This window comes from Lynx rufus, unplaced genomic scaffold (genome assembly GCF_022079265.1).
Source record: "Lynx rufus isolate CCGP_SWC_20201006 ecotype Redwood Valley unplaced genomic scaffold, mLynRuf1.p SCAF_7, whole genome shotgun sequence".
Lineage (NCBI taxonomy): Eukaryota > Metazoa > Chordata > Mammalia > Carnivora > Felidae > Lynx > Lynx rufus.
In genome coordinates, this window is record NW_025814889.1 from 82,600,907 (window position 1) to 82,669,605 (window position 68,699).

Genomic DNA, 68,699 nt, shown 5'->3' on the forward strand with positions numbered 1-68,699 from the left:
AACCGACTGAGCCCCCTCTATCAAAAATTTTTTAACTCCTATTTCTAGTTTGCTAATTTTTTTAAGTTTATTTGAGAGAGAGAGAGTGCACGCATGTGGGGAAGGGCAGAGAGAGAGAAGAGAGAGAATCCCAAGCAGCCTCCATACTGCCAGCATAGATCCCAAAGTGGTCCCACCAACAGTGGGATCATGACCTGAGCCTAAACCAGGAGTCGGCCACTTAACAGACCGAGCCACCCAGGCAACTCTAGAGCATGTGACTCCTGATTTTGGTTGTCAGAGCCACACCTTGGGTGTAGAAATTACTTAAAAATTAAAAAAAAAATTTTTTTAAGATTTTATTTTTAGAAAATAAGCCTTTTAAAAAACATGGAGTTGTTCCTTTCACCACTAACGTGTGAATCTAAAAGAAATGTAATATTGTAGACATCAAGAGAATGGGCACTATTCAAAAAGGAATGCCCCACAAATGTTCCCATGGCAAAACTGGAGCAGTCTACAGTGTTACCCAGCATGCTCTTGGCATTGTTGTAAACAAATAAGGGCAAGATTCTTGCCGAGAGAATTAATATACATACTGCATTTAACAAGCACTCTAAGAGCTGAGACAGCTTCCTGAACTGTGTGAAGGAAAATGATCAAGAAAGAAGCTAAAGAGGGGCACCTGAGTGGCTCAGTCAGTTAAGTGTCTGACTCTTGATTTCTGCCCAAGTCATGATCTCACGGTTCATGAGTTCGAGCCCCCCAGCAGGCTCTACACTGACAATGCTGAACCTGCTTGGGATTCTCTCCCTCTCTCTCTGCCCCTTCCCTGCTCACATTCTCTCTCTCTCAAAATAAATAAACTTAAAAAAGAAAGAAGCCCAAAGAGAAAGGTACTTGGGTTCAATTGAAGCCCCAGCCTGTTTACCCAGAGAAGTATACTTTATGACAACCAGTAGAAAGGAGCCTGAGCTGCTGGAACCCATTCGTTATGGATTCATGACAGGTGTAAAAAGAATACAAGACCCCTGGACTGTTTAAAAAAAAAAAAAGCAATGGTAATAGTCTCCATAATATCTTCATTTAATTCACCAATTTCTGGTCCTTGTGAAAACCAGACAGATACTGGAGGATGTGTGTGAACTATTGTAAATCCAGCCAAGTAGTAGCCTTACTTGTAGCTGCCTTGCCTGATGTGGTATCATTGCTAGAGCAGATGAACAGGTACATGGTATGCAATCCTTGATCTGGCAAATGCATTCTTTTCCATCCCTATCAGAAAGAAGAAAAGAAACAGTGCACATTCGAGAAACAGTTCACATTGGAGAAACAGTTCACCTTCACTTGGAAAAGGCAACAATGTACATTTATAGTCTTACCGGAGGGGTATGTTTGCTCTTCTGCTCTCTGTCATTAAACGATCTGAAGAGACCTAACCAGCTAGGCATCTCTCAGAGCATCACTATATTGAGCTGCTATGTTGATAACATCATGCAACATGGACTGGTTGAGCAGGAAGTAGCAAGTATGTCACATGCCTTGGTAAAACACTGGCTCTCCAGAGGGTGAGATAGTAACCTTTTTTCAGAGTTCCCTTCACAATTAGTTGAAGCACTGTGACTGCTCAGCAATCAACTTTTCCATCTGGCCACTCTTGCTTCCTTTCTTTCCTGCAATTGCCAATCCCAAGAGCACTCACTAATAAACTGCCTGTCCTTCAATCTCGATCTTAGAAATGGCTTCCCAGGAGCACCTGGGTGGCTCAGTCAGTGAGGCATCCAACTGCAGGTTGGGTCACGGGTTCGTGGGTTTGAGTCCCCACATTGGGCTCCGCTGCTGACAGTTCAGAGTCTGCTTGGGATTCTCGCTCTCTCCCTGTCTCTCTGCCCCTCCTCCACTCTCTCTCTCTCTCTCTCAAAACAAATAAACTTAAAAAAAAAGAAAAGGGATGGTTTCCCTAGAACTGAATGTGTGATCAAGGGAAACACTTTGCCAGGAAAAAAAAAAATAAACATAAAACAAATTAGGGTTTTATTTATTTATTTATCTTTAAAAATTTTTTTATAGTTGTTTATATTTTTTATTACTTTTTAAATTTATTTATTGTTTAATTTACATCCAAGTTAGTTAGCATATGGTGCAACAATGATTTCAAGAGTAGATTCCTTAAGGCCCCTTACCCATTTAGACCTTCCCTCCCTCCCACAACCCCTCCAGCCATCCTCTGTTCTCTATATTTAAGAGTCTTTTGTGTTTTGTCCCCCTCCCTGTTTTTATATTATTTTTTATATTATTTTTGCTTCCCTTCCCTTATGTTCATCTGTTTTGTATCTTAAATTCTTCATATGAGTGAAGTCATATGATATTTGTCTTTCTCTGACTAATTTCGCTTAGCATAATACCCTCTAGTTCCATCCACGTAGTTGCAAATGGCAAGATTCATTCTTTTTGATTGCTGAGTAATATTCCATATATATATATATATATATATATATATATATATATATATCTCACATCTTGTGTGTGTGTGTGTGTGTGTGTGTGTGTATACCACATCTTCTTTATCCATTCATCTGTCAATGGACATTTGGGCTCTTTCCATACTTTGGCTATTGTTGATAGCACTGCTGTTAACAGTGGGGTGCATGGGCCCCTTTGAGACAGCACACCAGTATCCTTCGGATAAATATCTAGTAGTGCAATTGCTGGGCTGTAGGGTAGTTCTAATTTTAGTGTTTTGAGGAACCTCCATACTGTTTTCCAGAGTGGCTGCACCAGTTTGCATTCCCACCAGCAGGGTGAAAGTGTTCCTCTTTCTCCACATCCTTGCCAACATTTGTCGTTGTCTGAGTTGTTCATTTTATCCATTCTGACAAGTGTGAGGTGGTGTCTCATTGTGGTTTTGATTTGTATTTCCCTGACGATGAGTGATGTTGAGCATTTTTTTCATGCATCTGTTCGCCATCTGGATGTCTTTGGAGAAGTGTCTATTCACGTCTTTTGCCCATTTCTTCACTGGATTATTTGTTTTTTGGGTGTTGAGTTTGGTAAGTTCTTTATAGATTTTGGATACTAACCCTTTACCTGATATGTCATTTGCAAATATCTTCTCCCATTCTGTCAATTGCCTTTTAGCTTCACTGATAAAAATTTTTTTAATTTTATTTATTTTTGAGAGAGAGGGAGAGAGAACAGATGAGGGAGGGAGGGGCAGAGATAGAGAGGGAGAGGGAGAATCCGAAGCAGGCTCTGTACTGCCAGCATCAGAGCCTGATGTGGGCTTGAACCCAAGAACTGCGAGATCATGACCTGGGCTGAAATCAAGAGTCAGACACTCAGTTGACTAAGCCACCCAGGTGCCCCAAAATTGGGGTTTTACTATGCGATAAAATTCAAGGCAAAAATTATGAACCAAGGAGATAGCATTACATAGTGATAAAATAAACAAAGAAAGCAAGAAAACATAACCAACATAAATGTGCTTGGCAATATAGGCTCAAAATATATAAATAGTAATAGTTAAGTGGTACCTGGCTGGCTTAGCTGGTAGAGCATGCGATTCTTGATCTTAGGGTTGTTTGTTTTGTTTTTTAACTTTTTTAACGTGTATTTGTTTTGAGAGAGATAGAGAGCAAGGGAGGGGCAGAGAGAGAGGGAGACAGAACCCAAGCAGGCTCCACGCAGAGCCCAACATCACACAGAGCCCAACATGGGGCTTGAACCCATGAACCATGAGATCATGACCTGAGCCGAAATCAAGAGTCAGAGAGGCTTAATCAACTGAACCACCCAGGCACCCCATTGATCTCAGGCTTGTAAGTTCAAGCCTCAAGTTTTATGTAGAGATTACTTAAAAATAAAATCAGGGGTGCCTGAGTGGCTCATTCGGTTCAACGTCCAACTCTTGATTTCAGCTCAGGTCATGATTTCCTGGTTCGTGGGATTGAGCCCAGTATTGGGCTTTGCACTGACAGCTTGAAGCCTGCTTGGGATTCTCTCTCTCCCTTTCTCTCTGCTCCTCCCCAACTCTTTCTCTCTCTCAAAGTAAATAAATAAATAAATAAATAAATAAATAAATAAATAAATAAATAGTTAACCGTATTGAGTAACTTCTATGTTACTCAATAGAGCCAGGCATGCTCTATATAGGCTTTACATGTGGTAATTCATACTCTTCATTAGAGGCATGTGAAAAAGTACTTTTATTCTCCCCTTTTGCACTTATAAAAAACAATAAATTGAAAGACAGATACCATATGTTTTCACTCTTATGTGGATCCTGAGAAACTTAACAGAAACCCATGAGGGAGGGGAAGGAAAAAAAAAAAAAAAAAGAGGTTAGAGTGGGAGAGAGCCAAAGCATAAGAGACTCTTAAAAACTGAGAACAAACTGAGGGTTGATGGGGGGTGGGAGGGAGGGGAGGGTGGGTGATGGGTATTGAGGAGGGCACCTTTTGGGATGAGCACTGGGTGTTGTATGGAAACCAATTTGACAATAAATTTCATATATTGAAAAAAAAACAATAAATTTAGGAACAAACATAAATAAATCAACTATTGGAACTGGAAATGTTTACAGAGCTCTCTTAGAAACAGATGGATGAAGCAGACACAATAAGCAGAGATACAGAAGATGTGAATAATACAATGAGTTCAGTGTATTGTATATGGAGAATTCTACATCTAACAAACAGATAGTATGCTTTTTCTAGTACATGTGAAACATTACAAAAGATGACTATGTACTAACTTACAAAAGAAGTCTTAATATTACATTTTAATTTTTTCTAAATTTATTTTTATTCTTAATTTTTTAAGGTAATCTCTGTGCCCAAGGTGGGGCTTGAACTCATGACCACAAAATCAAGAGTCTGATGCTCCATGGACTGAACCAGCCAGGCACCCCAATACTACATTTCAAAGCATCAGTATAACACAGCCTATGTTCTATGACTGTAACACAATCACATGGGAAATAACTAATTAAAGGATAGCTTAAAATTTTTTTTTAATGTTTATTTATGTTTGAGAGAGAGAGATAGATCATGAGCAGGGCAGGGGCAGAGAGAGATGGAGACACAGAATCTGAAGCAGGCTCCAGGCTCCGAACTGTCAGCACAGAGCTCCATGTGGTGCTCAAACTCACAGACTGCAACATTATGACCTGAGCTGAAGGCAGACGCTTAAGCAACTAAGCCACCCAGGCGCCCCATGGATAGCTTTTTAAATCCCCAAATGTCTGGAACCTAAGCACATACTGTTAGTAAATCTTGAATTAAAAAAGGAGTAAGAGGGGAAAAAAAAGAGTAAGAGAAATTATGAAATACTTTAAATAAAAGTTTGTCATATTTTCTAGGATACAACTATTTTTATTTATTTATTTATTTTTAATTTTTAATGTTCATTTTATTTTTGAGAGAGAGCATGCACGAGTGAGGGAGGGGCAGAGAGAGGCAGAGACAGAGGACTGGAAGTGGGCTCTGGACTGTCAGCAGTGAGCCCCATGAGGGCTTGAACTCATGAACCTCGAGATCATGACCTGAGCCAAAGCCAGACACTCAACTGACTGAGCCACCCAGGCACCCCTTGTTTTTATTATTATTATTATTATTATTATTATTATTATTATTATTTTAATGTAGGATACAACTAAAGCTTTAATTAGAGATGTAGAATATTAAATACATTTGAAAGAAAAAAAAAGTTTGGGCACAAATGAAAAAGCATTCAACTCAACAATGAATAAGTGGGATGCCTGGGTGGCTCAGTCAGTTAGGTGCCCTGCTTCCACTCAGGTCATGATCTCACTCCTCGTGAGTTTGAGCCCCATGTCCGGCTCTGTGCTAACAGCTTGGAGCCTAGAGCCTGCTTCAGATTCTGTCTCCATCTCTCTGCCCCTCCCCTGCTCACACACTGTCTCTCTCAAATATAAAAAGTAAAACAAAAAAAAATTTTTTTTAAAGAATGAATCATTTATTAGAAAGAGATTTTAATTATCTGAGCAAATGGGTCAGGAAGAAATTCAAAACTTGAAAATGCCAGCAAACATTAAAGAAAGTACAAAATATTTTTAAATGTTTATTTATTTTTGAGAGAGAGAGAGCATGCACATACTCCTGCATGAGCCTCTTGTGCTCATGAGCAGGGGAGGGGCAGAGAGAGGGAGAGAGAGGAGAATCCCACCTGGGTGGCTGAGTTGGTTAAGCATCCAACTCTTGATTTGGGATCATGTCATGATCTCACAGTTTGTAGGACAGAGCCTTGTTTTGGGCTCTTTGATGACAGTGCAGAGCCTTCTTGGGAGTCTCTCTCTCTTTCTCTTTCTCTCTCCCCTCCTCTGCTCTCTCTCTCTCTCTCTCTCTCTCTCTCTCTCAAAATAAATAAACATAAAAAATTATCTCCAGGTGCCTGGCTGGCTTGGTCGGTAGAGTATGGGACTCTTGATCTCATGGTCATGAGCTTGAGCCTCACCTTGGGCATGGAACCTACTTAAAATAAATACATTAAATAAATAAATAATTATTGCACACTCTTTTTCTGGTTCCTGAAAAACTCATAAAGTAGTGAGAAACTATTCTTGGAAGTCAGTAGAATATGCCTATAAAATCATCTGGGTTGAGACTTTTGGGTAGAAAACTCTTTGATTAATATTCTAATTTCTTGGGGCACCTGGATGGCTCAGCAGTTCGGTAAGCCTCTGACTCTTGGTTTCAGCTCAACCTTGATTTCATGGTTGGGGAGATCAAGCCCCACATAGGGCTCTGAGCTGATATCGCGGAGCCTGCTTGGGATTTTCTCTCCCTCTCTCTCTCTGCCCCTCACGAGCTCTCTCTCTCTCTCTCTCTCTTTCTCTATCTCAAAATAAATAAATAAAGCTTTAAAAAAAGTAAATAACACACTGATTAAGTTAACTGGTATTTTATTTAGAATATTTGCTTTTTTTTTCCTTACAATATTTGTATGTATATACATAAGTGAGAGGAACCGATAACATTCATTTCATGCATTTTCAATACCTAGTTTTAGAACCAAGATAACTACTATTGATTGGGTAATATTGTGGTTGTAGCCAGAAATCTTTTTTTTAATGTATGTATTAGTTCTAATTGCGTGTTTTTGTTTGTTCATTTTTTGCATTAATCACTCTCACAGGAGTTTTATGTAATATGAAACTTACTATACCTTTTACCTCTTCTGTGTATTTATTTCATAAGATCCAGTTCAAAGGAGTCTGTGTGTAAAACCTGAAACTTTCTTCCCTAAAAATAATGAAAAACAAATGCCCATTTTTACTATGTAGTACAGTTTGGTTTTTTTAGTATTACAAATCCACTATCAGTAAATAAATAGTACTCAAACAATTGGATATACATAAGATGTGGTAAGGCAGGGTGAGATTAGGAAGGAGGGATTACAAAAAGGTATGAAGGAATGTTCCTGGGTGATGGATAAATTCATTATCTTGATTGTGGTTATGGTTATATACATATATCAAAAGTCATCAAGTTGTGGACTTTGAATACATGCAGTTTATTGCAAATTGATTATATTTCAATTATACCTCAATAAGTGGGTGGAGAAGTCTTTAAAATTATCCAGATCACAAAACATAAGAAGTAATATTGATTAAATTATACCAAAATTAAAGATGTCTGTTCAATAAACAATATTATTTTTTAATATTTATTTATTTATTTATTTATTTATTTATTTATTTATTTATGAGAGAGAGAGAGAAGGAGAGTGCGGATAGGGGAGGGGCAGAGAGAGAGGGAGACAGAATCTGAAGCAGGTTCCATACTGTCAGGGTAGAGCCTGATGTGGGGCTCAAGCTCACGAACTGTGAGATCATGACCTGAGCTTATGAGATGTTTAATGAACTGAGTCACCCAGGCACCCCATTAAACAATATTATTGACAGAGTTAATGATGAAAGTTGGGAAGAAATATTTGCAATTTTTAAAATTAACAAAGGACTGATATCTGAACTATACAATAAACTGATGCAAGTCAATGGAAAAATATGGGAATCCCTATAGAAAAATTGGCAAAGGAAAACAAATAGGCAATTCATAAAAAAGAAAAACCAAAAGTGAGAAAAAAATTGAGAAGATGCTCAAACATATTAATGATTAAAGAAATGCAAGGAGGGGCACCTGGGTGGTTGAGCGTTTGACTTTGGCTCAGGTCATGATCTTGCAGTTCCTGAGTTCCAGCCCCAAGTCAGGCTCTATGCTGACAGCCCAGAGCCTGTAGTCTGCTTCAGATTCTGTGTCTCCCTCTCTCTGTCTCTTTGCCTCTCTCCCGCTTGTGTTCTGTCTCTCTCACTCTCAAAAATAAATAAACATTAAAAAAAGAAAAATAAATGCAAGGAGATATTTTAAATTCATGGCACATTGAAAAATTGGAAACTTGAGTAACATTAAATGTTGGTGAGGGAGTTGAGATATAGAAATCCCACCATGGTATGACATTCCAGAGTGTGGAGCTCAATACGCATGAGAAATTATCACAGAACTGAAGGAGAAATGTCCACCTACAGCATCATTTGTGGTAGCAGGAAGCTGGAGGCAATCATGGGACTAGTGAACAAATAAAGCACAGGGATCCACATAATAGAATATCTTGCACCAGTATTAGGAGCAAAGGACTAGAAGGCCATGTGGTCAAAGAAAGTTTGTTTTATTTTTTAAGATGGCAGATATCACTGCACATTTGTATACTAATGGGAATGATCTAGCAGAAAATTTGATAATATAGGAGAAAGGGAATAATACAGAAGAAAGGTAGAAAGGAATAGACTGAAGTATAGAACTGAAGGGTGGGGTAGGTAGGGGTGAGGGATGGGAATGGCGGAGTGACAGTTGGCTTAAATAGTGGCAAGAATGACTCATTGTAACAAGATGGAAGTCTATGTATATAAAAGAGGAAGGGGGGTGTAAATTGGCCAGATTGGTGGTAGAAAGATAACTGTTTTCTTTTCTTTTTTTTTAATGTTTTATTGATTTATTTTTGAGAGAGAAAAAGGCCAAGCAGGGGAGCAGCAGAAGGAGAGAGGGAGACAGATAATCCGAAACAGGCTCTGAGCAGAGCCCAACTCGAGGTTTAAATTCACCAACTGGGAGATCATGACCTGAGCCAAAATCAAGAGTCAGACACTTAATTGACTGAGCCATCCAGGTGCCCTACTATGTTTTCTTTTGATTACTTTTATTTTCACAGTAAAATAAGAACCCAAATCATAAGCTAAGAGAAAGGAAAAATAAGGGATGCTAGATGCAGAGAGCTTTTGTGAATAAAGCCTCCCTTTCTTCATTTATACAGTGAGGGCAGCACCCAACAGAGATGGCCCCAAAGGTGTCAGCTTTATGCAGCATTCATATCCCCTGATGCTTAGCATGATGTTTCTCTAAGTATAAGAATGTATACCAGCAAACACACCTTGGGATCTAGCTGGAGAGGAGAAAGGTGGGGTCGTTGATAATAGGAATAAATAGCATTCATTGAATGCTTCTTAAAGGACCAGCATGACACTGTAAGTAAGAGTTCTACCCACCTTTTCTCATTAAACCCTGACAACAACCTTACAAATAATACAACTGTTTTACAAAGAACCTAAGGAGTGTTTCCTCCTTCATAACCAGAGTCTTGAACATTAGAATGGTGAGTAACAAAAGGAAAGTCCCCTTAAAGATACTATTAGCTCAGATGCGACTCTTGATCTCAGGATTGAAAGTTTGAGACCCATGTTGGGTGTAGAAATTACTTAAAAACCTTTTTTTTTTTTTTTTTTTTTTTTTTTAATGCTGAGCTATTGGCTCAGTTAGCTAATGGGAACTTGATTCTGAGCAGGTGAAGCTCCAATCTCTGTGATAGAAGAAACCTAGGCAAAACCCTAGCTCCCCCTCCTGATCACCTGACCCATTATTACAAGGTGGGTGACCTTGAAGGAGTCACACATTTCCAGTTCTGTAAAATGGAATGATGGATGTTAAGTGAGACATTATCTCAGTTTGAGAAAACTCTTGCAAATGAAATGATATATGTATGTATATGTTAATGTTTCCCTGTTACTATTACTATTATGACTGTTGCGTAAGCGTCCAGGACAAGGCCAACGCCTGAGGGCAAAGGTAAGCCTCCAGCAGAGAATGGGCCCTTTAGGGTGCATATCAATACAGACCACGTTTAAAGAATTTTAGCCGGTAGTCTTGGCTCGGTAGGGGGCGAAATTTTTCTTCATCAAGGCTCGACCGTTCTGACTCTTAGGCTTGAAACTCTGGAGAAAATAATTAGGCTTCTCTGGGCGAGATCCGGAACGCCAGTCCTAGGGATTTGAAATGCGACGCTGTGTGGAGCCTCACTGCCACCCGTTTGGTACCAGGAGGCGCCCATCGGATCCGTTCTAAGACTGGCCCCTTGCGGTGCGCCTGACCGACTATGGCCAGGATCTGGGAGCTGGTGCTGGAGGTGCCGGGAATCCGTGCCATTCTTGGACACAGTCCCTAGTGCCCTCTTTGCGTCCACCTTCGCCGCACCCCCCTCCTTTCCAGCGCGAGTCCGGGCTTGGAAGGCGTGAGCGCCTGTGGTGGGGACCGTGTTGCCGGTGTGGGTCCGCCGAAGAGTGGCGGGAACTCCGGCCGCCCCGACGGCGCGGTGACTCCAGTGTGCAAGAGGCAGCTGTTCTCCCAGGCGGCCGTGGGGGGCAGCAGAGGGGACCGCGACAGGTGCGGGAGCCCCTCCCGGGGTGGAAGTGAGAAGGCGGGCTTCGGGTCTGTTCCCAGGCTGGAAACCACCCCCGCCCCCCCCCCCCAAATCCCCCGGAGAGGCAGGGCCGGCGCCGGGTCTGGAGGAGGAAGCGGCCGGAGACAGTGCAATTTCACGCGGCCTCTGAGGCTCGGGTTCCTCGGCAGGGTAGATGAATTATGGGGTTTCGACGGGTTTCCGGGGAAACTGAGGTGGCCTGAGCGTGAGGCAAACACCTCCCTCCTCAAAAACACACACAGAAAAAAACATTCACGTTCAGAAAGAAAATCCCGCAAGTGACCCAACCGGCTGGGGGAGTCGAGTGATTTGGTTAATGGGCGAGGCCAACTTTCAGGGGGCGGGTTTTGGAGCGCTCTCCCCACCCCCATCACCTTTCCCCTTTGGAGACATTTGGGGGCGTTGGAATCTCGCCCCCCCCCCTTAGTCCAGCTCCCGAAGAAAAATTAGGGTGAGACCCATGCTCGATGTGCGTGGCCAAGCGGACAAACACTGGGGCTTGGGGCGCGCTCGGGGCGGGCAGCCGGAGGCTCCAGCCAGCTCCACGCCAGCCTCGCGCCGGAGGGGGCGCGGCCGTGACTCACCCCCTCCCCCTGCGCTCCCTCCTTCGCCCTCTCACAGACATACACCCCTCCCCTACTATCCCGCCCCGGACTCTGGCTCCGGCTCCTATTGCAGTTTGCAACCTCTTCTGCCGCCGCTGCTAAGTCGCCGGCGGCTCAGGTGGCTCCGCTTCGATGTCCTAGTCCAGCACCCCCCCACCCCCACCCCGGGCCGGATTCGGCGGGGCTGCCTTCACCCTCTGCTGGAGTCATGAGGGCGAATGGGGCTCTGCAGGTGCTGGGCTTCTTTCTCAGCTTGGCCCGGGGCTCCGAGGTGGGCAACTCGCAGGCAGGTAAGTGGCACGAGGGCACCCGCAGCCTCGGAACCCGGGATCCCGAACCGAGTGCGCCGAATTCTGGAGGGCAGGGGCAGCGGCTGGGGCGGGGCGAGGCTGGGGGGGTGCCCACCCCGGGTCCGCTGGGACCACCTAGGCGGAGACCGTCAGGCTCGGGTTCTCGGCGTGGTCCGGGCGGGATTCCTGAACCCCCCCCCACACACACACACACTCGCTCAGCAGCGCGTCGCCGACCCTCTAATTCGTCTCTCTCGGTGGGGCTGATGCCGAAACAGACCACACTTCTGAGGGTCCCTGTAGGGAGGGGAGCTGGGACCTCCGTTCTGTAAACGTGAGATGATGGGTGATTTAGGTCTTGGAGAAAGGGGTGGGGGGATGTCTCAGTTTGTTCCCCAACCGCGTCCCGGGGTTTCAGCACCTCCAGTTTCGTTGTTTTGCCGACAGGGCGGAGCTACGGAAGGGTTGGAGGGGGTTGTTGTTCTCTACTGTTGGAAAAACAAGACAGGCACCTCCTCTTCCGTGAGTTGGCCTGCCCTGGGAAGGGCTGAGAATAACCAAAGAGCTAAGTACAGGTGACATCAGGTGAGAGGCCACGCAGAGGCCGACCTCCCTCTTTTCCTCAGAATAATAGAGTGGCAGGTCCCCGACTTGACCAACCTCGTTTTGTCAAGACCTAGATCAATTCAACTAATATTTATTGAGCAACTACTATGTATAAGGCTCCAGGCCAGGAGCTGTAGGGTCAAAGAGGTCCAATCTGTATTTCTCTTGTTTGTCTTTTTTCTCCCCAACCTGAGACCCAACAGGGCACCTCTCCTAACTTCTGAGCTTCCTGTCCTGGGAGTCCTTCCTAGACCCAGCTTCTCCCCCACCTACATTCTCTTTATTGTCTGACTCTGTCTCTCTTAGAGTCTAACAAGAGTCAGATTGCTCTTCTGTTCCTCCTGTCACTCCCATGCCACTGGAGCCCACCCCTTTGGGATATCTCTGGGATAGTGGACACCTGAGGGTGCTGGTGTTGCTCACATTGGAGGAATCCTATTGATCTCTTCCCCTCCCCCAGACCTTAGCTTGGGGTTTGGCACAGCCAGGGCCTCTTCCCCAGAGTGGGAGTGGGAGAAACACCTGTGCTTCCCCCACAGTTGCTGGGCCTAAATTTAGACCCTGGGATCTTGAGATGTGAACACTCCCAGCTGGTGAAGGGCGGGGGTGGGGGGGTCTGGGGATTGGAGTGGGCGGGACTGAATAGAATGACTGTATCACTGTCCCATCCAGACCCTTGGAATATTCAATCAGGAACCCAGGAGTCCCACATCCTGGCCACCTTCCCTGAGGGAGACAGGAGGCAGGCATGGTTGGGTCTCTTTACCCTTTATCTGGATCCTGCAGCCTCTGGGCATCCGGCCCTGTCTCAGTCCTTCTATAGCCCCTTTGTCCTGGCTGTGATGGGGGTGGGGGATATTGGAGAGGAGGCCTCTGGTTGAGGAAGGGCTGGAGATTCTTGGTCTGACCCACCCCAGTGCTCTCTACCAAAGGAGTGCCCAAACCCCTCCCTGTGCCCCTGGTCCCTGGGTATTATCCCCTTCCCCCAGCCCTCCTCCCCACGCTGCCTTGTTCCTCCTTAGAGATGTTTTTCATGCTCTCTTCCCGAAGAGGCCCTTTGCTCCCTGTTTGTGTAATATGGACTTTACCCTCCGGATGGCAGGGAACTGGGACCTCTAACACTGTAGCCTTCCAGACACATAGAGTCTTCACAAACACATAAAGGCAGGTGTGATGGATAGGGCCACCTGAATACTTCCTAATAAAGAAACCCAAGGACAGAACCAGTATGGGTTTCTGGGCCAGCAGGGGAGCTGTGTACATGCTTGTGTGTGTCGCAAGTGCACGTACACACACACACATCACATACCCCACTTCTCTGTGCAGAAATCTTGACTCCTCCCTTATCTGGGGACAAGGGTTGGCACCTTGACTTGTAAGAGGGGTTGTCCTTCCAGGAAGGGGTTTGGGGTGGGGCTGTTCCCGAAATGACTAACCTTCCTAGTCTCTTTCCTTTCGGCCCAAGGACCCTAGAGTTCCCAGGATCCTCTGGGAGCTCCCAACCAGTTTACCCCTCTGCTGGGTCTAGCCTAGCCCGTTCCCATTGTGGGGAGCGATAGGGAATGGGAGCGCTCAAAAGTCAAGTGAGCAGACTAGGGGTGTATCTAGGAGGAGGGGTTGGGACCTCACTAATTTCCCTCCCTCCATTCCCACTCCTGCTTCCTAAACTGCCTCCTAAGCTGCCAGCGCCTCAGGGAAGGGTGGTTGGAACAGGTGGAATCTACCCCCCCCCCCACAGTCTTTCACTGAGCCAGAGGAAGGAGACAGGGGTAGGGCTTGGGGTCCAAGATTTTCCATAGCCCCTATGTCCTCCATATGTACAAGGTCAAATGAACCCCCAAGTCTGGCATGCCTCGTGAGGATTGCCATGTTACAAAACTTTTTAATGAATCTTTTGACAATGGAATTGGGTGGAAGGCTTAGAATCGGGGGAAGCCTCTGCTGTTTCTCTCCAGGCTACTGTGTATTTGTCGGAAAGTGTGATGCTGAGGAGCTGGGGTGTGTTGGGACAGGGGAAGGGAGAAGGGAAGCCAGAATTTAGGAAGGGGGAAGGGGTGCAGGGTAGGCAACCAGCTCCTTATCTTCCAGCTTTAAAGACAAAGCTCACATTGACCCCCTCTCCCCACCAGAGCTCCCCCTTCTAGTGAGGTCACTTGTCTGAGGCCAAGGCTTGAGGGTGGAGGGGGGCGGGTGCTACTGAGGACAGGGTGTCTCGGGACAGGGTGGAGCAGCCCCCTCCTCCTAGATAGAATTGCCTCATTGTGGGCTGGACCGTGGCCCTGGGCACTGCCCCCACCCTCTGCCCCCATCCCACCCTCGGTAGACACAATAGGGGCTGTGTGCTAGCCCCAAAGAGATATTTATTCCAGGACCTAGAGAGAGGCAGGATGAGGGTAGAGAAGTAAGTACCCTGGTTGGAGAGGGGGAAGGGAAAAGAAGAGTAACGAAGTTGTGGTCATTTTCTAACTTCTCTGAGGAGAAAAAAAACCTCCTACATCCTCTTTCATTAACTCCTTAGTACCCAAAGTAGCACCTGAAAGAGGCAAGAGGAGGCCCTGGTGGAAAGGGGAAGCCTGTTCACCTTTCTGTTCAGAGAGATAGTGAGGGGATTGTGAGAGAGGAGAGAGTTCAGGCTCTCAGTCCAACATGGGCCTTTGTGTCTGTCTCTGGGGCGGGGGGGTTGGGGGGGTGGGGTTGGAGGCATCTGCCCCTTGATCCTGTTGAATGTTACTGGAGTGGGGCAACCAAAGGGGGGGACCAAAGACCATCTGGGGGGACCGGGCTAAAAACTTGTGTCCAGCTCTCTGCCACTCTCTGCCAGTCTGTCCCGGGACTCTGAATGGGCTGAGCGTGACTGGCGATGCTGAGAACCAGTACCAGACGTTGCACAAGCTCTACGAGAGGTGTGAGGTGGTGATGGGGAACCTTGAGATTGTGCTCACAGGACACAATGCTGATCTCTCCTTCCTGCAGGTTAGAGTGCCTGACTCCCTATCTCAACCTGTTTCCCCCTTAACTCCACCCACAGAAGCCTTCATCCCTTCCTCAGGGCTATCCTCTGCTGGAGTTCAGCATTCCTAAAGCTCCATAGTTCCTAAGATCCAAACCTGTGTGTTTATGGGGACAACGACTGGCATCTGGGACCTAGGGTCTGCCTCTGTAGCCAGGGATACACGGGAGCTGACAATGAGAAGCGGGCAGGGGTGGCATAGTGTTCTGCAACAGGGGCTAATGTAGAGAGACCCCTGGGACCGATAGGCAGTGGAAAGATGAGGAAGGGACTAAGCAAGGACCCTCCCGGCAAGAGGAGCTCTAAGAAAGAGAGGGTAGGAGACTAGAATTCCCCAGTCACTTCTGCTGCCTGTCTTCCTTTGCAGAAGGGACACACTAGTGTGACACCAGCTCCTCCCCTACTCCAAAGTAGGAATCGGAAAGAATTTGAGGGGTTAGGGATTCCTTAATGCTTTGGGGAGGGAGAGGAGATTGAGGCTTTTTGTCCTGTTGTCCCTCCCACTGACATGGTCTCTGTTCCATCACAGTGGATCCGAGAAGTGACCGGCTATGTCCTCGTGGCCATGAATGAGTTCTCTACACTGCCACTACCCAACCTCCGGGTGGTGCGGGGGACCCAGGTCTACGATGGGAAGTTTGCCATCTTTGTCATGTTGAACTATAACACCAACTCTAGCCATGCTCTGCGCCAGCTCCGCTTTACTCAGCTCACCGGTCAGTTCCTGATGATTCCTTCTAGTCTTGCCCCTCAACCAACCTGCAGACAGGTGCCTCCTCGATGGTAACCCGAGACTGCTCACTAAGTGCCCCTTTCATGGGGCCCACCATCTTGAACATTGCAGTCTGAATGAGAGCCCTGATAGGGAGCAAAGGCGTCTGCGGCCCAGGGGGAAGGTCCTTATGTCCCATGGGTCTGGAGTTGGAGCTGGATCTGTTACCCACTCCTCTATCTTTACTTTTATTTTTATTAAAAAAAATTTTTTTTTAATGTTTATTCACTTTTGAGAGAAAGAGAGAGAGAAAGACAGAGGCATGAGCAGGAGAGGGGCAGAGAGAGGGAGACACAGAATCTGAAGCAGGCTCCAGGCTCTGAGCTGTCAGCGCAGAGCCCGACATGGGGCTTGAACTCATGGACTGCGAGATCATGACCTGAGCTGAAGTTGGATGCTTAACCTTAACCGACTGAGCCACCCAGGGGGTCCCCCACCCCCACTCCTCTATCTTTAAAAATTTTTTTTTTAACGTTTATTTATTTTTGAGACAGAGAGAGACAGAGCATGAACGGGGGAGGGTCAGAGAGAGGGAGACACAGAATCCGAAACAGGCTCCAGGCTCCAAGCTGTCAGCACAGAGCCCGACGCGGGGCTCGAACTCACGGACCGTGAGATCGTGACCTGAGCCGAAGTCGGCCGCTCAACCGACTGAGCCACCCAGGCCCCCCTCCTCTATCTTTATAGTACAGTGTAGTTTGATGTCCCTCCTTCCCCAGGAATGAGGATACTATCTCCTCCCCCTCATAATTCCCCACTGGCTGGGGAAACATGAGAGTTAGATGCCGCATGGCTACCTTCTACTTCTCCCTGTCCCTGTCAGTTGGAAAACACACAGGTAGGGCGGGGGAAGGAGGTGGCTGAGTCAGGGATCTTCTCTCTTGCTTTCCCTTCCCCTCCCCCACTGGCTAAACCGGATTTGGACAGGTGTCTGAGGAGGCAGAAGTTTTCTTTTGGCCTGGCTCCTCCTCTACATTACAAGGCAAGCCTTTTCTGCAGTTCGGATTTAATTAGACATATTCATCTGTCCCTTCTCCCCTCTTTCTGAGTCTTGGGTGGCCTTTTGGGTTGGTGGAGTGTGTAGGGAAGAGGAGGTCTGCTGCAGCCCTTAAGCCTGTCACTTCTTTTCCCTGTCTCAGAGATTCTGTCAGGGGGTGTTTATATTGAGAAGAATGATAAACTTTGTCACATGGACACAATCGACTGGAGGGACATCGTGAGGGACCGAGATGCCGAGATAGTGGTGAAGGACAATGGCAAGAGCTGTGAGTGAACATGATCAAGACTGCTCCCCTGCCCCCACCAAACCAGAGTGACCCCTTTCCCATCATCATTATATCCTTAATTCGAACCCACCTCTCCACTGAAAAAACACCTCAGGCTCCAGACCCAAGGAGCCTGCCAGGAAGAGGAGGTCAGTCTCCTAGAACCCAAACCCTAGAAGCAATATGTGAAGAAAAGGAGCAGAAGATCTGTTACTAAGTGAGGAAGCCAGATCTTTGGGCTCCATATCCACATCTTTTTCCATTATAACATTTTCCATTCTCCCTGGAACCTACCCTTGATCAAGATCTGCTGTCCCTGTCCACTCACACATATTCCTGCTGGGTTCAGTTTGCCAAGGAGGAAACAAGTTCCTGGGTTCGGACTGGGGCTGAGCTTGGCAATTGCCCCAGACCCACCTCTTCAGCTGCCCTGTGGGTGGTATGGAGGTGTGGCTCCACCCGTTGTTGACAGGTTCACTTGAGCCCAGCCCTGCTCTGGAAGGGCAAGGAGGGACACTGCCCTGGCTCTTTGCTTCCTGGGACTGGGGTGTCTGTGTGCTGACATCATACCCTGTTGATTCAAGCAAGGCTTTCTTAGCCCTGACAGCCCTTTGTGTTGCTTTCCTTCCCAACCAGGTCCCCCCTGTCATGAGGCCTGCAAGGGGCGCTGCTGGGGTCCTAGACTGGAAGACTGCCAGACATGTGGGTTTTCTCCCTTCTAAAAACTTCAAGTTCATGCACTTTCATATCCCTGCCCACCCCAATCTATGTTAACACTGGGAGTAGGGACAAGCCTAGAGGGCAAGAGAGTGAGCAGTGGTCTCAGAATACAGTCTTTTTTTTTTTTAATATTTATTTATTTTTCAGAGAGACAGAGAGACAGAGTGTGAGCGGGGGAGGGGCAGAGAGAGAGGGAGACACAGAATCTGAAGCAGGCTCCAGGCTCTGAGCTGTCCGCACAGAGCCTGACATGGGGCTCGAACTCATGAACCGTGAGATAATGACCTGAGCCAAAGTCAGTCGCTTAACCGACTGAGCCACCCAGGTGCCCCTCAGAATACAGTCTTAAGAGCCCTGACAGCCATGCTTTCTCTCTTTCTATAGTGACCAAGACCATCTGTGCCCCTCAGTGTAATGGTCACTGCTTTGGGCCCAACCCCAACCAGTGCTGCCATGATGAGTGTGCAGGGGGCTGCTCAGGCCCTCAGGATACAGACTGCTTTGTATGTACCACCATTTGCCTGGGTTCTGAAATGGGGATGTAGGCTTTGGGAGGAGGTCGGGGTACATACATAACGTGAGTTTTATGAATCTCCTGTGTTCCTAGGCCTGTCGACTCTTCAATGACAGTGGGGCATGTGTACGCCAGTGTCCACAGCCTCTCGTTTACAACAAGCTAACTTTCCAGCTGGAACCCAATCCCCACACCAAGTATCAGTATGGTGGAGTTTGTGTAGCCAGCTGTCCCCGTAAGTGTCTAAGGAGAGGAACAATGGTCGTGGAAACTAGATTTTAGACAACATTTGAGGAGGTAAAAGGGATCAAGTTGGGTGGTAAATAGAGGATGTAGGTTGTGATCATCTGACAACCTCCAGTGAATGATCCCTATGCCCTACTCCCCCATCTGCTTCCCCATGATTTCTAGTAATTGCTCCTAGTTCTGAAACAAAGAGCAAAGGGCCTTTCTAATCCATAGGACAGTGCTTCAGGAGCCTTCGGTGGTAAGTCGGGGCAGATCCAGCAAAGAGCAGGAGGGAGCAAGGTTCAGTTGGTGGTTGGCAGTGTTCCTCCCTTGTCACTAATGGTGCCTTCGTCTTTCCTAGATAACTTTGTGGTAGATCAAACATCTTGTGTCCGGGCCTGTCCTCCTGACAAGATGGAAGTAGATAAAAATGGACTCAAGATGTGTGAACCTTGTGGGGGGCTGTGCCCTAAAGGTGAGTAGGAGATGGCGAGGAGTTGGCAAAAAGACCTCCTTTCCCCAGAGACCAATCAGGCCCCGCCCACTGAGCCTCTGTTGTGTTTGCAGCCTGTGAGGGGACGGGCTCCGGGAGCCGCTTCCAGACTGTGGACTCTAGCAACATTGATGGGTTTGTGAACTGCACCAAGATCCTGGGCAACCTGGACTTTCTTATCACTGGCCTCAATGGGTTAGAGACTCTGCTTTCCTTTTCTAATCCCTCACCCCATCCAGCCCCTCACACTTCACTACATTTGGTTCAGTGCTCCATATATGCAGCTGATTAAGAATATAAGTCATAAAATTTTAAAAGTCACACAGTACCTGACGATGCCTAACTCTGTCTCCCACCCAGGGCTTGAATCCCCTCAGAGACATCCCTAAGCAATCTGATACCATTTAGCTGAGTGGCAAGAGACAAGGACATGGTGTCCTCTTTTTTTTTTTTAAGATTTTAGTTTTAAGTAATCTCTACAACCAACGTGGGGCTCGAACTCACAACCCTAAGATCAAGAGTCTCATGTTCCACCGACTGAGGCAGCCAGGTGCCCCTGCCTGAATCAGTTTTTTTTTAATGTTTCTTTCTTTATTTTTGAGAGAGAGAGAGGGAGACAAAGAATGCCAGACAGACTCTGCACCCTCAGCGTGGAGCTCGATGCTGGGCCCAAACCCACGAACTGCGAGATCATGACCTGAGCTAAAATCAAGAGTCTTACACTTACCCAACTGAGCCACCCAGGAACCCCCTAAATCAGTTATTTAACGAGAGTTGCCACATGATGGTTTTCTAATTCCATTAGTCCTTTTACATTTATTTGTTGGCATTTCAGTGTTAGGAAGAGTCTCCCCTTCCCATTTATTTGTTTATTCAATAATACCTATTTCATTCAATTTTTTATAATCTTTTACAGTCATTATTTTGGTGTTCAGTTATCTCTGAACTGGCCAATGGGGGCACTTCCATACCGTTTGGCATAAGATGCTGTAAACTCATGTTATATTTTTCCTGCCCTAGCCCTTTCTCCAAGGAGAACTGTTCCCTTTCAGTGGAGGATGGTGTTTAGAAACTAAGTTCTGAGCCTAGGCATGCTTGTTGCTACTGGGTTCTACCTCTACCTTGTCAACTGATTTTTACTATTCTTTCCAGCGACCCCTGGCACAAGATCCCTGCCCTGGACCCTGAGAAGCTCAATGTCTTCCGGACAGTACGGGAGATCACAGGTGAGTGATCTTGTCTGAGAGGAATAGGTAAACCACTGGCACAAATTGCTACGTAACTACTTATAAAATCATGTCCCAAGCAACAGAGGAAGGACCAATAGAACCTGAGAAAGCAAGGGGCAAAGATTCCCTGTTCACATACTTCTCTCTGGCCCCCCAGGTTACCTGAACATCCAATCCTGGCCTCCCCACATGCACAACTTCAGTGTCTTTTCCAACCTGACAACCATTGGGGGCAGGAGCCTCTACAAGTGAGTAGTAAAGAGTGTGGAGGTAATAGCATCTCCAGGCAATGAACCCTGTTTCATAGGCATCCTTGCGTGAAGTACAAGGTGTTGTGTCATACAGCAGTCCCAAAGGGTCTGCCAGTCTGAAGAGGAAAAGGCAAAAGGAAGGGGTGTCCGTCTCAGTGATCTGACTGGCCCAGAGCAAATTTGTTGAATGAACATGAATCCACTGCATGGTCATTTTTCCCCCTTCTCATCCTGTCTCCTTGTTCTCAGCCGGGGCTTCTCTTTGTTGATCATGAAGAACTTGAATATAACATCGTTGGGCCTCCGATCTTTGAAAGAAATCAGTGCCGGGCGTATCTACATAAGCGCCAATAGGCAGCTGTGCTACCACCATTCTCTGAACTGGACCCGGCTGCTGCGGGGGCCTCCGGAAGAGAGACTAGACATCAAACATAACCGGCCCCGCAGAGACTGCGGTGAGGGACACAGCCCCCAGGCTGGTGGGAAAAGGAGGTCAGGGAGGAGAGAGTACAGTGTAAGGACTGTCCGCCCCGGAAGTAGAAGGGATGGGGGTGGAACCAAGGAGAGGGGCATGTCGAGCTGGAGGCGGTTATGAGGAAGAGTTCCAAAGAGGGCATGTTAGAGCTCTGACTCCTCCTAACTCACCCCTTCCTTTCCAGTGGCAGAGGGCAAAGTATGTGATCCCCTGTGCTCCTCTGGGGGATGCTGGGGCCCAGGTCCTGGTCAGTGCCTATCCTGTCGAAACTACAGCCGAGGCGGTGTCTGTGTGACCCACTGCAACTTTCTGAATGGGTAATAGTGAGGGGCGAGAGAGTCAAGAAGGGATGGGGGTGGGGGGGTTGGGACCCCGGGATGGAGCTGTTCAGGTGGCACCTGAAAGCCGTTAGATGACTCTCTGCATATGCCTTGGTGGGAATGAAGAAGGGGACCCTGTGGTTGGGGGATCAGGAAGTAAAGGTCAGGACTTAGAAGTGACCCCCTCCTTTAACCCTCCATTGCAGGGAGCCTCGTGAGTTTGCCCATGAGGCTGAATGCTTCTCCTGTCACCCGGAGTGCCAACCCATGGAGGGTAGTGCCACGTGCAATGGCTCGGTACGGTAGCAACACCAGGATCTCTAAGGGAGAGAGGGCAAGGGCAACACTTGAAGGTCCTGGGAATGATATGGCCAAATCCCAAGGCCAACACAGGGAGGCCAGATAACACTAGGGTCTATGGGTGAAGCCTCTTGAATGGCTGGGTTGGTCCTTGCTGGGAGGTATGAAATTGACATTGGCATCCCATCCTTCCCGCCCTTCTCTCTTCCACCCAGGGCTCTGATGCATGTGCTCAGTGTGCCCATTTTCGAGATGGGCCTCACTGTGTGAGCAGCTGCCCCTATGGAGTCCTTGGTGCCAAGGGCCCCATCTACAAGTACCCAGATTCTCAGAATGAATGTCGGCCCTGCCATGAGAACTGCACCCAGGGGTCAGTGATGGGCTGATGTGGGGGGAAGGGGAGAACATAAAACTAGGGGGAAAGTAGAGGGTAAAAGGGAGCTGAAAGAAGAAAGGAACTATGACTTAAGAATCACTCTCAGCTGCATAATGAAGGATTGGAGAAAGGGAATCTCAGTAACAGCATACAATTATACCACAGTTTTGAGAACCTGGAATAACCCCAGCTCAGGGGAGTTTCATTTAAGAGAGGGACTCAGGAAGGGATGGCAAGCTAGAGATGGGGCCATGTCTTGGTTTGGGCTCCAGGATGGGACACTATGGTAGGATCTGAAACAGTGTTGTATGTTGAGGCTGTCAGAATTGAGCTTCCTATGGGAGTCTCCCAAGCTCCCATTTAAGGAGGTGACTTTGTTCTCCAGGTGTAAGGGACCAGAGCTACAAGACTGTTTAGGCCAAACACCAGCACTGATCAGGTATGATGGGCTTGGAGATTTAGGAAGCTGGGGATATTTGGGAGAGAAGCTAGGGAGGGGGCAGTTACCTGCTGGGAAGAGATGACTCTATTCATTTTGACCTTCTATATACACCACTATCACTGGACTCAGAGACACAAGAATCCAGGCTTCTGGCCTTCCCTTCTGAAAATTAGCTTGTAGTAGCCTCAGGAGGTCCAGATTTAGGCTAACCCTTTCAGTGCTCAAAGACGTGTATGTGTAAATGTTAATTTCTTGTACCAAATCTGTACCATAAATGACATTTGTTTTTTTTGTTTTGTTTTATTTTGGTTATTGTTGGTTTAAAGGATGTTTGTTTGTTTGTTTGTTTGTTTGTTTATAGAAAGGGAGAGAGAGAGTGCAAGCAGGGGAGGGGCAGAGAGAGAGAGAGAATCCAAGCAGGCTCCACACTATCAGTGTGGAGCTTGACACGGGACTTGAATTCCCTAACTGTGAGATCATGACCTGAGCCAGAATCAAGAGTCTGACACTTAATTGATTGAACCACCCAGGCGCCCCGGCATAGGTGATATTTGTAAGGGAGGTGTAGGCCTAGGATAATGCTGGGCTTCTCTATCCCACAGCAAAACCCATCTGGCAATGGGTTTAACAGTGGTAGTAGGATTGGCAGTGGTTTTCCTGATCCTGGGAGGCACTTTTCTCTATTTGCGTGGGCGCCGGATTCAGAATAAGAGGGCTATGAGGCGCTACTTGGAACGGGGTGAGGTAAGTGCCTAGCCTAATCTTGAAAGGTACCCCATACCATCACTCTTTAAGAGCCTCCTTTCCCAGAGATTTGATCCTTTTCTTCAAGGAGGTAGTATGGCCCATTAGAAAGAACTCTGGCCAGAGAAATGGGAGACATGCATCCTAGTCCTGATTTTGCCATTAATTTGCCACATGATTTTGAAGTTACTTTCCTTCTCTGTGCCTCATTTTATGCACATGTACACAAGAAATAACATTCATCCTTACAGAATGGCTGTAAGGGTGAAAGGGGCTGATGTATGTGGAAATGCTTTGGAAAGCATAGGGAACTGTAAAGAAGTATTCAAGGTGACAGCATTAGCAACTCTTCCCCCTTCCCTCCATCAAAGGGGAAACCCAACCCTCTTAATTGCTGGTCTCATGAACACAAAAAACTTCCTCAGTCCTTAGGGTCTGTTACTCCCCAATAAGCTTGCAATGCTTCTTAAGACTAAAGACAATTCTTCTTCTTGCTCCCACCCCTTTGGGCTTTGTGGCTCTGAGCATCCACCTATAGGGAGAGAGTTGGAGTGGGGCATGGCAATGGGCTTGAGTATTTTCTTCCCTTCTGCTCTTCAGAGCATAGAACCTCTGGATCCCAGTGAGAAGGCTAACAAAGTCTTGGCCAGAATCTTCAAAGAAACAGAGCTGAGGAAGCTTAAAGTGCTTGGCTCGGGCGTCTTTGGAACTGTGCACAAAGTGAGTGGCCCGCAGAAAGTCTGTGGAGGAGGAGGGGAAAGATCTAGGGTGAAGGAGAGAAAGATTGAGGGAGAGGGCTAGCCTGGGGAGAATGACCTTTGGCTGACTCCTGTCCAAAACTTCTTAGGGAGTGTGGATTCCTGAGGGTGAATCGATCAAGATTCCAGTCTGCATTAAAGTCATTGAGGATAAGAGTGGACGGCAAAGTTTTCAAGATGTGACAGACGTAAGTGAGGGAAGGGTGTTCTGTATGCCACTGGAAAAGAGGTCAATATTAGATATGCTTATGTAAAGGCATGGTCCTGTGTCAGTAAGTACTGTTAACTATACCGATGTCCTTGAATGTTGGGATAGCCCTGATCTGGGTGTACGTATGTGGACCTGTTTGATCCCTGGATAACCTCTCTTGTGTCTCTTAGCACATGCTGGCCATTGGCAGCCTAGACCATGCCCACATTGTACGGCTGCTGGGACTGTGCCCAGGGTCATCTCTGCAGCTTGTCACTCAGTACTTGCCTCTGGGCTCCCTGCTGGATCACGTGAGACAACACCGTGGAGCACTGGGGCCCCAGCTGCTGCTCAACTGGGGAGTACAGATTGCCAAGGTGAGAGGAACCTGGAGAAGTCCTATGACTGAACTGCCTGGCTGATGGCTGGCAGGGAGTTGAAATTCGGAGGTGCCTTTAGGGTTTGGGATGATTCTGGATCTCAAGGAGCAACTCCCCCAACCTTGAGAATACTTCCTTCCTCTGTAGGGTATGTACTACCTTGAGGAGCATGGTATGGTGCATAGGAACTTGGCTGCCCGAAATGTGCTACTGAAGTCACCCAGTCAGGTTCAGGTGGCAGATTTTGGGGTGGCGGACCTGCTGCCCCCTGACGATAAGCAGCTACTACACAGTGAGGCCAAGGTGAGGTGACACAAAGGGCTGGGTAAGGAGGTGGGGGTGGAGTGAAGCATGGGGAAAGGAAGCAGTCAGTGGTCTCCTTCAGAGGCAAAGAGATGCTTCATGGTAAGTTCAAGGAGAGGAACTTGGAGATGCCAGAAGTACGAGTTCAGAAAGCAAAAGAGAAAAGAGTGATAGAGAACTTGGGGTTTAGAAGTGCTAAGAAAATTTTTAGAAATCAACTTTTGCCTTCAATTCCCCAGACTCCAATTAAGTGGATGGCCCTCGAGAGTATCCATTTTGGGAAATACACACACCAGAGTGACGTCTGGAGCTATGGTCAGTCCATCTGGATACCCTCAATATCATCACTGGCCCAAATCCCATAGTTGCCTTTTGAGAGACCCCTTCTTAGAATTTCTAGGCCCTTCGGATCTTTGTGTTAAATTCTGCCTCCCCTTAGTCTTCATGCCATGTCTATTTTGCCATCAACTAGTCATGTCTTCCTATACCAGGAGTGACAGTTTGGGAGCTGATGACCTTTGGGGCAGAGCCCTATGCTGGGCTACGACTGGCTGAAGTACCAGACCTGCTAGAGAAGGGGGAGCGATTGGCGCAGCCTCAGATCTGTACCATTGATGTGTACATGGTCATGGTCAAGTGTGAGTTACCTGCTGATCCTAGCCTTTTTTTTTTTTTACATGTTTATTTCTTTATTTTGAGAGAGAGTGGGAGTACGAGCAGGGGAGGGGCAGAGAGAGAGGGAAAGAGAGAATCCCAAGCAGGCTCTGTGCTGGCAGCATAGAGCCCGACTCAGGGCTCAGTCTCACGAACCGTGAGATCATGACCTGAGCCAATCAAAAGTTGGATGTTCAACCTCCTGAGCCATCCACGCACCCCTGATCCCCCAGCCATTTTCTAACTGACTTCCCTCCCTACTCCACTTCCCTCTTATGGCTCTACTTCTACATCTTACCCCTAGGTTGGATGATTGATGAGAATATTCGCCCAACCTTTAAAGAACTAGCCAATGAGTTTACCAGGATGGCCCGAGACCCACCACGGTATCTGGTCATAAAGGTGAGAAGGAACTAGTTGTTGTCAAGGAGATCTAGAGGAAAGCAGACTTGGCAGGGCAGGAACGAGGATCCACCTTAACAATCACCTGTCCCTACAGAGAGAAAGTGGGCCTGGAATACCCCCTGGGGCAGAACCCCCTGCTCTGACAAACAAGGAACTGGAGGAAGTGGAGCTGGAGCCAGAACTTGAGCTGGACCTGGACTTGGAATCAGAGGAGGATGGCCTGGCAGCCACACTAGGTTCTGCTCTCAGCCTGCCAGTTGGAACACTTAATCGGCCCCGTGGGGTAAGGTACTTCCCAGCGCTTCAAGACTTTCTGCACCCTGAGCCCTCTACGTACCTGCACCCTCATGAACCCCACTGATACCTAGATTAACTACTCAAAGGCCCCCATGGTGAGTAGATTTCTCCCTTAATCAAACTTCTTCTTCACTTTTTTTCATCCTAGAGCCAGAGCCTTTTAAGCCCATCATCTGGCTATATGCCTATGAACCAGGGTAATCTTGGGGAGGCCTGCCAGGTAAGGTCTGTCTCTTTGAGGGGCTACTGCAAGGCTAGGTGGCAGTGTCTTAGGATCCATAGGGGCAGTGTGGGACACTTTAGAAACATTTTAGGGTTTTTTGTTTTGTTTTTTGTGGGTTTTTTTTAAGTATTTATTTTTGAGAGAGAGACAGGGTGCGAGCAGGGGAGGGGGAATGGGAGAGAGGGAGACACAGAATTTGAAGCAGGCTCCAGGCTCCAAGGTGTCTGCACAGAGCCCAATGCAGGGCTCAAACCTATGAACTGTGGGATCATGACCTGAGCTGAAGTGGGATGCTTAACTGACTGGGCCAACTAGGCACCCCGAAACCTTTGAGGTTTAATCAGTGTCCTACAAAAAAAGAAGGCTATGAACAACCCAGTCTCCTAAACAAATATCTCTTTCCTTGTCTCTGTGTAAATCTCTGTTTTACTTTCCTCCTTAGGAGTCTGCAGTCTGTGGGGGTGGTGAGCGGTGTCCCCGTCCAGTCTCCCTGCACCCACTGCCACGGGGACGCCTGGCATCAGAGTCTTCAGAAGGCCATGTGACAGGCTCTGAGGCTGAGCTCCAGGAGAAGGTGTCAATGTGTAGGAGCCGGAGCCGGAGCCCACGGCCACGTGGAGACAGTGCCTACCATTCCCAGCGCCACAGCCTGCTCACTCCTGTCACCCCACTCTCCCCACCAGGATTAGAGGAAGAGGATGTCAATGGATATGTCATGCCAGATGCACACCTCAAAGGTGCCTGACTCTTCCTAGGGTTTTCCTCAGATCTTTCTCTAATCCTTTCCCCAGGCTTATCCTAATCCTTTTATCTTCTCTGATCTTTTTTAACTTTATTTATTTTTGAGAGAGAGCACTGCTCTTGCAAGCAGGGGAGGGGCAGAGAGAGAGACAGACAGACAGACAGTCCCAGACAGGCTCCACACTGTCAGCACAGAGCCCGATGTGGAGCTGGATCCCATGAACCTGGAGATCATGACCTGAGCCGAAATCAAGAGTTGGATGCTTAACTCACTGAGCCACCCAGGCGCCCCTTGTCTTCTCTGATCTTATCCCTCCCTTTTCATTTTTTCCTAACTTTCCCCCACTTCCCACTGCCTACTACCATGTTCTCCACATACCTAGCCTCTCTTCTCAATCTCCAGGTACTCCCTCCTCCCGGGAGGGCACCCTTTCTTCAGTGGGCCTCAGTTCTGTCCTGGGTACTGAAGAAGAAGATGAAGATGAGGAATATGAATACATGAACCGGAGAAGAAGGCGCAGTCCGCCTCGTCCCCCTAGGCCTAGCTCTCTTGAGGAGCTGGGTTATGAGTACATGGATGTGGGATCAGACCTCAGCGCTTCCCTGGGCAGCACACAGAGTTGCCCACTCAACCCTGTGCCAATCATGGCCACTGCTGGCACAACCCCGGATGAGGACTATGAATATATGAATCGGCGACATGGTGGGGGAGCTCCTGGGGGAGATTATGCAGCTATGGGGGCCTGCCCAGCAGCTGAACAAGGGTATGAAGAGATGAGAGCTTTCCAGGGGCCTGGACACCATGCCCCCCATGTCCACTGTGCCCGCCTCAAAACTCTACGTAGTTTAGAAGCCACTGACTCCGCTTTTGATAACCCTGATTACTGGCACAGCAGGCTTTTCCCCAAGGCTAATGCTCAGAGAACATAACCCTGCTTCCTAAAGTACTCAGGGAGCATTTCATGGCAGCTAGTGCCTCTAGAGGGTACTCATCTTCTCCCTAGTCCCTCCCTCACAGGTCTCAGCCCCATTTCCCCAGTCCCAGACAATTCCATTCAACCCTTGGAGGCTTTTAAACACTTTGACACAAAATTCTTGTGGTATGTAGCCAGCTGTGCACTTTTCTTCTCTTTCCCATTCCTGGGAAAGGAGGTTTTCCCTATTTTGTGTGCTTTCCTAATCCCATTCCTCAGCTTCCTCAGGGGGACTCCCTGGAGATATGAAGGATTACTCCCATGTCCCTTTTTTTCAGACTCTGACTTGTTGAGATTAGGCTTTAAAGTGTGCTTGTGTTTCCCATCAGACTCCTAAGGAAGAGGAAACAGGGGTACCCTGGCAGGGGAAAGTAAAATTTATGACTCAGTCCCCTGGAAAGAATGGAAAGCTTCAAATCTTGAGTGAAGAAAGAGAATGGGCATAGATATTACTATTAATTGAGCATTTACAATGCCAGCCATCATCCTAAAGTTTACCTACATTATCTCACCTGATCCTTACAACAGTTCTGTGAGCTAGGGATTATCCCATTTCACAAAAAAAGGAAACTGAGCCTTAAAGAGATTAAGTAAGTGGCAGGTTCGGGATTCAGAATCGTCCAATGCAGGTTTTCTTACTGTAAGATATCAAGGAAAAGTGATATAAGTCAGAGTCCTTGTAAGGGGCGTTGTCTTCTTATTTTTGCACTGAATCAAGCCCAACAACCACAGCCTCCTCCTACACCCAGGCTTCTCATCTCAGGAAGTGGGGGTAATGGGGTGGTCAGAAGGAAAAATAACTGGACATTTTTGTGTAAACCATAACCTACATGTGCTGTAAATGATCACTTCTCACCCAAGGGACAGATCATAACGGTCCCAAGAGCCACTTTTAGGGTCTATTCTCATCCAGTAGTGGGAAGTTTCCAGTTGGAATAGAAAGAGGACCCAGCTTCAGGCCTCTGTCCCCTTGGATGGGAAACGGGGTATCTTTTGTATCCGTGAAGTTTTTTGTTTTGTTTTTATACATGCTTGAATAAAAATACCAAAGTTTTTCAGCTTCCCGACTGTCAAATGAAGAAGACCTTTGGTGTGTGGGATAGATCATCCCTTTGCTCTTCAGCAATGGATAACTACCAACCACAGCATGCCGCCTTGTGTCTTCTGACAGTCCTACTCTGTCCCTTGCAGCTTTCTCCAGCCCTACTTTTCTGAAGACAAGCATAACACACAGTCCTTTTCATTTAAGGCTTTTACTAGAAATCTCTACAGGGCAGCCACTTGGGAATAACAAAAACAAGGAAACCCACGTTTGGGAAAATAAGAAAGCCCGATAGATGTGGTCCCTCAAGAGATGGAACACTAAAACTCCCATGTTTCAGAACTCTCATTCTCTTGAAAAAGTCTGTATCAACACTTCCCTCAAAGTGTTGCCATCAAAGCCTACTGTTGGAGCAATGGTGCCATCTTCAGTGGGACTCTCCGGACTATAGCTGCCCAGTTAGCCCCTACTCCTTGTACTCTAGGTCTCCTTCCATAGGAGTTCCATAGTTATTGCCCCTCCCCGTTCTCCCAGCACCGGAGGATGATTGGACTGGCTGAGCCGGTCCCGCCAGCCGCTCCAGGGATCCGAGGAAGGGCGCACCCAGCCTCCCTGCCCTTAATGTAGCCACTCCCTCCTCGCCTGGGTTCCACCCTGCTCCACCCAGCCCCGCTGTAGCTCCGCCCCTTCTCCCTTAGCCCGCCCCTCTCTATTACGGGTTCTCGCTCCGTGCTCCTGGTGGATGTGGTTTTTCCGGGAGAGACCACGCTTCCCATGAAGCTCACCAACTGCTCCGCCTTCCCGCCGGAGCCTGACCCTTCCCAGAGTGCTTGGCGATTCCGGCGTGCGAGGCCCTTGGAGGGCAAGGCCCCAGGGCCTGGCTTAAGAGCGCGAAAGGCGAACTGGGAATTGTAGTTCAAGAGTCCGCAAAGTCGACTAGAGGCGGCCTGTAGAAGGGACTCGTTGTCCCAGCGTGCCTTGCGCTTCAGCCCGCGCGCTCGCAGCTTCTCGCTCTCGCTCGCCCGCCCGCTCCCTGGCTAGCTCGCGCTTTCGCTCGCGCTTTCCTCGCGGATCGAAGGGGCTGTAGGCACAGCCTGCGGCTGGGAAGGAAGACAGAGGCGGCGGCTCAGGAGGAACGAGGCTGCAGTGGTGGTGGTGGTAGTGGGAAGATGTCGGGCGAGGACGAGCAGCAGGAGCAAACTATCGCCGAGGACCTGGTTGTGACCAAGTATAAGATGGGGGGCGACATCGCCAACCGTGAGTGCGGGCCTTGGGGGTCCGGAGATCGAGGCTGAGAGGGGGAGGCAAAGGGGACGGTGCTGGGCTGGCCCCGGAGGGGCTGGAGCGGTGGGGTCATGCGGAGTGAGCAGCTGAGGGCCCCGCGCCGGTCCACCGTGGGTGGCGTGGTGGGAAGACTCCGTGTCGCGCCTGGGACCTGAGCCGCTGGGCCTGGGCTGGAGTCTGGGGAGGTGTGGGGCCCTGACCGGGAAGAGCGCAGAGCAGGGCCCCCAGCCGGCTCCGACCTTAGGCCGTTAGTCAAGAGGCAAGGCGCATCTTCTGCCCCTCACCCTTCGGTCGGGATCCCTGCCTCTTATTCTGCCAGCGGCGAGGCCACCTCGAAAAGGAAGCGCCCAGCTGTTGGCGACGGAAGCGCCCCTCTATTTTGTTTTGGCTCCCCGGCATCAAGAGCCCAGCCGGCACGTGTTGCCGGGTTCCCATGCGGATCGCCGGCTCCCTTCCTCTGCTACAGTCCCTGACACCAGCTTCCCTACCACGTGCTTTGCTGGAGTCTTTCGTTTTTTACTTCAACTCCTTCGCTGGTGGGGCCCCCTTCTCCTCTTGGGCCAGCTCAGGGATCGTTGGAGGACACCCCTGGAGCTCCTAACACAACTCTTGGAGATAATATCTGGTTTTTCTTGAAGTTATTGCTACCAACAATCTGTGCAGATAGCCTTAGCCGTCAGATTTGATCTCAGGGACTTGATAACGCTAGGAGTGTTTTTGAGGTTCTCACCCCAACTAGGCAGTCTTGTGAATGGTACTGAAAAGAGGGTGGGGGGCTGATTTTAGGATCTCAGAAGTCATCCTTATTACCACTGTGCTGGGACTTTCTCAGCAGCTGCCTGCCAAGCTTGGCAGATGTCACACTTTCCTTTTTCTCTCTTTGCAATTTACCTTTTCACTTTAAAACCCAATTAGGGGAACAGAAAATGCTTGTGTTTGGGCTTTTAAATGGTTTTGACAGTAAAGATAGGTATTTAGGATCCCTTTGGTCCTATGGCTGAAAACCTGAGTTTTTCATGCTTCCAAAGACTTGGATCACAAAAATCAAATCTGAAGTTCAGGATAGGCCATGGTGAGGGCATCCAGTGAACAGAACAATGCTTTATAACATAATGAACATTTAATATAGTGCCTTATTTGGAGTGCTTTTTAGTATTAGTGGTTTGAATCAAAAAAATTTTTTCCCTTGCAACTTATAACTTCTGAGGCACTTGTGATCCCAGATACTAGTTTGAAACTCAGGTCTTACACCTCTTTGAGATGTGCTACAAGCTGTAAGACATGAGCCTTTGAAGCTCAGGAACTTTAGATTAAGTCCCTTTGGTTTATACACCGGTTGATGAGGAAATACTTTTACACAGATTGAGATTACTAACATCTAATTGGGGTGTCTGAGAAGGGAAAAAGGTTGCATTTAACAATGCATCAGCTTCGAGTCAGCAATTCTGTGTCTATCTTCCTGTTGTTCCTGACGCCTATAAATTTCTTCCAGTCTGCTTTGCATGTATGTTGGTCACCTTGCTGAGGTGAGAACCCCCTTGAAGTTCGTAACTGTCCTACCACGCCACTGGTATCTTTGGAAAGTCTCCCTTCACTAGGGAGACAGATGGTGTTTACCCAGTTGTCACATTCTATAGGGAGAGAAGGGTGTGTGGCTTTTTTATTTTAGGAAAAGGAAGGTAGAAATTTAGTGATTATAAGTAGGTATATTCCAAGAGACAAACTTGTTCCCTCTTTCAGCCTTGGGCAATGGCACTAAGGAATATTACAAACGCTAACTTCTAGGTATTGTTTGGATGGTGACTTAGACAACACATACAGGGCTGACATGGTGGGATTCTGTCCCCAGGGGTACTTCGGTCTTTGGTGGAAGCATCCTGCTCAGGTGTGTCCGTACTGAGCCTGTGTGAGAAAGGTGATGCCATGATTATGGAAGAGACAGGGAAAATTTTCAAGAAAGAAAAAGAAATGAAGAAAGGTAAAAAATCAATCCCCCCACTAATTTCCCAAGTTTGACCCTTACTCAGTCCTGTTTGTTTTATTGTAATGATGTAACCCCCACCCAAGCTCTGGTTGAGATATTTGGAAATTTGAAATGGCAGGTGGGATACAAGCAGTTTCCTACCCAATCCAAACTGATTAAACAGGCAAGACCCTGAAGAAAATCCTTCCATTTTTCCGAGGGGCAGCAGGGCTCCGAAAGAGACATTGAGAGAGAGAGACAGCAGGGTAGTAAGGCTGATGATTGTCTCTTTACAGGTATTGCCTTTCCCACCAGCATTTCAGTAAATAACTGTGTATGTCACTTCTCCCCTTTGAAGAGCGACCAGGACTATATTCTCAAGGAAGGTGACTTGGTAAAAATGTAAGCTTAAGCCATTTTAGAGCACTTGTCTTTTTCCTAAGCATTTGCATAGTGCTAGTTGCTAATGCTGTGCTCTCCTCTTGCCTTTCAGTGACCTTGGGGTCCATGTGGATGGCTTCATCGCTAATGTGGCTCACACTTTTGTGGTTGATGTAGCTCAGGTAGGTGGTCTGCTTTGAATTTTGTTCCACTTGTGGGGAGGGTATGCTGCTGCTTATTCCCACCCCTTACCACCATATACAGTTTGAGAGAGTCCCTAGAGAAATAAAAGGAGAAAAGTGTTGACTGGCCTTGCATAGTGACCAGCTCAGTTAGAATGATTTTCCAGGGAGTACTGATTACATTTCCTTATCTACAGGGGACCCAAGTAACAGGGCGGAAAGCAGATGTCATTAAGGCAGCTCACCTTTGTGCTGAAGCTGCCCTGCGCCTGGTCAAACCTGGAAACCAGGTAAGCTGTTTAGTCCAGTTCTAAACCCTGATAGAATGTAAGAAGCATTAGCCATTTATAGCTATTCTGTATTGAACTGTCCCCTTCTCCTACAGCCCCCTTATAAAATAGCTTTTTTTCTTTTAAGTTTATTTATTTTGAGAGAGAGTGAGCACCAGTCTCGTAGGGGCAGAGAAAGAGGGAGAGAGAACTCCAAGCAAACTCTGCACTGTGAGCAAGGAGGCCACCATGGGGCTCAAACTCATGAACCATGAGATCATGACCTGAGCTGAAACAAAGAGTGAGATGTCACTGAGCCACCCCGGGCACCCCCATCCCTTTATTTTTAAAGCCCCAAAGTGGGCTCAAAAAAAAGCCCGTGAGGTCAAGAGTTGCATGCTCTACTAAGTGAGGCAGCCAGGTGCCCCTAAAACATACAGCTCTTTAAAATTCGTTGTATTGGGGCACCTGGGTGGCTCAGTTCGTTAAGTGTCTGACTTTAGCTCAGTCAGATTTTCACAGTTCATCAGTTCAAGCCCTGCTTTGGGCTCTATGCTGACAGTGCAGGACCTGCTTCAGATCCTCTGTCTCTCTCTCCCCTCCCCCGCCCTCAGAAATAAATAAACTTGTTTATATAAATGTTTATTTATTTAGTGAGAGAGTGCATGTTCGGATGAAGGAGGGGGAGACAAAGAGGGGGACAAAGGATCTGCACAAGCGCCAAAGCAGACTCTGCACAGACAGCAGTGAGCCCCCTGTGGGGCTTGAACTCATAAGCTATGAGATTACAACTAACTCTGAGAGACTATCATAGATAAGTTCACATGCAGGTGTTTGGGGATATATGGTCCTTTCCTCATGGAGCCTATAGAGGTCCTCTCTTATTCGTGTTTTGGATGTACATCTTTTCCTAAAATAATTTGAGGGATATCACTTAGAGTAAAACACAAATGTAAAAAAAACCAACTTTTTTTTAAGAACTGTTTTTTTTTTTTAATTCTTTGTGTAATTAATTCCTACACCAAACGTAGGGCTCAAACTCACAACCCCAAGACCAAAAGTCACTTGCCCTTCCAATTGAGCCAGGCAAGTGCCCCCAAAAACCCAATTTTAAAAGCTTATAACAGAAATCACAGTAGTACCAGTAAACTGGTGGCAGAGAGAGGCCAAAAGTTAGTTTTGTGCTTTTGCAAGACGATATTAGAAAGCCCAGGGATCATAAACTATCGTGAATTACTATAATTTAACATCTTAGGCTATGCATGGAGACATTTTTTCTCACACTTCAGTCTCCAGGACACTGTTCAATACTTAAAGCTTGCCCTTTTTTTTTTTTTTGCTTTTGCTTTTTTTCATTTCTGTTCTCTCTTATTCTTCTTTTAATTAGTTTGTACTTCACCATTGTTACTCGTTTGCGTCATTTTTACTTAAACCTCTGTCTTGGTTTGCTTATAACGATACCTACTTCATACAGTTGTTATGAAGCATTTTGAACAGTACCTGGCACATAGTAAGCACTTGTGTTGGCTCTTATTACTTTGCGTGTTGATTATTTATATACTTAGAATTGTGTTATCTTCACTGGAAGGTGGTGGTGTATACTGGCTATTATATAGTTATGGCATACATCAGGAATTTCTGGATTCTTGCCCTATCGCCAATGCTTACTGTTTAAAAATAACTTTTTGAGTTCAAATTTCCTAATCCGCAAAATAGGAAAAATGAAATTGTCACTTATTATCATAGGGTTGTTGTAACAATTGAAATGATCCATGTACAGTACCTAGCATATGGCTTAATAATATTAGTTATGATTACTTATTTTTCATTTTGTTTAAGAACTGTAGCTTAGGGGCACCTGGGTGGCTCAGTCGGGTGAGGGTCTGACTTTGGCTCAGGTCATGATCTCATGGTTCGTGGGTTCGAGCCCCGCGTTGGGCTCTGTGCTGGCAGCTTGGGGCCTGGAGCCTGTTTCGGATTCTGCGTCTCTCTCTGTCTCTGCTCCTCCCCTGCTCACACTCTGTCTCTCTCTCAAAAATAAAGATTAAAAAAAAAAAAAATTAAAAGAAAAAAAGAACTGTAGCTTAGGTGGGGGTCAGATCATGTTTGAAAGGTAAGAAGGGGAAAATCAGAGTTTGCTGTTCCCTCTCAACAAATATTGTGGAATAAACACTGGATTCATCACTAGAAAACCTGGGTTTATCTCAGTTTCTTCAAGTTAACTGGCTTAAGCCTGGGAAAATCTTAACCTTTCTGTGCCTCAGTTTCTTCATGTTTTAAATCGGGATATGGGGTATAGATCTGCTGTATTCACCTTTCAGAATTGTCTAATTAGACCATCTTTGTGAAAGCACTTTGTAAAATGATATGCAAACATAAGGTGTTTTTAAGCTGTAGGGATAATAACTTGAAATGAAAAACCAATGAGAGTCGTTGCTCTTGATGGAGGGTATTGGGACTATCAGTTTTTTATATTTTTCATTCTCATGGTGGAGAGCTTATTGGCCCCTTTATATATCTCACCTGTTATTTGATCTTGTACTTCTAGAACACACAAGTGACAGAAGCCTGGAACAAAGTTGCCCACTCATTTAATTGCACACCAATAGAAGGTGAGACCTCAGATAACAGGGTTGAGGGTCTGAGTGGTTTAGTAGAATTAAGGATTTTGCTCCTTCGAAGATCCATTCTGACTCTAGCACAGTGTAAGCCAAAACCTTTTCTCCCCTGAGTTTTCATAGGCACTTTTCCCTCACTGCCTGCCTCATCAACCTACATAGGTGGGTGGATTTGGGAACCTTTTGGGTTCTAGATGGCTTTGTCCTGTCCTCAGGTATGCTGTCACATCAGTTGAAGCAGCATGTCATCGATGGAGAGAAAACCATTATCCAGAATCCCACAGACCAGCAGAAGTAGGTGCCAGTTCCACCCTTCGCTTTCCACCCTCTGAGTCTAGTCACGAACATTTTCTTCATGCTCCCAGCTTATTCTTGTCTGTCTTCTTTTACTTCAGACTCCAGGAACTACTTATTGTTTTTATGGTTCCCTTTCTATTCCTTTTAGGAAGGACCATGAAAAGGCTGAATTTGAGGTACACGAAGTATATGCTGTGGATGTTCTTGTCAGCTCAGGAGAGGGCAAGGTGAGGAGAGTTTACCAGAGCTAGCACAGAAGAGTGACCGAGGGTGTGTTCTAAGAGCACCAGCCCAAATGTGACCTAACTTTTTACTCTTTTAGGCCAAGGATGCAGGACAGAGAACCACCATTTACAAACGAGACCCTTCTAAACAGTATGGGCTGAAAATGAAAACTTCACGTGCCTTCTTCAGTGAGGTCGAAAGGCGTTTTGATGCCATGCCATTTACTTTAAGGTACTACTACTGCACTTAGCAAGAACAGTACTTGGAACCAGTCTGACTCCCTAGACCACACACATTTAAAAACTTGAGGAAAATGTTACTTGATAGGGAGTTAAGGATGCCTGAATTTGTCTTCCACCACCCAGAGCATTTGAAGATGAGAAGAAGGCCCGCATGGGTGTGGTGGAATGTGCCAAACACGAACTGCTGCAGCCATTTAATGTTCTCTATGAGAAGGAGGGTGAGTCCTAAGAAGAGAGTTTCACTTTGGAGCCCCTGATTACAGTCCCCCGCTCTAGCTTACAGAAAAGGAGTATGACAAGGGGACATTTTATCAAAATGCTTCCTTTCTTCCATAGGTGAATTTGTTGCCCAGTTTAAATTTACAGTCCTGCTCATGCCCAATGGCCCCATGCGGATAACTAGTGGTCCCTTTGAGCCTGACCTTTACAAGTCTGAGATGGAGGTCCAGGATGCAGAGCTAAAGGTCAGTGTGTGACGGAAAGGGGTGAACACATTGCACGTGTCCTGGGAGTGAGGAGGAGGTGTCAGCAAAGTCCTGCAAAGGGCCGGGGTACTGAGAGAGACATTTTGTGTTTCCTCAGCATTCCTCAAAATTTGTTTTCCTTCCTCCTCCTATTTTCCAGGCCCTCCTCCAGAGTTCTGCAAGTCGGAAAACCCAGAAAAAGAAAAAAAAGAAGGTATGATTATCCGTCTCTGGCAGGGTGAACTTGATCCCTCTTGAGTCCACCTTCCTGGGTGTTGTGGTGGGCATATATGTATCTGTATATCCTTACTTTCCCTTCCTCAGCCTTGACCTAGAGCATTAGGATATTTTTGTCCTTGGTACCCTGGATACTACCCCAGGTAGTTGGAAACTGATAAGTCTTCCTCTCTTTTCCACGAATATAGGCCTCCAAGACTGCAGAAAATGCCACCAGTGGGGAAACATTAGAAGAGAATGAAGCTGGGGACTGAGGTGGGTCCCATCTCCCCAGCTTGCCGCTCCTGCCTCATCCCTTTCCCACCACACCCCAGGCTCTGTGAAGCGCAGTTCGTCTTCTCCACCCAGGACCGCCAGCAGAGCAGGATCTCCCTGCCCCCATCCCTGTCCCTACCCCACTCCCTGTCCAACAACAACCAGCTCCAACTGACTCTGGTCTTGGGAGGCCAGGCTTCCCAGCCACCGAAGACTACTTTAAATAGAAAAGAGAAATTGAATAATAAAATCAGGAGTCAAAATTCATCGTCTTCAAGCCCCTCTTTCTAGCCTTTTTCTACTACTCTCTGCTTTGGTCAAGGTTTATGACCCTACAACAGAACAGGGAGAAGGCTAAAGTAGCCGCCACCACTAAAAACTCAGCTGAAATTTTTTTATACCACTCTGGTGTCAGCATTTTCCCATCTGTTGGGGCTTGTTCCTCTCTTTTCCCATTCTCCCCAGGTATTTTATCAGGCCTCAAAATAAAGAGGAGCTATATTCAGATTGTTTTTATTCACGTGTGGCAGATTCCTTTCTGATCCAGACTGGTCAGGCCCCTCTCATTTTTAGGAGCTGGAGCCTGCATTTACCAAGAGATTCTCATCTGTCAAATGGATCCTCATTTGTAAATCTCTTTAGTCGTTTTTGTTCTGCAGGACTTTTTTTGTCTTCACAAAGCTGTAAAGAAGTAATCCATCTCCACCTTGTCCATTTCTTTGGAGTCGATGGGGGGGCATTCCCCTGTTTCATCTTAGACACCTGAGCTGGAAGCTCAACTGTGGTTTTGTTCCCTGTTTGAAATATTTTGACTTCCCTCCCTGAAAGAAAGACCAGGAACCAGAGGAGCAGACTGACTGAAGAGACAACTCCTGGCTTTCTGAAGCTGTGGACTTGGATTGGATGAATTGCTAGGGGTTTGGAGAGGAAGGTGATGAAATTCAGTACCTCTGGCATGCTGTCCCAGGGAACTAGGGCTCCCGCTAACTTATGAGGTTTTTAAACATGTTGAAAATGACATGGCGTTAAAATAAATTTGGATTTGCTCATAATCATGTGCCTATGTGTGCTGTGCTTATTTGATAAAGATGGGGGAAATGTCAACTGAAGTGATGGTCATTTGGAACTAGTTTTCGATATTGCCATATTCTGCCGTTCTAAAGAAATACTGTGGGTTGGGACAGTACATTTTTTATGAAAGTTTTTAAAGTTTTTTTGAGTAAAAACTTATCCCTTGTTGCTGACAATTTGTTCAGGACAATTAATGTGTACTGCAAAAAATAAAACCATATTGAAGTGTTTGTCTTGATTTAGGAAACCAGGAAGAATGCCTTTAGTATTAGGCCCAGAAGCCTTAGGATAACAGCTGATTAATACATTTCATATGTTATATGCATTGTATACTCTTATTACAGTAAGTTAGAGAAAGACGATGTTAAGAAAATGCTGAGGAAGAGAAATTTACAGCATTGTGTGTATATTTAAAAACACGTGTAAGTACCGATGCAGTTCAAACGTGCGTTTTTCAAGAGTCTACTGTTAGGGGCAATCAACAGGTGAAATCCCAATCCTAGTGGACTTGGTAAAATGTTGCTGGAGTTAACTTCAAAAGCTTGTTATATTCTGATAATACTAGAACTACTTAAACACTTGGAAAGAGGGCCCTAGAAGTTTTAGTTTTTAAAGTTTATTTTGAGAGAGCGAGTAGGAGGGCTGAGAGAAAATCCCAAGCAGGCTCCACACTGTCGGAGCAGAGCCCCTCAGCAGTACTGATCTCGTGAATCTTGAGATCATTACCTGAGCCTAGATCAAGAGTAATATGCTTAACTGACTGAGCCATCCAGGCACCCTGAGGGCCGTAAGTACGTTTTTTCCAGAGTTAAAAAAAGTGAAATGTTGCTGTATAAAAAAACCATGAAAAAAGGATTGTCACGAAAAGCCTTACAGTCTCTTATTAAAGTAAGGTGAAGTCTATGGTAAACTGTTCTTTTTCATCCTTCCTAGCTCAAGTTTCCCGTAGCCAAATCTACAAGTATCTTTTCTGGGTGCTTCTGACCTGACCATACCATGAGACTGGGAAGATCAATCTTAACACCAAATATTCTCAGTCTAGAGAAGACAGTTGATCTTGCTTCCTGTATGTACATTGGTTTGATCTTAACTCCTAACTAGAGGCAGAATCACTGAAGTATTTTTTTTTTTAAATGTTTATTTATTTTTGAGAGAGAGACAGAGCATGAGCGGGGCCGGGGCAGAGAGAGAGGGAGACACGGAATCCAAAGCAGGCTCCAAGCTCTGAGCTGTCAGCACAGACCCGGTCGCGGACTCGAACTCACAGACTGAGAGATCATGACTTGAGCCGAAGTCGGACATTTATCCGACTGAGCCACTCAGGCGCCCTGAAGTGTTTTCTGAACAAGATGTACTGAGCCAGAAATCTTGTGGCATTCAGCCTCCTGTATCGCGGGGGAAAGACTATAGCTGAGAAAGAAAAAGCGTTCATCTAAGTAACAAAGCTCTCTTCGTAGTATGACGGCTTTCTCAACTCCCCACTTACATGTTCTGGAATCTTAAGACCTTCGTAAGTTACGAGATAGAATCTCCCTGCAGCAATTTAAAAATAAACCGGTAAAACAAATTAGGAATTTTTGTATAGACCGCAGGTAACCATAGTAAAATGGAGGGTGCAGCCAGGAAACTCTAACTCCCATGAAGCAGCGAGAGGGAAAGCGGAAATCGCTATCGTTTGCTTGTCTTCACCTCTCGGACCCACATTGGAAATATGTGCTCACGCTGAAACACACAATATCTTCATCATAAAACTGAGGGAAGGGGGATTTCGTAACTCAAATTCAAAATGTCTTCCCAGAGAACTCCTAATTCAATCAATCTGCCACCTGAGACGAGCTGAATGCCATTATTACTCTTCTTAGGCAGCCCCGCCCCTGGAGGGAAAAGTGAGGTAACGGAAATGACGACACAGCTCCCTGTTAAATAGCTGTAGGCGGGCCTCTGGCGCTCTCTCCGCCTTAGCGCCATCTTCTTGGGTGAGTGTTGGGGCTGTTTGTGTTTGTATTCCGTGCTCAATCCATTAACATCCGATCTCTGCACTTGCCATCATTACACGAAACTAACTGTAGCTTTTTTCTCTTTACCTGTAGAAACCTCTCCGCCATGAGAGCTAAGGTAAGCAGTCCTTGGCAGTAAGCTGAGGCAGTAGAGATTAGTGATGGGGGGGCGGGGGACAACTAGGCAAGGGAAGTCCGCCATGGTTCCCGAGCCGCTGGGTTCTCAAGGGTGCCCAAGAGCTAGCGGAAGAGGAAAGGCTAATTTGGGGAGAAGCAAAAGAGGTGGGTAAGTACTGTGGGCACAAAGGGCGGGAAGTAGAAAAGCGCACGCGGGATTCATATCTATTTTGGCGGGTGAGGGTGGGAGTCCAAATTATTGCTGGATTTACTGTAACTATACCTACATAGTTGGTCAAGAACCTGCCAGGTTCTAAATAATGCCCTTCACATCTCTGCCCAGATCTCTTATTAAAACTAATCTCTTGTTTTATTCTCTGCCTCTGGCTGTGATGGGTTGCAGTGGAGGAAGAAGCGAATGCGCAGGTATGTTGAGACTTGACCGGCCAACACAGGAAGAGGGAAATGTAGCGTGTCTTGGACAAAACTTGGAACGTTTGGTTTAGAAATCTGAAAGAACTTGAGGTGAAAATGTTATAAGCATTGACTTGCATAGTCGGGGATTGAACGCAGGATAGTAGAATGAAGTACTTGTCCGTTTTGACACCCCATGTATTAGATGCACATTTAAGATGGGAGGGAAAGACTGAACTCGGGTTTGTGGGCAGGAGATGTATTCCCGTGTCTGCTTTTCAGGCTGAAGCGTAAAAGAAGAAAGATGAGGCAGAGGTCCAAGTAAACCGCTAGCTTGTGCACCCATGGAGCCACAGGAGCAGAAATAAGGAAAGCCAGAGGCCAGGGACGCTGGTACCAATTGTTGGACTGCATGCCTACTTTCTAGAGCTTGATTCAGTGGATCTAGAACATCCATCGCCATCTGATCGCAACGACCACCTTTGAGAGACTCGCCTTGTTCATATCAGAAGTCCCTTTTGGTCCGTTGCTCTGGACCTGTGACTTTCGGGACTAATTCTGTTTTCATGTGTGGCTGAATGTAACAACGTATACAATAAATCTTCTCTTCTGCTGTCTTAGCTGAAGAAAAAAATGGTTTTGTCTGTTACGTGGTTTTTATTGGCTGGGGATTCTGTCAGTGCAGTAGGGCCTCTTGAACACCCACGCTGTAGAGCGTCGAGCGCGCTACATAGGCTACAGCTCGGGGTGTGACTCCTGTTCCTGGCCGACATTTGGTCCCCAAGCCCTTGGAGTCGGTAGATACTGGGTGGCCCTTACTTCCCAGAAAGGGTGTAGTATAAGCGAGGGGATAGGTTTGAAGGTGGTTCGCGGCCAAGTTAGGGGCAAACGGCACTGCTGCCCTTACTCTTACCTAAGTCTAAGTTACTAAGTTCCGCTACTGTGCTGTTGCGTCCGGTTGCTATGGTGACACCCAAAGCTTGCTGGGAACTTCCTGCGGCTAGTCACACTAGTACTTCGCACACCATAGAGTAGTTCCGGGTCTGGTGGCTAGAGCGTCATTTCTTCCGCAGGAAGCGGAAGGGCAATAGGGTAGGCGGCTCTTTGTCGAAGCTAGAGGACCGGCAGGCGGCAGCAGCAACTACGGCGGCGGCGGCAGGTGAGGGAGGCGGGAGACTTAGGTGGAGGCCGCGCCCGGAGGGGAGGAGTCGGGGCCGGCCCAGCAGCTGGGCTCGGCTGGGCTACACAAGGCCCCCCAGGACCGAGCTGGTTCTTCCTCATGCCCCAGGGCCGAGCCCTTTTTCTGACTGACCCTGCTTCGCGAGCAAACGCCAGCTCCGTGACGTCACAGCCCTGCCCATCCCCGCAGCTTGATGTCACCTGGAGTCCCCCCTTTCCGCTTCACTTGTGCTCCCTTAGTGTCCTTTTCGCCTGGTCCACGGCTGAGCGCGGGTCGCACTGCACAGAACCTAGCAAGCTGGAAGACTTGCTGCATAAAACTCTTAGGACTTCTTTTCCAAACTCTGGGGTGTTGAGAAGCGTCATAATCACCGCCCCCAAGTCTAATCAGCCATCCCATTGCCTTGTCAGTCGCTGCTCTTGCACGACTCCGCATTCGGAGTTAACTAACCTCAACCCTAGGCCGGGCTCTGATCCCCACATCTTCCTTCATCTTGAGGCAGAGTACCCCTCCCCCTTTGTTCACTCAGGGCTGGTTTTCCAACCCATCCTCCTAGGCTCCCAGATTAGTTCTATATTCTTACTTTTCTTGCCGACAATTCCCTTTGATAGGTGAAATTCAGTTTGAACTCAGAGGGAATCTTGGAAGTGCCCAGAGCTCTTGCCATTTTGTCAGACTTCTTTATTGTAACAAACATAGGCCTCTGTTCCTACCCTTCTCCCAAGACTCTGTTTGTTTTTTCCTGTTCAGAACCCAGCAGTGATGTGGAGGTGGAGACCCACAGGAGCCCCGGACTTCACCTGAGCTACCTCAGGTATCTAACAATCCTGGAAGAATTGGGTGGGGAGGAGTATCATAGCTGGATTATCTGCCTCTGGTGGGAGTTGCAGCATGGTTCAAGCTTAGATAGATGGTATTTATTTTTCACTGGGTCATTTCCCTTTAAGTAAAAGTTTGTATCTTCTTTTTTACTACTCTTCTTTCTTGATTGTTTCTATTTGGGGACTACATGCCTTTGGAGGAAAAGGATCCTTCTCCTTTTACAGATTCTTCTGTAACTCTGGTCTCTTATCTGGTTGGTTCATTTTAGGGACCTCTGAAGGCAAAGTCAAGCCAGTCGGGAAGGTGCTTGGGGGGAAATGAAGACCAAAGAAACCAGGAAAGATTTCCTTATACTCCAGGGGAAGCAATATGAAGTTTTCCTATATGAACAGCAGGGGGAGCCTGGTCACTGCTTAGGAAAGGCTTATGAGGTCAAACACGTGGTGGCAGGGACTCCCAGTCTTCTTGGGGGTGGGGAGAGGGGAGGGCTAGAACCAGGGCAGTGGACTGACATTCCAGAGCTCTCTTGGGAAAGAGGAGACTTAAAAAGCTTTTATAGAGCCTATAAATAAAGAGGATCTTTATTGGGGTGAGGAATGGTGTGGTTTGATGTCAGTGGTATCTTCTAATGGGAAATAGGAGGGGGCTGTAGAATGGGAAAAGAAAGGTCACTTGTTCCTGTGAAATTAACTCCTTCCTTCCACCTTGACCTTACTACAAATGGTTTTGTCCTTTGGGGGTGTATAAGTGGAGATCCCAGCTGTAGAACTACCCCCTTCTCCCTGAAATGGAGTGGAAGGAGCTGACCACACTGGTGTTGACAGCAGAGGTGAGCTGGGAGAGAATACTAAAAAATGATAGGTTTAGGAACTGCCATCAAGCTGGTGACACCAGTCTCTTCATTTAGGATTTCCTGGGGTCTAGAGTGCCCTCACCTGAGATCCCACGGAAGAGGGGTTAAGGGAAGTTTTGTCTGCAGTGTCCCGTTATCCACAGCCCTAGTAAGCTCACCAGCCCATCTTGGCCACTTCCCAATCTCCTCCTAATCTACTGAGACACTGAGACAGCAGTTTTAATTTCACTTTCTCAACTTTAATAAGGTCAGCTCAGAAGGGGAAATAAAACCCAACACTGTTTTCTCCTTGCCCCCTCCTTGGCCTGTCATCATTAGTGAGATGAAGTGGCTTCACCCCAGCTCCCTCCTCCATTAGTCAGGCTAGTGTGAATCATTCTGACCCAACCAGGTGCACGAGGGCCTGGGAGGGACTTCTGACAAGCCAGCCAGTCCAGCCAGAATTCTCATCCCTTAGATTTTCCATCTCCAAAGCCATGCCTGTCTGGCCTGCCTCTTGCTGGACTGCCTGCTCTGTAGCTGGGAAGAGTGTGGCCTCTCTGGAAGACACCTGTTTGACACAGTTCTTCTCTTTCCTAGCGGTCACCAAGGGTGGCAAGAAAAGGAAGAAAGCCCTGAGTTGGGGGGGACCAGAATGCCTGACCGGGACAGCTATGCCAACGGCACCGGGAACAGCGGTGGAGGCCCTGGAGGAGGTGGCAGCGAGGAGACCAGTGGGGCAGGGGCAGGCAGTGGCGGGGCCAGCTCAGATGCCATCTGTAGAGACTTCTTGAGGAATGTATGCAAGCGAGGCAAGCGTTGCCGCTATCGTCATCCAGACATGAGTGAGGTATCCAACTTGGGGGTGAGCAAAAATGAGTTCATCTTCTGCCATGACTTCCAGAACAAGGAGTGTAGCCGCCCAAACTGCCGATTCATCCATGGCTCCAAGGAGGATGAGGATGGTTATAAGAAGACAGGAGAGCTTCCCCCTCGGCTGAGGCAGAAAGTGGCAGCCGGCCTGGGCCTTTCACCAGCTGACTTGCCGAATGGCAAAGAGGAGGTCCCTATCTGCCGTGACTTTCTCAAGGGTGACTGCCAGAGAGGAGCCAAGTGCAAGTTTCGCCACCTGCAGCGGGATTTTGAGTTTGATGCTCGAGGTGGAGGAGGCAGTGGTGGTGGTGGTGCAACAGGCCCAGTCCCCCCAGGACGACGTCACGACCTCTATGATATCTATGACCTCCCTGACAGGGGCTTTGAGGACCATGAACCAGGCCCCAAGCGCCGGCGAGGTGGATGCTGCCCCCCGGATGGCCCCCATTTTGAATCCTATGAATATAGCTTGGCTCCACCTCGAGGGGTGGAGTGCAGACTGCTGGAGGAGGAGAATGCCATGCTCAGGAAGCGGGTGGAGGAGCTTAAGAAGCAGGTCAGCAACCTGCTGGCCACCAATGAGGTACTGCTGGAACAAAATGCCCAGTTCCGCAATCAGGCCAAGGTCATGACTCTGAGCTCTACTGCACCAGCAACTGAGCAGACTCTGGCCCCCACTGTGGGCACTGTTGCCACTTTTAACCATGGCATTGCCCAGACTCACACTACTCTCAGCAGCCAGGCTCTACAGCCTCGCCCTGTATCCCAGCAAGAACTGGTGGCCCCCACTGGAGCTCCAGCTGCTCCCCCAACTAATGCTGCACCTCCTGCTGCTCCACCACCCCCACCCCCACACTTGAACCCAGAGATCACGCCATTGTCAGCTGCTCTGGCTCAAACAATTGCCCAGGGAATGGCACCCCCACCTGTCTCCATGGCTCCTGTGGCTGTATCTGTGGCTCCTGTGGCCCCAGTGGCTGTATCGATGGCCCAACCCTTGGCAGGAATCACAATGAGCCACACCACCACTCCCATGGTGACTTACCCCATCGCTTCCCAGAGCATGCGTATCACAGCCATGCCACACTGATGGGGCTAATGGACACTCCCCTGGTATAGCCTCCCAGGGCTGGGGTCGAGGGGCCCTTACCCACTCGCCTAGCCCTCCCAGGCCCTGTCTGAAGGGCTCACTCAAGAACTAGGACAAGAGACTACAAGGAGTTTGCTTCTGAGAAAGGGTTGGGCTGGTCTGTTTTCTCTCACCTCCCTTTTATGAGGGTCCTCTTGTCCATCTTCCTTCAAGCCTCACAGAGGGGGCTTTCATAGGAGTGCAGACTGAAGCCAGCAGAGAGGAAGGACTGACTGAGGGGCCGTATGTACCCTGATGGGAAGATGGGGACATCCCTTGTCTTGTCCTCTCTTCTGCATAGCACAGGTTCCAGCACTGGCTTTGGAAGAAAAAAAACAAAAACAAAAAAACCCTGCCCAGAGGGAAAGCCAGGAGAGATTGGGAAGTGGGTGGCCAGGAGAGAAGGCCTAATAGGAGCCTTCAGACAATTGGGGGCCTAGTTGAGTTGGAGAATACAGGAAACTGTTCCTGGGCCCAAGGGAAGGTGGGGACCATAGTACTCCAGTCCAAAGACTAGGGGAGCATTCATTACCTTGGTTTGGCTTGGAAATCCATAGGGCAGGGCCCACCACTTTCCAAAGAAATAAAAAAAGAATTATTTTTAACAAATGGAGGCAGTGAAAACTTGCTTAGATAAACTGTGTGGAAGATGAGAACAGTAAATATATCTATCTCATGCCAAAATGGGATAAAGACCCCACCCTCACACAGCTTGGATAAGGTTGGGCAGAGGCCAGGTGAAGGGTAGGGACCCAGAGCAAAATTAAACGGCGCTTTGTGGGGTAAAAGCATTGGAGCCACCTAGTCTAGTTTAAAAATAGTCCCATCTGTTGCTGGTTTCTATCTGCATGATACTATTCCCAGGATACCTTAGTAACCAGGGCTCCTGGGGTCATTTAGGGGGGCAGGTACTAAGGAGGGGTGGATGTACTGGGAAATGGGAATGGGATATGTATTGACAGATCCCTTATTCAAACAGCAGGGCAGGTGGCAGTTGCTCTCTGAGTGGTTGATGACAGTTAATGCCCCTCTTACCCCATCCCTTCCTCAGTTACCAATGCCTTAAGCCTTCAAGGCTTGGGAGGTGCTGGGAAAAGGAAAGTTCTCCTGGGGACACAAACCTCAGGGTTCATCTCTTCCCTTTGCCTCCATATAGAACCACAGAGGTTTTAAATCCAATTAAGAGTCCATAAGGCCAGGGACCCCAGTAGCCAAACCTCAGTTCCTCCTCAGCTCGTAGTTGATGTAGGGGAAACAACTCAGGTATCTAGTCTGATGAGACAGTGGATTTGGGATACAGAACATGGTTCTGAGTTGTGCTTCCCCCATCATATCTGCTGCTACCTCTTGTTTTGTCTGGTTGATCACTCAGGTTACACCTGGGGTTGGAGATGGTATGCTCAGTCAAGGCTGGTCATAAAAAAAGAAAAGGCCTAAAGACTAGAAGTGGTCAAATACTGAAATACTGTGTGTGGACTCTAGAAACCACACATTGATAAGCTTAATGTTGATTTTTCTGGCACAGTTCTGGATTATTAAAAGAGATGGTTTATGAGTAGAGACAAATGTGATGATAGATACCAACATGAGTTCATCCCAGCCAAATCCTGACTATTTTCTTTTTGCCAAGTATCTCTAAAGAGGTAGATTTGGGAAACTGTAATCATTGTATCTTCTTGATTAACATATGCCAGCCAAAGACTGCCAGGAATACACCTGTAGTCAAACAAATTGGGTTTAATGCTCACTGCAGTTATGGAGAGTGTGCCATGGGACCCATGCCTAGCAAAGGGACATTAGAAAGGACTTTTAGGACTTGGGACTCTGGTTAAGTGATTTGGGGGAAGGTTCAAGGAAGTGGGGCTTGGTTCCACTGGGTGCTGTCAGGGAAGCAGGGATACTTCTGTGATTGGGTATCTTAACTAGGAAAAGAGCAGACTAGAGTGAAGCTGAAATTGGTAATAAAGCAGCAGTCACCCATTAGTTGGGAGAAGGGGATGTTTGCTATTTCATGACTTGCACACTGACCTTGTTTTGTGTTTAAACAAAATTGTGAAGTGTGATCTTGGTTTTTTTTGCCTCACTTCATCACAGTCACTGAGTGCCATTGTGTGATGTTGGTGTTTCATGAGATTGTGTCCAGTAGGAGAACATCATTTCCTAGCTGTGAGCCCAGGTCAGCCCTTAACAACCCGAAGCCCAGCACTGCCAGGCCTGTCCCCAGATGGCAGGGCTGCTTTGCTCTTCCTCATCTGCTAAGTCATTGCAGAAAAGAGAATAATTATGGGTCAGTTAATGGTAGAGTTTGGCGGAGTCAAAACTCAACATCTTTGTGTAGTAAATGTTGATTAGCGCATTTTGTTAGAGAAACTTCTGGTCTCTAGTGATACACTCAAGGGCTATGTTTTACTTAAAAAATTTATATAAAAATATGAAAAGCCCTGTTACCAACATTAACACACGGAAATACCAAGTAAACCTGAAAGTGCTGTAATTTGGATTGACTGAATTAATCCAAGAGGTCAGTTTGGATCAATTTGGATTGACCCTCTCCCTAAAAAATTGCTTGAGCCTGTCTGAGAAAGAACTGCAGAGAACTACGTTAGCAATAATTCACATGAAAACAACACAGGACTTCAATTGGTTACAAAAAAATTAAACTCTTAGTCCTATAGTATGTCAATCCATAAATACTAAGAGCCTGCTATGTTCTAAGCACCTTCTGAGGAGCTCCAAAAGGGTAAGAGAACCATAGTAATACATTGTAAATATAACAGTTCTACCACGTCTTTTTGAGTGAAACCACTCTTAAAGGATTCTGTGTTCTAAGTGTAATTTTCAAAGAGACCCATTGATAAATCAGTGGGGATAGCAGAAAAAAAAACCTGACGAGACTGAGGGGAAACCTAATAGAGGTCTTCAAATATTTGAAGGGCTCTCCAATGGAGAAAAGGTCCTGTCTTGCTGCATAGGAAATAAATAGGGAGTTCTAGAATAATAGCTAACATTTACTGAGTACTTAATAATATAAGCCAAGGCACTGTGCTAGGCACTTTACACGCAATTTCTCTTTGACACAATGGGTTCTGTTATACAACCCAGTTTGCAGAGGAGAAAGGCTTAATGAGAGTAAGCTGCCCAGGGTTCTGAAACTACTAAGGAATGGAGCCAGGCATTCAGGCAGTCAGACTCCAGACTTGGCATAAAAAAGTTCTAATGATAGACCTACTTTGCAGTAACTTTTGAGGAATAATAGAGGATATTACCTCAAATCCTGTTGCTCCTTCCATCTTGGAGAGGGGGCAAGGACTAGGTTACCACATCTAATCCTCTCCCTCCCTGAGGATGTTAATGAAGTTTACATATTAAATGCAGATTGCAAATCCAGGAAGTTTGGGTATTCTCACTTAGACACTTCCTCGAACAAATGGCCATGCTTTCTCCTGTTACAGATTTACTGCTTATCACCACCAGGTGGCACCTGGACTGCAGAATTGTCTACTGGCAGGGACCCACCCTGTTTACTTGTTCTGGTGCCTGCATTGCAGCTGCAGATCCTATGCCTCCTGGGCCTCAGCTGGGAAGAGACCTTCCTGAGGATTAGTTTTCATCTTCCACAGACTGTCTTTGGTAGAAGGGTCTGATGATCTAGATGGGGTGAGAAAGCAGAGAAGCTTGGAAAGAAACTCCATAGGTCACCCTCTCACCCCCCAGCCTAAGTGACCTGCTCCTCCTACTCTAGTGCTTGGCAAAATTCAGTTTACAGAGAGATTTCCCTCCAAGGAGGTGCATCCATTTTCCTGCTGTATTCTGCGTAGTGAGCAGGTCACTCTTACCTCTTCCAGATTCCATGAGCTCCTTCCTACCTGCTTACCTCTGAGAACACGGAAGATGTAAAAGGCAGAAAGTTGTTCCTTACACAGTTCTGCACACTGAATGAAGCACTCTAGATACTGTTTAGCCTCAGGGAAGTAGAGAAGGGGAAGTCAGAAAATTTAAGGGGGTAAGGTTGAGCAGGAATAGGTTTTAAACAGAGTTGATGAAACAGTCTGATAGAATCTATGCCCTGCAGAGCCAGATAATATTTATCTGCTGCAGATCTAGTCTCTCCCCACCAATCAACCCTACTTTTCCTGTTGCTTCAAACAATAACACAACAAGCTGCACACATACTGCATTAAAAGATAATCATTTTATGACCAATTCTTCCCTCCTGAGCTTCCAATTAGTCTAGTTTCTAAGTCCAGTTAACTAGTAACAGTAGTCATCATCAATGTACCCTGCGCTTTTCCCTTCCTACACGTACACTATACAACATGGAATTGCGTTAGTTCTACATGTGACTGTATTCCGAACTTTCCTTCCAACTCAGGCAAATAAGAAACAGAATTGTCTCATTACTCTTCATTTCAGTTCCTCAGGATCAGGGAAATCATGGGAAATGTAACCAATTCCACTGCAGCCGAGGCATCTCCCCTCCCCACTCCCGCCCCCACCGTTTGGGAGCCAGTTTAATTTGCCCTCTATGATAAAGATAACTAACTAAATCTTGGAGATTACTAATAAGAAATAAAGCCTCACTTCCTATTCACACCGTTTTCTCTCTGTCTCTCTCTCTCTTCCCTGAAGGCTGGAGAATCCTAACTCTAATTCTCGTATTCTCCAGTTTTTCTGTAGCGTCTGTCGTTACACTGCACAAAGTAGAGGGCTGAAGACCGCATAGACAGAACCTTTCATTCCACATGGGGTGTTTTGTAAGGACAGCCACGGAAACCCCGAAGAATAAGAAACGTGCTTAGAATATAAAAACTAGGGAAAGCTGACAAACGAACATGTAGGAATTCCAGACAAATGCTGCCAACCCGTCCGAATGGAGTGGAAGTAAATCCTCATCCTCCACAACCCCTCAACCCCAAGTCCCTCTAAAACGGAGTAATTGGCGGTGCGGCTCCGCATGATGTCATACCACAGGCACTCCCATTCCACGTGGGGGAGCGCCAGGGCCTCATCTCTTTAAATGGTACACCACGCCTCCTCTTTCTGACCAATCAAGTGCCGCTCTTTTAGCCTCTTTCCTCCTTTTCCCGCCATCCCAGACTGCCCATCTTGACACTCGATCTAATCAGGGAGGTCCTGCCTCTCCCGAACCCTAGCGCCTCCCGGCGGAAGAGGGGCAGGGTTTCTGTCTTTTGACTCCGCCTTGGTCTATGCAGCGCCGGCCAACCCAAGCCCTCAGAAAGAAGGGGCGTGGCTTAAATTCCCCTCCCCCAGCCTAGGGGTTACGGTTTGTTGGGGGCAGCTGGTCGCTAGGCTAAGCAACCTTCTCCTAGTCTCTGGGTCGGGCGGGTCCTCCCAGAGGTGGCAACATGGAGCGCTCTCCTGGAGACGACTCCAGCCCCAGCCCCGCGGATCAGCCCTCTGCTCCCTCCGACCCCCCTGACCAGCCCCCCGCTGCTCACACAAAGCGGGACCTGAGTTCTGGGAACCAACCTGCCGGCCCAGGCGCGGCGGGTGAGGCCCTAGCGCTGCTGACTTCATTCGGGCGGCGGCTGCTTGTGCTCGTGCCGGTGTACCTGGCTGGGGCAGTGGGACTCAGCGTGGGTTTCGTGCTCTTCGGCCTCGCCCTCTACCTGGGCTGGCGCCGGGTCCGCGACGAGAAAGAACGGAGCCTTCGGGCAGCGCGGCAGCTGCTGGACGATGAGGAGCGGCTCACGGCGAAAACACTTTATATGAGCCATCGAGAGCTACCTGCCTGGGTGAGCGAGCACCCTCAGTGCTGCATAGCCCCCCTCATAGCCCCTCGGCTCTAGGGCTCTCCCTCCCTGTCCCTAAAGTCAGCTCCCCACCCTGGGACCATGGGAGGGAGACTCCCCTCTCGCCCCGCTAGCCGGCTGCCTGCTAGGACACGCCACTCTTGGGACCCGGTAGCCACTCTTCCCCCTTTCCCCCTCCTTTCCGCGTGCCCAGATCCTGATCCTTCCACAGAATCAGGACTTCTTCCTCTGCGCTTGGGCAGGAGCAGTTATAACAGCTGGGGAGCCTGTCGCAGCCGTGGCTTTCCCTCCTAGCCAAGACGCTTGAGCGTTCCTCGCTTCTGGTGCCACTCGCGCCTTGCTGCTCCCGGACATCCCCGCTGCGGCTCAGAGGGTTCCCTCGTCACTCCAGTCTTCCTTGAGACTTTTTTCTTTCGTTTTTTTTTTTTTTTTTCTTTTTTTCTTTTTTTTTTTTTTTTTTTTTTTTTTTTTTTTTGCCTATTTAAGGCCATAATGTTCTCCCTTTTCCCGCTCTTATCTCCGGGTACCCGCCGGGACTCGACCCCGGGAGCACTGCTCGGGGGAGCCACGGCACCCGGACAGACCCCCGACCCTCGCCTTGCAGCCCCAGGCAGCTGGGCCGCAGCGCAGCGGCGGCGGCTGCGGGACTCAGGGCGGGGGTGCGGGGGAGGGGGGAGGGTAGTCCGACTGACTGCTGCAGTGCCCGCTGCCCACACTTCACCGCCCCTGGCCGGCCCCACCCTTTTCCGGACTGCGCGCTGCGCTTGCTCGGTTGGGACCCGGGCCCTATTTCTGCGCCCCCTCACCCCCCTGCCTGCTCTCAGCCCTCTCCGGGGCAGAGCCCGTTACGCGGCCCCTCCCTGCCCCCGCCTTCCTGCCCCTCCCAGCGGAGGTGCGGTTCTACCGGGGAGAATGGCAGAAGAGCGGAATCAAAGTTGACACTAGACAGATACAGCCATGCTGCGCAGGCCCAGGGCTGGAGAGGGGAAAGGGGGAGAAATGGTCCCAGGGGACTTGTAGCCCAGGCAGCAACTGGCTATTCCTCCTACTCCTCATCATGGAAAAGCAGTCTTCTTCCTGAGGCGACTGTCCCTCCTCCTCCGCCAATACAAACCACAGGTGTCCTTCTTTCCCATAAAAGGCACACTAACGAAATAAAGAAGATGAAGAAAAAAACAAAAACGGCCAGCACTTCTGGCCCCTCAAAGAGCCGCTTCCCTCTTCACCTTCTTGGTGTAGAAGAAGCCCCAGTCCAGGGTGAAGTGGGAAGGCTGCAAAACGGAACCAAGACTTCTCTAATCCCAGGGTTTCCTCCTTAAACTCTGATTTGTCAGGACCTCCCCCTCCAGAAAGAATGTTGCCCTTCTCCTCCCTCCCTCTCTGCTCCAGCAGCTGTCTTCATTTCACATCCCCAGCTATCCACAGAGCAACTTTGTGTGGCCCACATCCCGTCAGCGCCCCTTGTCAGAGAGATCTCGGAGCCCGGAAACCCCGTGGAGGGGTGAATCCTCTGAACATCCTAGCACCTCCCGGCCAACCCCTGGGTGTGAGGAGGCCCTGTCACACTTTGGTTTCCTTTCCTCTGTGGGCACACCACCCAGCATCTTAGTAGGAAACCACAGGTGGAGGCTGTGCTCATCCCTACCTCTCCCTTCCCCACCTCTAGGTCAGCTTCCCAGATGTGGAAAAGGCTGAGTGGCTAAACAAGGTGAGCATGATGGTCTTGATTTTTATTTTTCATGAGGAAGGAATGGGGTTCGTTTCTCTTGCCAGACCCTGCCACTCGTCAGGTCTGGCCCCAGTGCTCTCTGCGAGGAGGATTCCGAAGGAACTTGCCTTTAGAAGGAAGATTGGGCTCTCCTGTGACGGGTTCCCTCTCCTTCCAGATTGTGGCCCAGGTCTGGCCTTTCCTGGGCCAGTACATGGAGAAGCTTCTGACAGAAACTGTGGCCCCGGCTGTTCGAGGCTCTAACCCCCATCTGCAAACATTTACATTTACACGAGTGGAACTGGGTGAAAAGGTATGTGTGTAGGAAGGAAAATAACTGGATGGAGGAGATGAGCCAGGGAAGGTGGGTGGCCCAGAAGATACTCCTCCGTTTCCCTCTTCTCTCTCTCAAGAATTCATCTCTCTGCAGCCATTGCGCATCCTAGGAGTCAAGGTTCACCCTGGCCAGAGCAAAGAACAGATCCTCTTGGATTTGAACATCAGGTAACACCACTCACTCTTCTTGCTTCCCCTTCAGCAGGATCCTGATCACTCTGCTTCACTCCCCTCCCCCCATTTCAGCCTAGTACTAACCCTCTTCGTTCTCTTCCTTATCAACCCCTAGCTATGTAGGTGATGTGCAGATTGATGTGGAAGTGAAGAAATATTTCTGCAAAGCAGGCGTCAAAGGCATGCAGGTGGGGCATGTGTCAGGGGCACCCATAATAGGGAGACTTTGCCCTAAATTTCATTGGATGTGGGGAAGTGGAAAGTTGGAAAAACCAAAGCTGGGGAAGTTTGGGAGGGAAAGAAGTCCTTTTGTAGAGAAATGCTTTGATCTTCTTTTTTTGCCCCAGCTACATGGTGTCTTGCGGGTGATTCTTGAGCCGCTCATCGGGAACCTTCCTATTGTGGGGGCTGTGTCGATGTTCTTTATCCGACGCCCGGTAAGGGAAAACACTGAGCTGAATGGGGAAGCAGGGAAAACAGAGAGGATTGGGAGGGAGAGAGTGGCCAGCTCTGGGGTATCCGGGAGGGAAGGCTGAGGGGTCTGGCAACTGTTGGATGGGTGTGGCCATACCAGCTTGTGCTCTGTGCTGATCTCCCTGCTCTTTCCTTCCAGACCCTAGATATCAACTGGACAGGGATGACCAACCTGCTGGATATCCCAGGACTCAGGTATCAAGGATTTATTGAGCACCTAAGTGTTCCAGCCCTGGGCTGGGGGTTTTTGGGATACCAAGCAGTAAAAGATACAGCTGATATCGTCCAGGAGCCTTGATCATCCTAGCTGGAGAGAGAAAACAGATACCCCTGAAAAGTTCCATGCTGTTATTTTTCTCCTGTGGGGGAGCATGCTTGTGGATAGAGAAGGAAGAGGGCTGCAGAGAGCTCAGCAAGAGGAAAAAGAAAAAGAAGAGCTGGGACAGCAGTGAAGAGACAGAGCAGTAGGTGGGGAATTAGGGTGGAAGAGTAGCAAAAACGGATTTTGAAGAAAGGATGTCCCTCTAGTGTTAGGTCACTCTCAGTTGTGGAAAAGAAAGCTGGGGTTGGGGGGTGGATATTAAAATTCGGGGCCACGTTCAGCTCCTTTTCTACCCCCCCATCCAGCTCCCTCTCTGACACCATGATCATGGATTCCATTGCTGCCTTCCTTGTGTTGCCCAACCGATTATTGGTGCCCCTTGTGCCTGACCTTCAGGATGTGGCGCAGTTGCGTTCCCCTCTTCCCAGGGTATGGCCTCTCCAACATCAGATAGATCCTTCTTTCAGGAACCTCATGCTGGGTCCTTAGTTTCTTACCATCTGATTCCTATGCCCAGGGCATTATTCGGATTCACCTGCTGGCTGCCCGAGGTCTGGGCTCCAAGGACAAATACGTGAAGGGCCTGATCGAGGGCAAGTCAGACCCCTATGCACTTGTGCGAGTGGGCACCCAGACATTCTGCAGTCGGGTCATCAATGAGGACCTCAACCCCCAGTGGGGAGAGACTTACGAGGTGGGACAGCTGAGGAGTGGGAATTGTGTCAAATGGGGGAGGCCCTGGGAGGCTGTGAGAGAAGATCCTGATTGGATGATCCTCACAGTGTAGCCCATGAGACCCTTAACGCTGTAATGTTCTTCAGGTGATGGTCCATGAGGTCCCAGGGCAGGAGATTGAGGTGGAGGTGTTTGATAAGGATCCAGACAAAGATGACTTTCTGGGCAGGTAAGACTCTGCCTGTGTTAGGATTCTAAAGCCCCAGTGCTACCACGGTTGCAGAAGCAATTATAATCTTTTTCCAGGCCTGGGAATTGTGTATCATTTTCCTTCTTAACACCCTCTTCCTCCTCTCTCTCTCTCTCTCTCTCTCACACACACACACACACACACACATATCTGCTGAGTACAAGAAGGGAGTCTGAGATTTGCCATTTATTTCTGGGTGGGTGAGTGGAGGGCCAGTGACATGCTATTAACTACAACACATTCTCCTTTTTCCCCCTCTCACTGTCCCCTCCCCACCCCCTCTAGGATGAAGCTGGATGTAGGGAAGGTATTGCAGGCTGGAGTGCTGGATAATGTAAGTTGAGACAAGAGGAAGAGGGAGGGTGGTCTCACCCATTGGGTTGACAATAGTTGCTACACTGGTAGAGAAGAGGTTGGGTAAATATCTGATCTCTGTTATACGTCACTTTCTTCTATCCTTCCAGTGGTTTCCTCTACAAGGTGGGCAAGGCCAAGTTCACTTAAGGCTAGAATGGCTGTCACTTTTGCCATCTGCAGAAAAACTGGAGCAGGTAACCAACCTGGCAAACAGGAAGCTGGCAGGGGAGAAACAGATGACTGGAAATATGGGGAACTGGAGGGCAAGGGTCTGACTACCGACCCCTTCCCTCTAGGTTCTGCAGTGGAATCGAGGAGTCTCCTCCCGACCAGAGCCACCATCAGCTGCCATCTTAGTTGTCTATCTGGACCGGGCCCAGGATCTTCCTGTGAGTGTGGCTTCTGAGGGCAGCTGAACAGGAAACCCTGGATGCAGCATTCCCATACCCTGTCTTGCCCCTTGCCAACTGGGCTTCAGAAGCAGCAGCATGTAACACAAGGGTTCCAAGGAGGGGATCAGAGCCACCTCAGGGAAAAGATTCTGATGAGAGCCCAACTTCACTCACGGAGACAAAACCAAAAACACCAAGATGGTGACTTTCTAATTCTTCCCCCACAGCTAAAGAAGGGGAACAAGGAACCCAATCCCATGGTACAACTTTCAATTCAGGATATGACCCAGGAGAGCAAGGTGAGGGCCAGGATATCATTGTGGGAGATGGTGTGTGTGTGTGTGTGTGTGTGTGTGCGCGCGCGCGCGCGCGCGCGTGCCTGGTGGGGTAGGGGAGGATTGTTCTTGAGATGAAGTCTCCCCTTTAGGCTGCCTGTAAAGGCAAAGGTTTTCTGGAGAAACAGGAATGGGTACTGCAGCACGTAACCTTAATCCCATCCTGTGCGTCTCCAGGCTGTCTACAGCAACAACTGCCCGGTGTGGGAAGAGGCCTTCCGGTTTTTCCTGCAAGACCCTCGAAGCCAGGAGCTTGATGTGCAGGTGAGACGATCACCCCACTGAGCTCCTTCTGAATACCCTATTCTGCCTTCCCAGGTCTGTATCCCCTTCTTCCATCTGCCTTTTGATCACTATTTCAGTCCATCTACATAGACTCTCCACCTCCTTGAAGCACTCCATTCTTCCCCAACTATCTCTCTAGAATCATTCTTTATAACTGAGAATTGTATACTTAAAATGAGTGATTTTATGGCAAGTTATGCCTCAGTGAAATTATTTTTAAAAAAAGAACATATTGGGGCGCCTGGGTGGCGCAGTCGGTTAAGCGTCCGACATCAGCCAGGTCACGATCTCGCGGTCCGTGAGTTCGAGCCCCGCGTCGGGCTCTGGGCTGATGGCTCGGAGCCTGGAGCCTGTTTCCGATTCTGTGTCTCCCTCTCTCTCTGCCCCTCCCCCGTTCATGCTCTGTCTCTCTCTGTCCCAAAAATAAATAAAAAACGTTGAAAAAAAAATTAAAAAAAAAAAAGAACATATTGAGTACTTAGCCTTTTATTATATTTTTCCTTATTTAGTTTCATTGTAACAAAACAACTTGTACACTTCTAACATTTAAAACTAAGCATCATCTTTCCTTTTCAGTGAAAAAAGAAAATGTGAAAATAAACAGAAGCAAAATTACAATAGAGAATGTCAATTCCAAATAAGATTCTACAGGTTCTAGGGCACCTGGTTGGCTCAGTCAGTTAAGCATCCAGCTCTTGATCTCAACAGGTCTTGATCTCAGGCTTGTGAGTTCTGACTGGGTGTGAAGCCTACTTTAAAAAAAAAAAAAAAAATCTTACAGGTTCTGTTGATTCTCCCATCAAGTGGCAGGGCTCAAGTCATGATTAGAATTTTGTTTTATTTTTCTAATGTTTATTTTGCAAGAGAGTGTGTACTCTTACATGAGCTGGAAAGGGACAGAGAGAGAGAATCCGAAGCAGGCTCCACACTGTCAGCACAGAGCCCGACTTGGGGCTCCGTCGCACAGACTGTGATATCATGACCTTAGCTGAAATCAAGAGTTGGTTGCTTAGCTGACTGAGTCACCCAGGTGCCCCAGGAGAGAATTTTATTTTAAAAGTGTCATCTTAAACTGCAAGAATGTCTGTTAAACATCACAATTAAACATGCCAGAGAAGCCATGTAGACATCTAGAAGCTTAAAGGTCACAGAAAAAAAGATGAAACAGTATCTGCCTTCATGAAATTTACTGGCTAGTTTCACAGACAAGACACACATGTATAAAACCATCCAGAAATTATTAAATATTAACTAATGGGAATAAAGTACCCATAATGTAGGGCTAAGGATAGCCAAAGAAAGGTACGGAGGCTTGAGCAACTAGAGAGATTTTGTGAAGAATTTTAAGTGGGCCCTGAGTGATTAACAGGATTTAAATAGGCAGGGGAGGCAAAATAAGTAAATAGAGTAAACTAAAAAAAAGTAACAAAAATTTTTAAAAAATAGGTAGGGGGAGGAGAATGAGAACTTTTTAGATAACGGGAACAGGATGAGCAAAGGCAGAAGGAACGATGGAGTAGGTGGACTGTTAAGAAAAGTTGGCTAGAGTGGGACAAAAGGTGATTGGCACAGAGCAAATGAAGCTGGTGGCAGGTTACAATTTCCCCAATAGGTCTTTTTCCTAATCTTTTCACTACATCCCCTCTTCCTGTGCCTCTAGGTGAAGGATGACTCCAGGGCCTTGACTTTAGGGGCACTGACCCTGCCTCTGGGTCGCCTGCTGACTGCCCCTGAACTCACCTTGGACCAGTGGTTCCAGCTCAGCAGCTCTGGCCCAAACTCCAGGCTCTACATGAAATTGGTTATGAGGGTATGGAGACAGAGGAAGCACTGAGGGTGGTGAAGGGCCTTGTAGATTCCTTGGTATTAAGAGTAAGGAAAGGGAATCCTCTAATATGTGTGGAAGCACCTATCAGGCACACCAAAGTGTTTGTTGACCTAACTGGGGAAGAAATAGTGTGTGAGTAGGAAGAGTGTGGAGGGAACCTTCTAGAGATGAGCTCAGCCAAAGCAGAAACCTGTTTTCTCGGTCAGAGCCTCTGCTCTGCCCCCCCACCCCCACATACCTTGCTTGCAGGTGGTCAGCTGCACTTCTTTGATTTGACAACTACACTACCCTTCCCAGATCTTGTACTTGGATTCATCAGAAGTGCACTTTCCCACCGTGCCTGGAACACCTGGTGCTTGGGACCCGGACAGTGAGAGCTCCCAGGCAGGCAGCAGTGTGGATGCCCCACCTCGACCTTGTCATACTACTCCTGATAGTCACTTCGGGACTGAGGTGAGTCTATATCTAGAAAGGACTAGGGTTGGTTGCCTAAGTGTGCAAAGCCTGTTTTTCAGGGCTGGTTTTGTCAGGTTTATCTCTCACAGCCATCTGGTGCCTCTGTCTGTCCCTTTTGCAGAATGTGCTTCGGATCCATGTATTAGAGGCCCAGGACCTGATTGCCAAAGACCGTTTCTTGGGGGGATTGGTAAAGGGCAAGTCAGACCCCTATGTGAAACTAAAGCTGGCAGGACGAAGCTTCCGGAGCCGTGTTGTTCGGGAAGATCTCAATCCCCGCTGGAATGAGGTTTTTGAGGTCAGAATTGAGCAGTTGGGACTCCTCTGAGTCCCTTCCCCTTCTTCCCTCTAGCTCTGAGAGAGCCCCAGGATCAGAAAGCCTTCCGGGGTTCAGGTGATTGAGGGGGAGGTTCCTAGTCATTTGGGAGAAAAAAGGAAAGAATCCCCTTTGCACTATTCTCTCCCACTAGGTGATTGTCACATCAATTCCAGGCCAAGAGCTAGACATTGAAGTTTTTGACAAGGACCTGGACAAGGATGACTTTCTGGGCAGGTGAGAGGATGGGAGTCTGACGGCGAAGACAGGCTGGGCCTCTGTAGGCCACGGAAGTCTGGCTCTGGGGAGACAGAGTCATGGCTCTGACCGTTGGCCTCTTGTTTAAATCTTTCTCCTCTACAGGAGTAAAGTGAGTCTCACTGCAGTCCTAAACACTGGCTTCCTTGATGAGGTGAGCAAGAAATTAGAATCAATAATCCTTCCTGATCTTGACCCATGTCTCACTCTTCTAGTCCCTCTGTCCCCACATCCTCAAGCCTTAACCCTGCCTACTTCCTCAGTGGCTGACTCTGGAGGACGTGCCATCTGGCCGCCTGCACTTGCGTCTGGAGCGTCTGACCCCCCGGCCCACTGCTACGGAGTTAGAGGAGGTAGGGAATGGACTCCAGATGGGTCAAGGCGAACTCTTGTGTCAGCTTCCGAGGTGTATGCCAGGCCCCAGTATGTCAGTCATCACTCCCCAAGCCGAGTGTGTCTTCCCACAGGTGCTGCAGGTGAACAGTTTGATCCAGACGCAGAAGAGTGCAGAACTGGCAGCGGCCCTGCTGTCCGTTTATCTGGAGCGGGCGGAGGACCTGCCGGTGAGATCTGCTCCCCCGCCCCATAGCTCCCTGGCCCTTGCTCCGCCTCCCTCAGGTTTGGATGCCCCTGGTGTATTTGGAATAGTAAATTCCAAATTCCTCTTTCCCAGGGTGGCGCTGGGGTGGGAAGAATGGTCTGTTTGAGGCCAGGAGGGTGGTGGCTGTCAAGTAATAATGGGGACCTGGTCACTGGCTGTGGATGGAATTTGTGAGGGGAGCAGGGGATCTGCCTAACGAATCTAAATTTAAGACCGTATTTAACACAATATTCTGTCTCTTAGCTCCGAAAAGGTACCAAGCCTCCCAGTCCTTACGCTACTCTCACTGTGGGAGATACTTCTCACAAGACGAAGGTATTAGAAAATGCCACAGGGCTGTCTGGGAGGGATGAGAGATGCAGAGGAGAGAGTTCCAACCACTGACCGTAACCCTTCATCTCCACCAGACTATTTCCCAAACTTCAGCCCCTGTCTGGGATGAGAGTGCCTCCTTTCTCATCAGGAAACCAAACACTGAGAGCCTGGAGTTGCAGGTACTATAAATTCATTCTGTGAACGTTCTGCCATCACGGGCTGGGCACTGAACCAGGCGCAGGGCGTTCAGAGATAAAAGATCTAGTTCTTATCTTTATGGAGCTCACGCTCTCTTTTGGAAGAAAAATAACCACGGAAAACTTCCAGACTGACAACTGCTGACGAAAAGGCACTGTGGGGAAAAAAGGAGGGCTTTCATGTCAGACTAGGGGAAAAGGTAAAGGCAATAAGAGAGGCATCCTTAGACGACCTCTGAGCTTAAGGGCAAACAAACTCTGACCAAGAAGAGAAGGAAAAGTCTTCAGGCTGAGAAGAGAAAGAGCAGAAAGAAGGCAAATTATAGATCAGAGAGGCAGACAGAAGCAAGATCACAGGGGCTCTTGAATATTATGCTAAGAATCTGGATTTATCTAAAGGCACAGGGAAACAGTTGAGGGAGGGAGGGGAGGGGAGGGGTGGGGCAGCCTGGATGGCTGAGCATCTAACTTCGGCTCAGGTCATTATCTCACAATGGTTTGTGAGTTCCAGCCCCACATCGGGCTTGCTGCTGACAGCTCAGAGCCCACTTCAGATCCTCTGTCCCCCTCGCTCTCTGCCCCTGCCCCACTCGTGCACTCTATCAAAATTAAACATATAAATAAATGAGTGAGTGAGTGAGGGGTGACACACACAGATTTGCACTTTACAGAGATCATGCTGATAGCAGGATAAAGAATGGACTAAAGGAAGATGATGCTGGAGGCAGGGAAATCAGTTAACAGTCTATTAGAATAATAAACAAGAAATGACCAAGCTTGGATGGTATTTGGTGGTGGTTAATTTGACATGGGGGGAGATGGAACAAGGAACAGTCGAGATGCTAACTCCTGGGTTCTTAGCATGGGGTAGCTGGACAGAGAAGGGTGCCATTGCCAACACAGGGAACGCCCAAAGCAGGAGTTTAAGAGTTTTTTGAAAATGTTTATTTATTTTTGAGAGAGAGTGGGGGGGCAGGGGACAGAGAGAGAGGGAGAGAAGAGAATACCAAGCAGGCTCCATGCTGTCAGTGCAGAGCCCAACAGGGGGTTTGATCCCACAAACCCTGAGATCATGACCTGAGCCTAAATCAAGAGTCTGACGCTTAACTGACTGAGTCACCCGGGCACCACCAAAGCAGAAGTTTTTGAATTTGAGATCTCTGAGACCATGCAAGGGGAAAGAGCCATCCAGAAGGCACATCTATGGCCCACTATGGTGTTCCTCCCTCTCCCTCTTGTTTGAACATCATGAATAAGCACCGTGTAGCAACTGTAGCCGTGGGTATGAGGAGCATTCTTAGGGATGTAGGGTGAAAAGAAGACCAAGGATGGACACATTGAGCATGGCAGCAGTGAAAGGGCAGGCAGAGGAAGAAGCGCCCTTCAAAGGGCCTGCAGTGTGGCCAGGGCAGTGGGGTGCTCACCAGGAAAGAAAGGGTTAAGGAAATCAAAAGAAGAATGTATGAAAAGATAAGAAGTAGCCAAATGTTACTAAAAAACAAAATTAGGGGCACCTGGGTGGCTCAGTCTTGGTTTCGGCTCAGGTCATGATATCATGTTTTATGGGTTCGAGCCCCACATCAGGCTCTATACTGACAGCACAGAGCCTGCGTGGGATTCTCTCTCTTCCTCTGCACCCCCCGCCCCACCAACTCACGTGCTTGTGTGCATTCCCGCACTCTCTCTCTCTCAAAATAAATTAAAATAAATATAATAAAAAATTAGATGACTAAAAACTATTGATTGACTTTGAAAAGGAGGTCACTGATTATTGGAGCAACTTCAATGGCATGAAGAGTGAAGGGTGAGCAAAAGTAAAGAGGTATGGGAGTGGGGAGAGGGAGGTAATATAGGGGTGCCCTTCCCCTTCTGAAGTGTGAAGAGTCAGATACTTTCTAAAGTTGATAAAACAATAAGTAGAGAGTTATACGAACAGAAACCAATAGAACTTAATGGAACTATCAACAACACAAGCAAAGATAGAGAAGAGATGCAAATGAGCTCAATTCTTGACCTTGCATTGCAGGTCAGTAGACACCAAAGCTGACAAATCACAATAAAGTGATATATAGGCATATTAGCTAGAATTATGCTAGAACTAAGAAAACAGAAAGGGTTTACAGGTAGTTACTTAGGAATAAGGAAATGGGGTTGGAAGGGCAGGAAACATTTAATTCCATTTTTACTGTTCTTTTTCTCCACCTATGCAGCTATTATAGCCCTTGGGCATAATTTGTGAATGCCCGGGAGGTACAGATAGCATGGTCCACTCTGGTTAGGAAAGGAAGGGAAGCGGGACCAGCAACATGGCTTCTCTGTCACAAAGGGGAGTCTCTCTCCGAAACCACCCAAGTGTCCAAGCGTTTGGAACTAGAACACCAGGGTTAAATCATTGACCTCTTGACTCCACAGGTTCGGGGCGAGGGGACTGGTGCACTGGGCTCACTTTCCCTGCCCCTCTCGGAGCTACTTGTGACTGACCAGCTCTGCTTGGACCGTTGGTTTACACTTAACAACGGACAAGGGCAGGTGCTGCTGAGAGCACAGCTGGGGGTGAGTGCCAGGAGATGACGGGCCAAGGGAGGATGGAAACCAAGGGCCACGCCCTCATAGCAAGGGAGTTGAGCTCGAGTCTGCCCTGCTCACGGCCTTCTTGCCTACCTAGATCCTGGTGTCCCAGCACTCAGGAGTGGAAGCGCACAGCCACAGCTACAGCCACAGCTCCTCATCTCTGAGTGAAGAACCAGAGCTCTGGGGGGGGCTGCCTCATATCACTTCCTCAGCCCCAGAGCTCCGGCAGCGCTTAACACATGGTGACAGGTAAGGGCTTTGGACAGATAGATGGGGTGCAGTCAGGAATACAAAGGGTAATCCACAGGCTCCCGAAGTACTACCTTCTTCCAGCACTATCTCCATCTCTCCATAGTCCCGTTGAGGCTCCAGCAGGGCCCCTGGGCCAGGTGAAACTGACGGTCTGGTATTACAGTGAAGAACGGAAGCTGGTCAGCATCGTGCACAGTTGCCGGTGAGACCCTATGCTCCGGGTTCCCACCCTCCCTCCCCCCACCTTGGACTGCCTTCTACCTTCATCTCCCTGTTGCAGGGCCCTTCGACAAAATGGACGGGATCCCCCGGACCCCTACGTGTCACTGTTGCTACTGCCAGACAAGAACCGGGGCACCAAGAGGAAGACCTCACAGAAGAAGAGGACCCTAAATCCCGAATTCAGTGAGCGGTCAGTCAGGCATTCAGGGGGAGATGGCAGGCTTGGGAAGGAACCCCTGCCCCTAAGACCCAGTCCCTCCCCAGGTTTGAGTGGGAACTGCCCCTGGATGAGGCCTTGCGGCGAAAGCTGGATGTCTCTGTGAAGTCTAATTCCTCCTTCATGTCAAGAGAGCGTGAGCTGCTGGGGAAGGTAAGAGGGTGAGGACAAGCAAGGCAAAGGTAAGACTTAGAAGCTGCTGGTAATGAGGCTATAGCCCCTCAGGGACTTAGGAAGGAAGCACTGAAGGTGACAGTACTATACAGGTGGTCTGCATAGTACCAGACCGCCACACTGCACTGGTTTGGACCAGGAATATGTGATGATGGGATGTGGTCTTTGGAGATGTCAAAATAACACCTTGCTCCTACCATCATCCACACAGGTGCAGCTGGACCTTGCAGAGATAGACCTTTCCCAGGGAGCAGCCCAATGGTGAGTATCGGATAGGTGGGGAATGGGCCTGGATATTTAAGAGAAATCCCAATCATAGGAAGGGAGAAAAGAATGCATTCTGAGGTGGGAACTGTTGATTCGCTGAAGTATAGGAGCGCTTGGGTCATGTTTCATTTATAAGAGGACACAGGTCACCTTTCTACCTGAGCTTCCTCTGCGTGTTCCCACAGGTATGACCTCATGGATGACAAGGACAAGGGCAGTTCCTAGGAGCCAAGGATTACCAGCCTGACTACTGTCTCCTTGCCTTGCCTCTTGCTGCATCACCTCAATGTGATGAGCCTACAGCTAGGGCCCAAGGGCAGAGCCTGTGCCCCTCACCCTCTCACCTCCCAGGCCCATGCCAGGGCGTTTGCCTGACCAAAGAGGAGGACCACAGGTTACCCTTTACTGCATGGCCTCAGGCAGAGACCTGAGCTGGCTATTTCCTGCTCTGCCTGCACATTCTTCTCCTTCCCTCCCAACTCCTCAGGGCCTTCTGTACCTGTGCCTGGCCACTGGCAGCACCTGCAGTGGCATCAGCTTATGCCAAATATAGCTTTTGGAAAGACCTTTTTTTCTTTAATTGGATGCTCACCTTCTTCCCCACCATGAACAGTCAGGGAGGGTAAACACATAGGTGGGAAGGTGGACAGGCTAAACACTCAAGTCAAGAGTCTCTTGGACTATTGCATGTAGTAAATGTACAGCAACCCAGGCCCACAGGGCCGGTTCTGTCCCCACTTTTCCTCAAGTCTGTCCTGCAAATTACACCTGCTGTGATGACTAGGGCAGTCTCTTCACTCACTTTGGGAATGAGAACACTTAGATCCTATCCAAGCCTTCAAGTAGTGGATATCAATCTTGGAACCTCTAGCTGGTGCTGTGCAGAGGAACTCGGAGGACTCGGGCCAGCAGAGCCAATGTTTTGCCCAGGTGCCTAGGCTGTTAACTCACTGACGAGAACTGAATCTCTTGGTTTTGCACCAACTCTGCCAATCCACTGTATCTTACATTAAACATTATACTCAAACCAGCTGTGGCTCTTTTCCTTAAGGACAGGGAATCCAGCTTCTGTCACTATTTGCAGATGACATGACATTCTATTTAGGAAACCTTAAAGACCACCAAAAAACTTAGAACTCAAAATTCAGTAAAGTTGTAGGATACAAAATCAGCATACAAAAATCTGTTGCATTTCTAATCAGGTACATTAAAACAATCCCATTTACAGTGGTTTCAAAGAGTGAAAGACCCAAAAATAAATTTAACCAAGGAAGTGAAAGACCTGTACACTGAAAACTATAACACTTTAGGAAAGGAACTAAAGATAGATAAAAGACATTCTATGTTCATGGAGTGGAAGTATTGTTAAAATGTCCACACTACCCAAAACAATATAAAGTCAGTGCAATCCCTATCAAAAATCCAATGGCATCTTTCACAGAAATAATCCTAAAATCTGTATGGAACCACAAAAGTCCCCGAACAGCCAAAGCAATCTTGAGAAGGAAGAACAAAGCTAGAGGCACCATACTCCTTGATCTCAAAGTATATTGTAAAGATACAGTAACGAAAACAGTAAGGTATTGGCATAAAAAACAGGTCAACACAACAGAGAGCCCAGAAATAAACCCACACACACAGGTTTCCTCTGCTATCTGAAGGTAGAACATTCCTGTGAAACCTTTCCTAATCTGAAATAATGTAAAGTGAAAAATTAATTCCCATTAATTTATATGGAGAAATTCTTTGAGAATTCCCAGACCCCAAAAATACTCTCTTCTAGGCTTCTCTGACCCTTGAGGGCACATCTTGCAAACAGATGCACAAAATAAATTGAAATAATGCACAGACGCTTATAGTTCAAAGCTATGGCCATTTGATGCTGAGTACAGTTCCCAGGGAAAAAGCTTGGTTCTCCCTGCTTGGGATGCCCGCTCCCCCTATAATGGCTCACTGCAAAACAAAAGCTGAACACGATTTTTGCTTTTCACTTTTTCATAAAAGCAAAAATCCCCTTTGTAATTCTTTTTTTTTTTTTTTTTTTTTAAAAAAAAATTTTTTTTTCAACGTTTATTTATTTTTGGGACAGAGAGAGACAGAGCATGAACGGGGGAGGGGCAGAGAGAGAGGGAGACACAGAATCGGAAACAGGCTCCAGGCTCTGAGCCATCAGCCCAGAGCCCGACGCGGGGCTCGAACTCACGGACCGCGAGATCGTGACCTGGCTGAAGTCGGACGCTTAACCGACTGCGCCACCCAGGCGCCCCCCTTTGTAATTCTTTTGGTTAGTGAAAGATACTAATATAGGTATTTCTTTAAAGTGGCCTAAGGGTGCCTGGATGGCTCAGTCGGTTGAGTGATTTTTTTAAGTTTATTTTTATTTATTTTGAGGAAGAGATAGCAAATACACCTCTGTAGGGGCAGAGTGAGGGAGAGAGAGAATTCCAAGCAGGTTCCACACTGTCAGCACAGAGCCCGATGTAGGGCTCAATCTCACAAACTGTGAGATCGTGACCTGAGCCAAAATCGAGAGTGGGACGCTTAACCTACTGAGTCATCCAGGTGCCCCTTGACTCTTGATTTCAGGTCAGGTCATGATTCCACGGTCATGGGACTGAGCGCCACTTTGGGATCCTCGCTGAGCGTGGAGGCTGCTTAAGATTCTCTCCGGGGCACCTGTGTGGCTCAGTTGGCTCTTGATTTGTCATGATTTCACAGTTCATGAGTTCAAGGCCCGCATCAGGCTCTATGCTGACTGCAGAGCCTGCTTGGGATTCTCTCCCTCTCTGTCCCTCCCCCGCCCGTGCTCTCAAAAAAAAAAAAAAAAATTTTTTTTAATGGATCAAACACTTAGATATAAGACCTGAAATCATAAAAACTAGAAAAAAATATAAGCGATAAGCAACTTGACATAGATCTTGGCAACGTTGTTTTTGAATATGACACCCAAAAGCAAAGGCAACAAAAGCAAAAATAATCATCTACATCAAACTTAAAAGCTCCTGCAAAGCAAAAGAAACCAACAAAATGAAAAGGTAAACTACTGAATGGCAAAAGTATTTGCAAATTCGTATACCTGATAAGGGGTTAATATCAAAATATATAAAAAAAAAAAAACTTTTACAAAACTCCATAGCAAAAAAACCAAACCAAACAAAAAACCAAACAAATCCAATTAAAAAATGGGCAGCTCTGAAAAGACATTTTTCCAAAGATGACATACAGATGGCCAACAAGTATCTGAAAAGATGTTCAAGATCACTAATCACCAGGGAAATGCAAATCTAAACCACAATCACCTTACACCTGTTGGAATGGTTATTATCAAAAAGACAGAGGTAATTAAGTGTTGGTGAGAAGAGGGAACCCTTGTATACTGTTGGTAGAATATAAATTGGTGCAACCACTAGGGAAAACAGCAATGGAGGATCCTCAAAAAATTAAAAACAGAACTGCCATGTGATCCAACAATTTCACTTCTGGGTATATATCTAAAGGAAATCAAATGATTATCTCAAAAAGATACCTATCAGCTGAGAATCTAGCTGGGGGCTCTGGAGCCGGTGGGTGCCTGGGGCCAGCGGAGGAGGAGGAAGCCGAGGAGGTTGGGGTGACTGCTTAGGTGACATCTGATGAAATTAGTGAATAAGCAAATCAGCTATGTCTTACACTCCGGGTGTTGGTGGTGACCCTGCCCTACTGGCCCAGTGTATCTCTTCCAATATCCAGAAGATCACA

At 47.8% G+C, this 68,699-nt stretch overlaps 4 protein-coding genes and 1 pseudogene across 5 annotated transcripts; all 5 read left to right on the top strand.

The window, feature by feature from the left end:
* The first annotated feature begins 11,559 nt into the window (after positions 1–11,559).
* Positions 11,560–28,267, top strand: ERBB3 (erb-b2 receptor tyrosine kinase 3). Its single transcript, XM_047066075.1, has 28 exons — positions 11,560–11,641; positions 15,069–15,220; positions 15,787–15,973; positions 17,169–17,294; positions 17,931–17,996; positions 18,399–18,517; positions 18,622–18,763; positions 19,118–19,231; positions 19,324–19,444; positions 20,402–20,475; positions 20,636–20,726; positions 20,979–21,184; positions 21,389–21,521; positions 21,731–21,821; positions 22,040–22,194; positions 22,586–22,639; positions 23,245–23,386; positions 23,987–24,106; positions 24,234–24,332; positions 24,526–24,711; positions 24,862–25,017; positions 25,257–25,332; positions 25,509–25,655; positions 25,976–26,073; positions 26,171–26,359; positions 26,522–26,593; positions 27,039–27,333; positions 27,741–28,267. Exons 1-28 carry the CDS (start codon positions 11,560–11,562, stop codon positions 28,265–28,267), a joined length of 4,020 nt encoding a protein of 1,339 aa, XP_046922031.1.
* A 2,107-nt stretch (positions 28,268–30,374) lies between these two features.
* PA2G4 (proliferation-associated 2G4) lies at positions 30,375–38,822 on the top strand. The gene is made up of 13 exons (XM_047066549.1): positions 30,375–30,610; positions 32,487–32,615; positions 32,897–33,002; positions 33,094–33,163; positions 33,361–33,453; positions 35,981–36,044; positions 36,266–36,344; positions 36,496–36,574; positions 36,670–36,803; positions 36,938–37,032; positions 37,151–37,278; positions 37,439–37,492; positions 37,704–38,822. The coding sequence occupies exons 1-13, from the start codon at positions 30,523–30,525 to the stop codon at positions 37,767–37,769; spliced, it is 1,185 nt and encodes a 394-aa protein (XP_046922505.1). The 5' UTR covers positions 30,375–30,522; the 3' UTR covers positions 37,770–38,822.
* A 3,628-nt stretch (positions 38,823–42,450) lies between these two features.
* ZC3H10 (zinc finger CCCH-type containing 10) lies at positions 42,451–49,592 on the top strand. Of its 2 annotated transcripts, XM_047065054.1 has the most exons (3): positions 42,451–42,528; positions 43,300–43,363; positions 44,804–49,592. In XM_047065054.1, exon 3 carries the CDS (start codon positions 44,859–44,861, stop codon positions 46,164–46,166), a length of 1,308 nt encoding a protein of 435 aa, XP_046921010.1. In that variant the 5' UTR covers positions 42,451–42,528; positions 43,300–43,363; positions 44,804–44,858; the 3' UTR covers positions 46,167–49,592. The 2 variants fall into 2 exon arrangements, with proteins under 2 accessions (XP_046921010.1, XP_046921011.1); XM_047065055.1 differs by lacking the exons at positions 42,451–42,528; positions 43,300–43,363 and adding an exon at positions 43,878–44,200.
* Positions 49,593–51,501: 1,909 nt separating this feature from the next.
* Positions 51,502–65,988, top strand: ESYT1 (extended synaptotagmin 1). Its single transcript, XM_047065053.1, has 31 exons — positions 51,502–51,961; positions 53,646–53,687; positions 53,866–54,000; positions 54,118–54,191; positions 54,313–54,385; positions 54,545–54,634; positions 54,811–54,866; positions 55,299–55,422; positions 55,511–55,687; positions 55,815–55,897; positions 56,204–56,252; positions 56,383–56,469; positions 56,572–56,664; positions 56,895–56,966; positions 57,180–57,266; positions 58,948–59,097; positions 59,413–59,568; positions 59,693–59,869; positions 60,042–60,124; positions 60,251–60,299; positions 60,409–60,498; positions 60,613–60,708; positions 60,990–61,061; positions 61,154–61,240; positions 63,671–63,811; positions 63,924–64,078; positions 64,185–64,283; positions 64,362–64,493; positions 64,568–64,673; positions 64,906–64,955; positions 65,147–65,988. Exons 1-31 carry the CDS (start codon positions 51,572–51,574, stop codon positions 65,184–65,186), a joined length of 3,315 nt encoding a protein of 1,104 aa, XP_046921009.1. The 5' UTR covers positions 51,502–51,571; the 3' UTR covers positions 65,187–65,988.
* Positions 65,989–68,411: 2,423 nt separating this feature from the next.
* The window catches only part of LOC124501096 (syntaxin-7-like), a 916-nt pseudogene continuing 628 nt past the window's right edge, over positions 68,412–68,699 (top strand).

Excerpts from the sequence above, each read along its gene's own strand:
- ERBB3 (XM_047066075.1), top strand. The coding sequence starts at position 11,560 with ATGAGGGCGAATGGGGCTCTGCAGGTGCTGGGCTTCTTTCTCAGCTTG. Across the intron at positions 18,518-18,621 it reads CTCAGGATACAGACTGCTTT|GCCTGTCGACTCTTCAATGA; the intron begins GTATGTACCACC and ends CTGTGTTCCTAG. Across the intron at positions 20,476-20,635 it reads GACAGTACGGGAGATCACAG|GTTACCTGAACATCCAATCC; the intron begins GTGAGTGATCTT and ends CTGGCCCCCCAG.
- PA2G4 (XM_047066549.1), top strand. The coding sequence starts at position 30,523 with ATGTCGGGCGAGGACGAGCAGCAGGAGCAAACTATCGCCGAGGACCTG. Across the intron at positions 32,616-32,896 it reads AGAAAAAGAAATGAAGAAAG|GTATTGCCTTTCCCACCAGC; the intron begins GTAAAAAATCAA and ends GTCTCTTTACAG. Across the intron at positions 37,033-37,150 it reads TGTTCTCTATGAGAAGGAGG|GTGAATTTGTTGCCCAGTTT; the intron begins GTGAGTCCTAAG and ends TTTCTTCCATAG.
- ZC3H10 (XM_047065054.1), top strand. The coding sequence starts at position 44,859 with ATGCCTGACCGGGACAGCTATGCCAACGGCACCGGGAACAGCGGTGGA.
- ESYT1 (XM_047065053.1), top strand. The coding sequence starts at position 51,572 with ATGGAGCGCTCTCCTGGAGACGACTCCAGCCCCAGCCCCGCGGATCAG. Across the intron at positions 60,125-60,250 it reads AAGGATGACTTTCTGGGCAG|GAGTAAAGTGAGTCTCACTG; the intron begins GTGAGAGGATGG and ends TCTCCTCTACAG. Across the intron at positions 64,956-65,146 it reads TCCCAGGGAGCAGCCCAATG|GTATGACCTCATGGATGACA; the intron begins GTGAGTATCGGA and ends GTGTTCCCACAG.